Below are 72,089 nucleotides of genomic sequence, written 5' to 3' on the forward strand. Positions count from 1 at the left end.
TGCAATAAAGAGCGCTTTCAAAGTAATAAAGTTGTGTGATGTGTGTAAATCTTTTAACAGATTCCCTTGTATAAATTAATACAATATATAAATGGTTTTCCTTCATGTTGAATGAAATGAAGACAGTGTCTCTTCTAACAATATATGTAGTAATTTTGGCCTCCATAAAATTTAATATGTTCATATCTTGCCTAAACAACCACCACAATTACTTATGGGATACTTCCTATACTTACTCAGTGTTTTTTCCTAAATATTGACTTTAAAATGCATTCAGTAGAATAGATATTGTGGCGGATGCAGGGAGGGAGGAAACTGAATGGGAGGGGAGGTAGAGAAGGGAGTGGGTAGGAGGAATTAGGTATAGTGGGTTTGGAGGAATTAGGGATAGTGTGTTTGGAGGAATCAGGTATAGGGAAAGCAGGAAAAAGGGAATGGAAATCACAAGTGTGGGGTGCACATTTCTAGGAAGTGCCAGAGAACTGGGAAAGGAGAGTCCCCAGGATGTTTATTGGGTGACTATAGAAGTGGGGATACAGATCCTTAATTTGCCACTTCTGTGGCCAGGCATGACTCCCAATGATGTGACAAGGAAACAAAACCCACCCACAAAACCTTAAATCGAAAATGAACACAGCCTACAAGACCTTCAGAGACAAAGATAGATAGAGCAGACATGGAAGGAACATCCAACCAATGGTTAGCACAGATTAAGACCTACCCATTGGGCAACCAGTCTCGGGCACTAGTGAAGATACTCTATCATGCTTGGAGACAGATTCCTAGCATAACTCTCCTCTAAGTGACTCCACCCAACAGCTGAGAGAAACAAGTGTAAAGATTCACCACCAAACATTAACTGGAGCTTGGAGAGTCCTTTGGAAAACAAAAACAAAAACAAAAAAAAAAAAACAAAAATAAAAAAAAAAAAACGGGTGAAGAATTGAGGCCCAGATGATAGGAGAGACTCCACAGGAAGACCATTGGAGTCAACTCAAGGGGACTCTTGGGATCTTCCAAAGACTGAACCACCAAACAGAGAGTGAACATTGAGTGATCCTGACCCCCCAGGACATAGGTAGAAAATGTGCAGCTTTGTCTTTTTACAGGTGACCTCGACAATGGGTGTTGGCGTACCTTTAAGATGGACCACCAATATTGGGATGTAAAGTGAGTAAATAAATAAATGAATTTTAAAGACACAGATGCCCCATCTATAGACAACATGTTTTGGAAAAGCCCATTTCTAGTTGTTCGCTACACTCATGAAGACAAAGCCTGTGGAGTGCTATGCCATTAGAGGCCATAATACTTTTCACTCTGTTCTTCCATCAGAGTCCCCAAGCTCCAACATGGTTTGGCTAGTGGATGTCTGCTTCTGTCTGAGTCAGCAGCTTAGTGGAGTTTCCCAGAGGGAAGCCATGCTAGACTACTTTCTGCAAGCATAACAGAGTGTCATTAATATTGTCAGGGATCGATGCTTATCCATAGGGTGGGTCTCAATCTGAACTTACCATTGGTTGATCATTCCTCACTCTCTGCTCTATGCATGGCCCATTCATTTCCTGTGGTCAGAATAAATTTTGGGTCAAGAGTTGGTGAATCTCTATCATTCCTTTTGGTTTGCTGTCCAGCTACAGGAGATGGCTTCTTCAGGTCCATATCACTGAGGCTGTGAATCTCAGCTAAGGAAACACCCACTGATTCATGGGCATCTCTTACCCCAGCTCTCTGCCTCTTTCTACATACGACCTCTACCTACCCACCCCTATCCATCTAGGGTGCTGTGTTTGGCCTCAGTATAGCGGATGTGATCACAGAGACTAGATATGCAAGGTGAGGAGATACCTGTGGAGTCCCCTCCTCCTCAGAAGAGAAATGGCTAAGGAAGGATTGTGAGAGGGGTGAACTGGAGGGGGCAGTATGCAGAATGTAGAGTGAATAAATAAACAAATAACTATGAATATAACTAATTCTACTTGAAGGTAAGAAGCAGGTGTGTGTGTGTGTGTGTGTTTGTGTGTGTGTGTGTAAGAAAGTGAATAAACTTGAAGGTAAGAGCAGTTTTGCGTGTGTCTGTGTGTGTGAGTATGTGTGTGTCTGTGTGTGTGTCTGTGAGAAAAAAAATATATATATATATATATATATATATATATATATTTGAAGGTAAGAAGCAGGTGGGTGTGTGTTTAATATTAAATTTTCACATTTGAGAAAACAGTGGTCTATGCAGAAGACAGGACAGCATAGGCACTATATTTACAAAAAAATGGCATTTGCTGAAGATGAAGAAATGATTCGATGATTAATAACACAATCTGTTTTTCCAGAGAACCCGGGGCCTATACCCAGCTCCCCAGTGACAGCTCCCAAGTGGCTATAATTTCAGCATCATGGAATCTCACACCCTCTTCAACCTGCTGGACACTAGGGGTGCATGTGTTGCACACGTGAACAAGCAGGTAAAATTCTTACATTTGTACAACAAAAAGTATAAAAACAGAAGAGCAATTCCTGGTTGACATAATTTGATTTTCATGAGAATTCATAGTGATGATCACAGTCAAATAAACACTTTATTTATTTATAATCCAATGAAAGCCTCTAAAGGTTAATGATCACATGACTCACTTAAAATCTATTTATTTAAAAATGTTGCAATAAATATTTGCATGAAATATTTTCATGAAATTAAAATTGTATTAATATACAAATTAATAAAATTTAATATTCTCATATAGAGCTGAAAATAATATTTTCCACATATTTGTTTGGCTTTTATTTCTCAATTTACATACTTTTTTTATTAACATGAGTATTTTTCATTTACATTTCAAATGTTATTCCCTTCCCCAGTTTCCTGGCAAACATCCCCCTAATCCCTTCCTCTCCCCTTCTTTATGGGTGTTCCCCTCCCCACCCTCCCCCCATTGCCGCCTTCCCCCCAATAATCACGTTCACTGGGGGTTCAGTCTTACCAGGAACAAGGGCTTCCCCTTCCACTGGTGATCTTACTAGAATATTCATGGCCACCTATGAGGTTAGAGTCCAGTGTCAGTCCATGTATAGTCTTTAGGTAGTGCCTTAGTCCCTGGAAGCTCTGGTTGCTTGGCATTTTTGTTCATAAGGGGTCTCCAGCCCCTTCAAGCTCTTCCAGCTCTTTCTCTGATTCCTTCAACGGGGGTCCTATTCTCAGTTCAGTGGTTTGCTGCTGTCATTGGCCTCTGTATTTGCTGTATTCTGGCTGTGTCTCTCAGGAGAAATCTACATCTGGCTCCTGTTGGCCTGCACTTCTTTGCTTCATCCATCTTGTCTAATTGGGTGGCTGTATATGTATGGACCACATGTGGGGCAGGCTCTGAATGAGTTTTCCTTCTGTCTCTGTTTAAATCTTTGCCTCTCTATTCCGTGCCAAGTGTATTCTTATTCCCCCCCCCTTTTTTTTTTGGTTCTTTTTTTCGGAGCTGGGGACCGAACCCAGGGTCTTGTTCCCCCTTTTAAAGAAGGAGTGAAGCATTCACATTTGATCTTCTGTCTTGAGTTTCATGTGTTCTAGGCACCTAGGGTAATTCAAGCATTTGGGCTAATAGCCACTTATCAATGAGTGCATACCATGTGTGTGTTTTTATGGGGATCAGAATTAAACAAAGAATTCAGAGCTGAGGAATGCCAAATGGTGGAGAAACACCTAAAGAAATGTTCAACATCTTTAGTCATATGATAAATGCAAATGAAAACAAACCTGAGATTTCACCTCACACCAGTGAGAATGACTAAGATCCAAAACTCAGGTGACAACAAATGCTGGTGAGGATGTGGAGAAAAAGGAACACACCTCCATTGTTGTTGGGATTGCAGACTGGTACAACCATTCCGGAATTCACTCTGAGGTTCCTCTGAAAATTGGACATTGAACTACCTGAGGACCCAGCTATACCTCTCCTGCGCATATACCCACAAGATGCCCCAACATAAAACAAAGACACGTGATCCACTCTGTTCATAGCAGCCTTATTTATAATAAACAGAAGCTGGAAAGGACCCAGATGCCCCTCACCAGAGGAATGGATACAGAAAATGTGGTGCATCTAAACAATGGAATATTACTTAGCTATCAGAAACACTACCTTTATGAAATTCGTAGGCAAATGGTTGGAACTGGAAAATATCATCCTGAGTGAGGTAATATTGCAATTTGTGGTTTGTTTGCTGTTGGTTTTTGTAGGAGTTCATTTCCAGGTATTAGCTTATAAAATCTACAAACTTATGCAGAATACACTACAGGAACTTAGGCCCTATTGTGTTGAATCCAGGAAGGTTGCTATGTATTTCCCTTCTTGTCTGATCAATTTTCTCTAAGTACAATACAGGGATATTTTTGTTCTTGGATTCTTCCACTTTTGTCAAGCTGATCCCTGATAGCTGATAACTGGAGAATATTTAATTTTTGAATGTCATTTTTGAAGCTATTTCCTGATGTTTACACTATCAATGTTGTAGATTTTCAAATGCGTGCACAAATGAACAGCTATTCAGGGACTGAACATGCCTTATAACTACTGTTGTTTTGTCTTTTTGAAAGAAGAAGTCAGAAAGGGATGGTGTTTGGGGTAAGGAACTCTGTGGGGGAAAACAGTAAGGAGGATAGCCTTTGAGACATAAATAAATAAAATAAATAAATACAAAAAAGAAAGCAGAATTCAAAGTATACAGGAAAATCAGATTTATTTGATAGGAAACAGCATGGTTTTATGTCGTAACATAATTCCTGAATTTTATATACTTTAATCAATCTAATGTCTAATTCTCAAAAATCAGAAAATTGAAAAAAATGTTACAAGTAACACGGTAGGCTCACCAAATAATAATAACTGTGTTTCTAGTACTGTACATTTTCTATGCTCGTATCCAATCCAGAAATCCAGGTGATATTTACGTATTGCATATCTTAAGTCATTCTATTATGTGATAATTCATTACTGTTTTTATATTCTGTGATCACACCTTTGAAGTTTAATAATTACTTTGCTAGGATGTCTCTGAATTTGGATTTGCCCAGTCGTTTTTCTCTTTTAGGCTGAGATTATACGTACTTGACACAGATACAAAAAAGTGTTTCTTGCTTTGCTTGTCACAGTTAAACATTAAGAAGATGCCTGTCATCTTAACAACACACAATTATGGAGGAATGAAATTATTTTAAATTATTTTCCTTTTGTATATAAAATATTTTAATGTATTGTTCTTTTGTATTTCCTATTAAAGTAATAGAAGTTATAGGAGAATCACCTAAAGCCTATGGAAAAACTTTGTGTCTCTTCAAAACTTTACACTTGTTTTTCAGCATATCGTTCATTTTTTTACTAACATTTTGACCTGAATGGTCCTTACTGCATGTAAGTAGATTCATAACCATGAGTCCGAGGAGAATGTAATTATTGTCTTTCTGTTTGTGTGCCTCCTGCCTAAATCAATACTGTAGTTTTAGTGTCGTGGTAATTTTTCTTAATGTCTTCCATATTTTCAGCACACTGAAATTGAATTTTATTTTTGTTTAATAATAATCATAAAGACTCAAGATTCTAATTTTATGTTATTTTATTTTCTTGTTGAATACCAACCTGAATCTTATTATCTGACACTAGCTGACATTTATATTTGCATTCTTTCACTTGTAAACCTACTTCAATTCCTATATAATGTGTTCATGCATGCTTGATGTGCCTGTGTGTGTGCATGCGTGTGTGTGTGTGTGTATGTGTGTGTGTGTGTGTGTGTGTGTGTGTGTGTGTGTGTTTATCTGAAACTATGATATTGATGTTGGGAATTGCCTGGCTGAAATTTTTTTCCACCGCCCTATTAGAAATCAAAAAGTGGAGGAAAGACTACTCCTGTTCCAAAATCATAGGCCCTGGATCCACAGAACTGAAGTATGGACTGACCAAATGGTACAGAAAGCAGAGGCTAAAAATTCACTGTCCTGAGTACTACTTAGCAATTCCAGTCCAATGCAATGAATTTACATGTACTGAGGAATATGGAATTGTAGCATAACGAGCTGGGATCATTTTCAAACAATTTCTGCAAGATTTCCAAATAGCTAAGAATGGATACAGAGAATTTTCAATGCCCCTGAGACATTAGCATGTGGTTAAAACTCTGCCCAGGTAAAAACATTTAAGTACTGGACTAATCTACTAAAGTAATTTAGTAGCAAGTATACTTTACAATTGTTTGCAATTAAGCATGGTGGTGAATAAAGAGAACACTCTAAAAAAAGGGATGTTTCTTAAACTTTGTTTCAAGACAGCAAGAAAGAGCACAGTGATTTTTTTTCTTTCTTTCACAGACTTTGCACCTTTTTGAAGGAGTACTTTGGGATCCTTAATTACCTATTTATTATCAGAACTTTTTTCAGACCCAGAGTTCTTCTAAGGGCTGTCTTGACTTCTTGGTTCCTAAAGATATAGATGATGGGGTTCAGCATGGATGTCACTATGGTATGGAAGATGACCAAAAAATTATCAACTCCTTGTGCGTGGTTAGATTTGGGCCTCAAGTAGTTCTGTCCCAATCCTACAAGGCAACCTATTCCCCAAGAAACAATTGCGAAAGGTCACATAACTCACAACTCATTTGCATAGAGAAGCAGGGCCATACAGAGGCTAAAGGCCATGGCTGTCAATAGGCAGCACTCAGTTATACCAAAAAGTGTGAAGAAAAACATCTGTGTGGCACATCCCTCCTGAGAGATTCCTCAGACCTCATTTACAGGGCTCTCCATACCTTGGGAATCAACAATACAACTGACGAAGATAATGGAAAAAAAAGTTCCTGGCCCAAAACATACAGGAAATCCAGGACACAATGAAAAGATCAAACCAAAGGTTAATAGGTATAGAAGAAAAAGATGACACCCAACTTAAAAGGCCAGTAAATCTCTTCAACAAAATTACAAAAGAAAACTTCCCTAACCTAAAGAAAGAGATGCACAAAAAAAAAAAAAAAAAAAAAAAAAAAAAAAAAAAAAAAAAAAAAAAAAAGAATCACACAGAACTCCAAATAGATTGGAGCAGAAGAGAAATTCCTTCCATTACAAAATAGTCAAAACACCAACTGCACAAAACAAAGAGAGAATATTAAATGCAGTAAGGGAAAAAGGTGCAGTGACATATATAGTCAGACCCATTGGAATTACACCAGACTTCTCACTAGAGACTAAGAAACTGAGAATAACATGGACAGATGTCAAATAGACCGAAAGAGGGCACAATTGCCAGTCCAGCTTACTGTATCCCGTAAATCTTTCAATTACTATAGACAGAGAAATCAAGATATTCCATGAAAAAAACAAAATTATGAAATATCTTTCCGCCAATCCAGGCCTCCAAAGATAATAGATGGAAAACTCCAACACAGGAGAGAAAATATATCATACTGAAAGCCAGAATATAATTTCCTTGCAAGGAATCCAAAACAGAGACAAACAAACATAATTCTCCCTTTAACAAGAAAAATAAAAAGAAGTGACCATCATTATTCCTTACTATCTCTCATCATCAATGGGCTCAATCCCCCAAAGAAAAGACACAGACTCACACAATGGATACATAAACAGTATCAAGCATTTTGCTATAGGCAAGAAACACACCACAGAAACAAAGACGGATACTACCTCATAGTACATAGCTGGAAAACACATTTCCAAGGAAATTGCCTGAAGAAGCAAGCTGAAGTTGGATTCTAATATCAAATAAAAATGACTTTCAATCAAAAGTGTTTTAAAAAGATAAGGAAGGACATGGCTTTCTAAGGAGTATAAAGAGAATCATGAGTTCACATTCATCAAAGAAAAATCCACCAAGATGAACTCTCAATCGTGTGTATCTATGCTACAAATGAAAGGGCACCTGCATTCATAAAAGAAACCTTACTAAAGCTCAAAGAATGCATTGCACCTCAGATGATAATAGTAGGAGATTTCAACACCCCACTGTCATCACTGGAGAGATCATGGAAACAGAAATTCAACACAGATTTAGAGAAACTAACAGAAGTTATGAACCAAATGAATTTAACAGATATTTATAGAACATTCCATGCTACAAATAGAGGATATCCATTATTCTCAGAACCTCATGCAATCTTCGCAAAATTAACCATATAATTGGTCACTTAACAGGACTCAATATATACAGGAAGATATAAATAATCCCATGCATTCTGTAATAATGACAGAAAGCTCACGTATACATGGAAGTTTAATAATGCTCTACTCTATGACAACATGGTCAAGGAAGAAATAAAGAAAGAAACTAAAGAGAACTTAATGAAAATGAAGATACAACATTCACAAATATATGTGACACAATGAAAGCAGTGCAAAGAGGAAAACTTATATCTCTGAGTGCTTGGGAGAAGAAACAGAAGAGAGCATATATTAGCAGCTTGACAGCACAACTTAAACTCTAGAACAAATCGAAATAAGTAATCCCAAGAGGGGTTGAAGGCAGGAAAAAGTCAAACTCAGGGCTGAAATCAACCAAGTAGAAACAAAATGGACTTACAAAGAATTAATAACACCAGAAGCTGTTGCTTTGAGAAAAACAACAAGATATATAAGCCCTTTGCCAGACTAACGAGAGCTCACAGAGACAGTATCCAAATTAACAAAATCAGAAATGAAAAGGGAGACATAACAACAGAACTTGAAGAAATTGCAAAATTCAAGATATTCCACTATAAAAGCCTATATTCAAGAAAATTGGAAAATATGGAGGCAATGTACAATTTTCTAGACAGATACCAGGTACCAACGTTAAATCAGGAACAAATAAACCATCTAAACAACCCCATAAATCCTAAAGAAATAAAAGCAGTTATTAAAGGTTTCCCAACCAAAAAGATCCCAGTTCCAGATGGGTTCAGTGCAGCATTTTATTAAACCTTCATAGAAGACCTCATAAAAATACTGTCCATACTAGTCCACAAAATTGAAACAGAACACTATCAAATTGCTTCTAAGAAGACACAATTACTCTTATACCTAAACCACACAAAGACCAAACAAAGAAAGAGAATTTGAGACCAATTTCCCTTATGAATATTGATGCAAAAATACTCAATAAAAATCTTGCAAACCAAATCTAAATAATATCAAAATATTCATCCGTCATGATCAGGGATGCAGATATGTTTTAATATGCAGAAAACCATCAATGTGACCCAACATGTAAACAAACTCAAAGATAAGAACACATGATCATTTCATTAGATGCGGAGAAAGCATTTGACAAAATTCAACAACAATTCAGATTAAAAGTCGTGGAAAGATCAGGAATTGAAGGACCATATCTCAACATAGTGAAAGAAATATACAGCAAACCTCTAGCTAAGATCAAACTAATGGAGAGAAACTTGAAGCAAGCTCACTAAAATCATGGACTAGACAAGACTGCCCACTTTCTAACTTCCTATTCAATACAGTTCTCCATGTCATAGCCAGAGCAATCAGACGGCAAATGGAAGGCAAAGGGATGCAAATTGGAAGGGAAGATATCAAAATATCACTATGTGCAAATGATATGATAGTACACTTAAGAGATCCAAAAGTTCCACCAAAGAACTTCTGAACCTGATAAATAACTTCAGCAAAGTGTCAGGGTAAAAATTACCTCAAACATACCAGTAGTCTTCCTCTCCTCAATGGATAAACAGGCTGAGAAAGAAAATAATGAAATCACACCCTTCACAATGGTCCCAAATGATATAAAATATCTTGGTGTAAGTTTAACCAAGCAAGTGAGTGATATGTATGACAAGAAGTTCAAGTATCTGAAGAAAGAAATTGAGGAAGACCTCAGAAGTTAGAAAGAGCTCCATTCTCATGGATTGACAGGATTAATATAGTAAAGGTGACCATTTTCCAAAAGCAATGTACACATTCAATGCAATCTCCAATACAGTTCTTTAATTGAGATAGAAAGAGCCATTTACAAATTCATTTGGAATAAGAAAAAGCCAGGATATCTAAAATTATCCTCAACAATAAAAGAACTTGTGGCAATCATCACCCCTGAACTCAAGCAGAATTACAGAGCAATAGTGATAAATACTGCATGGTATTGGAACAGAGACAGATGGATAGAACAGTGGAATATAATTGAAAGCCCAGAAATGAACCCACACAATTATCATTTGATATTTGCCAAAGGAGATAAAACCATCGAAAGGAATAAACATAGCATTTTCCAAAATAATGCTGGTTCAACTGGAAGTCAGCATGTAGAAGAATGGAAATTATCCCATTTTTATGACCATGGACTAAGCTAAAGTCCAAGTGAATCAAGGACCTAAACATCAAACCAGATACACTCAAACGAAGAGAAAGAAAGGTGGGTAAGAGTCTTGAACACATGGGGACTGGTGAACATTTCCTGAAAAAAACACCCGTGACTTATGCTTTAAGATCAAGAATTGACAAATAGGACCTCATAAAACAGCAAAGCAAAAGACACCATCATTTGGACAAAACTGTAACCAACAGATTGGGAAAAGATTTTAACCAATGCTATATCTGATAGTGGGTAAAATCCAAAATATACAAAGACCTTAAGAAGTTAGACTCTAGAAAGCAAAAGTACCCTACTAAAAGTAGGGTACAGTGAGTTACAAAACATTCTCTGCTGAAGGATATCAAATGGACAAAAAAAAAAACAGCTAAATAAATGTTCAACATCCTTAGACAACAGGGAAATTCAAATCAAAATAATTCTGAGATTCCACTTCACATCAGTCAGAAAGGCTAAAATTTCAATCTAAGGTGAGAGCAGATGCTGGTGAGGATGTGGAGAAAGAGGAACACTCCTCCATTGTTGGTGGGTTTGCAGACTGGTACAACCCTTTTGAAAATCAGTCTGAAGGTTCCTCAGAAAATTGGACATTCCATGACCTTAGGACCCAGCTATACCCCTCTTGGGCATTTACCCAAAAGATGGTCCAACATACAACAGCTAAACATATTCAACTATGTTCATAGCAGCCTTATTTAAAATAGCCAGAAGCTGGAAAGAACACAGATACACTTTAACAGAGGAATGGATACAGAAATGTGGTACATCTACACTATAGAATATTACTCAGCTATCAAAACAATGACTTCATGAAATTCAAAGTCAAATGGAATGAACTAGAAAATATCATGCTGTGTGAGGTTACTCAATCACAGAAAAACACACTTGGTATACATTCATTGAAAAGTAGATATTATCCAAAAAGCTTGAATTACCCATCATGCAATACACAGATCACATGAAATCCAAGAAGGATGACCAAAATGCATATGCTTCACTCCTTTAAAAGGGGAACCAAAATACCCAAAGGAGTGGATAAGGGGGGCAAAGTTTATAGCAGAGACTGAAGTACCTGCTGTTCAGAGCCTGTCCCTCATGTATCCCATATATATACAGACACCAAAACTAGATAAGATGGATGAAGCTAAGAAGTGCAGGCTGACAATGACTGGATATTGATTCCTCCTGAGAGACATAGCCAGAGTATGTCAAAACAGAGGCAAATGCCATCAGCAAACTACTGAACCAAGAATCAGACCCCAGTTGGAGAAATTAAAGAAAGGATTGAAAGAGCTGAATGGATTTTCAACAACATAATAATAACAATGCCAGCCAACCAGAGCTTCCAAGGACCATACCTCAACAGAAAGATTATAAATGGACTGACCCATGGTTCCAACTGCATGTAAGAAAGGATGGCCTTGATGAGAAACAATGGAATGAGAAACAATTTTTTTCTGACATGGTTTGTCACCCAGTGTAGGGGAATGTGGGGAGTTGTGGGGTGGCCTTGTGGGCATTTGAACTCCCTTATAGAAGGGTAGGGGGAAGGATTAAGGGACTTATGGACTGGAACCTGGAAAAAGGAATAATATTTGAAATGTAAACAGGAAATACTCAACAATGAGACTGAGAGATTCAGAGAGAGAGAGAGAGAGAGAGAGAGAGAGAGAGAGAGAGAGAGAGAGAGAGAGAGAGAGAGAAAGAAGGAGGAGGAGGAGGAGGAAGAAGAAGAGAGGATTAAGAAGAGAAAGGGAAGAAGAGAAGAAAGAAAGAAAGAAAAAAGAAAGAAAAAAGAAAGAAAGAAGAAGAGGAAGAAGAAGAAGAAGAAGAAGAAGAAGAAGAAGAAGAAGAAGAAGAAGAAGAAGTAGTAGTAGTAGTAGTAGTAGTAGTAGTAGTAGTAGTAGTAGTAGTAGTAGTAGTAGTAGTAGAAGGAACTGAAACAGAAAGAAAACAAAACTTTCATTCTCCCCATTCCCTCTCTTCCTCAGCTGTTGTATAAAAACAAAACTTTCATTCTCCCCATTCCCACTCTTCCTCAGCTGTTGTACAGTCAGTCATGATAGTGAGACGTTATAAGTGTAATTTCTGGTGTTATTTTGAGACACCATCTCATAGTAAACTTTATTCTCTTACAATCTTCTTGCCCCCTCTTCTGTAATGATCCTCAGCCTTGAATCAAGTTACATTTTGTAGATAGAGCCATTGAGACTGGACTTGTAATTTCTATCCTGCATTTTGAATGGCTTGGATTTTTACTGTGATCTTTGCTGCAGAGACTGTAATTAATTCTGTATATAAGGACACATGGCTTTTGTTGTTAGGTATGATACTGGCTTAAGAAAGTAAGGGGCTGTACATTCTCCCCCATAACCACAGCTTCATTAGCCTTATATATGTGGTTAAATTACCGGTACCATCCATGTTCATTGAACGGGACTTAAGCAATATTAGAGAGCTTTTGGCTGTCACCAAGCTATTTATGCCACCTCACTGCCCTTATGGTTATCATGCCTGTTGATCATTGTGTTTTACAGGCATGATGTGACCAATCACTTGAAGCTGACAAGACTGATGATTGTAATTACAGGTTATACTGGAAATTCGACCTGTGCCTGGCACATCTTACTTTATAAGAATATTGACTTTCTGATAGGCAGGAGGATGTAAAAGTTAAAGTTAGTCTTAACTAAAAAAAGTAAATTAAACTTTTTCCTGCTACAGCATGTTTAACTTAAGCAAAAAAAAAACTATTTTCTTGATGTTGGGGAAATATCATTTAACAGTATAATCCATCTCCTTTTAAGTGATTAAAGGTCACAGATAGTTGGTAGCTGTCATACTGTGTAAAATTGGCATCAGGATTGTGACAATGAAATATTCTGTTTTATGGAAATGCATAGTAATAATGAACAAAATTATTTACCAAGCTTCATGTTTAGGTAACTAATTGCATGCATTCAATTGTATCTAACATAATTTCATATTAGCTAGATATCAAATGCATTATAATTATGATTAAATTTTTAATTAAATATTAAAATAAGCATACTAGAGTTACCAAGTAGACATTGAAAATAAAATATATTAGAATAATCAAAAAATATTTATTAAAAGCCAAATGATGAAAACATTGTATATATAAAAGCAGCCTATCGCTTTATGTCACCTTAAAGTGTCATAGTGTGTTCCAATGAGGTAGATTAGCCCATAAAATTTCATGCCATGAAAAACCAAGTATCTAAATTTGATACCTACACATATATGTTTGGAAGACTTCTATATTCACCACATGACCAGAACACATAAAAGCTTACACAGAATATTAATAATGAGACTAATGAGAACAATAATAATAAGAAAAAGTAAAAAACAAAACTCTAGGAATATTTTAAAGAAATAATGTATTAGCCTTAAAAAGTAAATTCAACACATTTTCTTAGTACATTAACTATTCAAAAAATACTTAAAGGTTTTTACTTCATTCTATATGAAATCAAAAACACATCAGATGGATTGTGTAAAGAAAGAGAGAACTGCAAACTGTAAAATTAGTATAGTCATTGCAGAGCAAAGAAATAGACACTAACCCAAGGTTCTAAATGTAAACATTTAGAGGATTTACTGAATAATATTAACATATTTAATCCAACACATCTTACACTGATAAAGAAAAGAAAGCTGGAAAAAATAAAGCCTGAATGTAGTCATAGCACCTAAAATGTGACAAGATGTCCCAAGTTCAAAGATACCCTGAAATACATGAGAAAATGATTAGTAGGTTGATTTTATTATGGAATAATTATTATAGTATTAGCTTAGTGGATAAGAGCACTTACTACTCTTTAGAGCAAACACGTTCAGTTTCCAAAATCCATGAAGCCACTTGCAACCAGCTGTAAAAGCAGCTCCAGGGGATCTGACAGTTCCTGGTCTCCCCACGTGCCTGTGTTCATGTGTACATATGTATACATAGACGTTCACAAATAACAGATCATTAAAATAAAAAGATTCATTAATGTGTTTTCAGCACCTATTATGAATACTAAGCATTCAACATATGCAAACACAATTGATGCAAAGTAATAAGAATGGAGTAAATCACAAATAGTATGAAGAGTAAATTAATGATTAATGCTTACACCGTTCAGTAAGCATAAAACGTTAAACTTCATGACTGAATTGCACTGTAGATGTTAAAAAGAATCTAGCATTTGAATTCATGAGTGAAACTATTTTAAAATTTATTTTTATTTATTTACATTCCTGCCATTGTGCCATGACCCCACCCACAGTTCCTCATCCCATTCCACCTCTTCTTTCCCTGACTCGAAGAGGATGCTCCCCAGACCATGCCAGGCACCATAATCCCTGGTGCCTCAAGTCTCTCAAGGATTAGGCCAGACCAGACAGTCCTCAGCTATACCTGTGTCAGGGCATCAGACCAGTTTGTGCATCCTGCTTGGTTGGTGGCTCAGTGTCTGGGAGATCTCAACGGTCTGGATTAGTTGAGACTGCTGGTCTTCCTATAGAGGCTGCCCTACACTGTAACTTGTCAGTCCTTCCCCTAATTCAACAACTGACAGAAGTCAGAGACTGATATCATTTGAAAATATATGTATCACTTAATTTTGAATGGTATATTATGGGTTCTTTCATATAAAATTGATGGCAATATGTATTTATTTTAGTCTTCTGTTTGGCAGTATTTATACAAGTATTGCATTGCTTAACAGCCTTGACATCAATGTTTTCTAATTCATGCAAAATATAATGTAAATAATCACCACAGAGTACAGTGCCTGAGTCAGTGTCCATGATTATCTGATTTTCTGTAGCGAACTTTAGTTAATGAAAATGAAAACAACCTGAATGTCACCATTAGGTTATTATTTAAACAAATGAGTATACTACCATTTATTAACTGTATGATGTTCCCTGAAGAAATTCCCCATGACCATGTATTCAAGATATATTGTTAAAAGAAAAACTTCATAAACAGAAGAGTCACACATATTCTAAAATTTTGTCAATGTAGAGTAAACCTGCTACAAGTGCATGGGAGGCAGGAGACAGAACACTGGGTGTTCTAGGTCAATTTGAGCTACACAATGAGACCCAATTTTAAAAACAAATAGAGCAGACTTGAAAGAATATCTGCCAAAGTGTTCTTAGTGGTTACATTTGGAAGATTTAAGAAAGCAAGTTATTCATTGACAAGTCCATACATCCACAACACATGTACGGAAGCCCTCTACACTCCCATTTCATATCTGCCCCAACCAACATACCTTCTTTATACCAAATCCCCATAGCATGTCCATGTCTTTTATCTTTCTACTTCATGACCCATGGATTTAACCTGAGCCTCTTCTGTGAACATGGACATGAAACTATACACTTAACTACTGGTAAGTCACCCATGGCTACATCATTTTCCTTTCTCCACTACTTCACTTAGTTCCTTTGAATAGGAAGGATCAATATTATATAGGGTCTGTTCAGATTGATGTAACTAATGCAACTTCCTGAGTGCCACAAATGTACCATGCTCAGAGGACAGCATCTCACAGAACTCCTTACCTATTAATTATCCCTTGAAAAAAGCCAAGCCCCACATATCATCTCTAAACTGGAAGTTATATCCAATGGGTAATCATTTGAAAATGAAAACTTAGTTTTCACTGGGTAAACAAACTAATTTTAAGGGTAGACTGTGGGGAGTCCCAATCTCGCACACCCTGCCACCAGCTCACTGCTCCCAGAACCCTGTGGGAGAGAGAGCTCACCTCCTGGACAGGTGGGCACTTCTGAGACCTCAGAGCAGAAGAGACCACCAACACTGTCCACCCCTGCCCACATGCCTGCCACAAGAGGAAATTGGATAATGTCTCTGGTTTCCAGAAGATAAGGGCACAGGAGAAGAAGGTCCCCTGCATCTGAGACACCGCTGACACCTGAAGGGACCAACTAGATAATCAGTTCTCTGCACCCAAATTCCGTCTGAAGGAGAGCTAAACTTTCAGGGTGGCAGACATGCCTTGGAAACCAGAAGAGAGTTCACTCTGTCCACATCTCTGACTCCAGAGGAAAACACCAAATGCCATCTGGGACTCTGTTGCATGGGGGCTCCAGGAAAGCACAGCACAGGTCCTTCTGGTTGCTACCTCCACAGAGAGCTCATAAGCAAGAGCAAATTTGATCCTCGGGACCACAGGTAAGGCCAATTTTTCTGCTCCAAGTGACCAGCCTGGTGAACTAAGGGCACAGGCCCACAGGAACACCTGAAGACCTGTAGATAAGAAAAACTACACGCCCAAAAGCAGAACACTCTGTTCCCATAATTGGCTGAAGGAAAAAAGGAAAAGAGGTCTAAGGCACTCCTGAGACACAGGCTTATAGGACAGTCTTGCCCCTGTCAGAAAGAGCAGAACAAAGTAACACTAGAGATAATCTGATAGCGAGAGGCAATCTCAGTAACCCAAGCAACAAAAACAAAGACTAAATTGCATCAACGGAGCACAATTTTCGCACCAAAGCAAACAAGGAATGTACAAACACAACAAAAAAGCAAGATCTAGATTCAAAATTATATTTGATCATGATGCTGGAGGACTTCAAGAAAGACATGAAGAACTCCCTTAGAGAAATGCAGAAAACATAAATAAACAAGTAAAGCCTACAAAGAGGAATCACAAAAATCCCTGAAAGAATTCCAGGACACTGCATGGTATTGGTACAGAGACAGACAGATAGACCAATGGAATAGAATTGAAGACCCAGAAATGAACCCACACACCTATAGTCACTTGATTTTTGACAAAGAAGCCAAAACGATTCCAATGGAAAAAAGATAGCATTTTCAGCAAATGGTGCTGGTTCAACTGGAGGTCAACATGTAGAAGAATGCAGATCGATCCATGCTTATCACCATGTACAAAGCTTAAGTCCAAGTGGATCAAGGACCTCCACATCAAACCAGACACACTCAAACTAGCAGAAGAAAAACTAGGGAAGCATCTGGAACACATGGGCACTGGAAAAAATTTCCTGAACAAAACACCAATGGCTTATGCTCTAAGATCAAGAATCGACAAATGGGATCTCATAAAACTGCAAAGCTTCTGTAAGGCAAAGGAAACTCTGGTTAGGACAAAACGGCAACCAACAGATTGGGAAAAGATCTTTACCAATCCTAAAACAGATAGAGGCCTTATATCCAAAATATACAAAGAACTCAAGAAGTTAGACCGCAGGGAAACAAATAACCCTATTAAAAAATGGGGCTCAGAGCTAAACAAAGAATTCACAGCTGAGGAATGCCGAATGGCTGAGAAACACCTAAAGAAATGTTCAACATCTTTAGTCATAAGGGAAATGCAAATCAAAACAACCCTGAGATTTCACCTCACACCAGTGAGAATGGCTAAGATCAAAAACTCAGGGGACAACAGATGCTGGCGTGGATGTGGAGAAAGAGGAACTCCTCCATTGTTGGTGGGATTGCAAACTGGTAAAACCATTCTGGAAATCAGTCTGGAGGATCCTCAGAAAATTGGACACTGAACTGCCTGAGGATCCAGTTATACCTCTCTTGGGCATATACCCAAAAGATGCCCCAACATATAAAAAAGACACGTGCTCCTCTATGTTCATTGCAGCCTTATTTATAATAGCCAGAAGCTGGAAAGAACCCAGATGCCCTTCAACAGAGGAATGGATACAGAAAATGTGGTACATCTACACAATGGAATATTACTCAGCTATCAAAAACAACGACTTTATGAAATCCGTAGGCAAATGGTTGGAACTGGAAAACATCATCCTGAGTGAGCTAACCCAATCACAGAAAGACATACATGGTATGCACTCATTGATAAGTGGCTATTAGCCCAAATGCTTGAATTACCCTAGATGCCTAGAACAAATGAAACTCAAGACGGATGATCAAAACGTGAATGCTTCATTCCTTCTTTAAAAGGGGAACAAGAAATACCCTTGGCAGGGAAGAGAGAGGCAAAGATTAAAACAGAGACTGAAGGAAACCCATTCAGAGCCTGCCCCACATGTGGCCCATACATATACAGGCACCCAATTAGACAAGATGGATGAAGCAAAGAAGTGCAGTCCGACAGGAGCAGGATGTAGATCGCTCCTGAGAGACACAGCCAGAATACAGCAAATACAGAGGCAAAACTGAACTGAGAATAGAACCCCCGTTGAAGGAATCAGAGAAAGAACTGGAAGAGCTTGAAGGAGCTCGAGACCCCATATGTACAACAATGCCACGCAACCAGAGCATCCAGGGACTAAGCCACTAACTAAAGAATGTACATGGACTGACCCTGGACTCTGATCTCATAGGTAGCAATGAATATCCTAGTAAGAGCACCAGTGGAAGGGGAAGCCCTGGGTCCTGCTAAGACTGAACCCCCAGTGAACTAGACTGTTGGGGGGAGGGCGGCAATGGGGGAGGGTTGGGAGGGGAACACCCATAAGGAAGGGGAGGGGGGAGGGGGATGTTTGCCCGGATACCGGGAAAGGGAATAACACTCGAAATGTATATAAGAAATACTCAAGTTAATAAAAAAATATTAAAAAAAAGAATTCCAGGAAACACAATCAAAGAGCTGAAGGAATTAAAAATGGAAATAGAAGCAATCAAGAAAGAACACATGGAAACAACCCTGAGTATAGAAAACCAAAGGAAGAGACAAGTAGCCGTAGATACAAGCATCACCAACAAAATACAAGAGATAGAAGAGAGAATCTCAGGAGCAGATGATTGCATAGAAATCATCGACTCAACTGTCAAAGGTAATGTAAAGCGGAAAAAGGTACTGGTCTAAAACATACAGGAAATCCAGGACTTAATGAGAAGATCAAACCTAAGGATAATAGGTATAGAAGAGAGGGACGACTCACAGCTCAAACAACCAGTAAATATCTTCAACAAAATCATACAAGAAAACTTCCCAACCTAAAGAAAGAGATACCCATAAGCATACAAGAAGCCTACAGATCTCCAAATAGATTGAACCCGAAAAGAAACACCTCCCGACACATAATAGTCAAAACACCATATACACAAAATAAAGAAAGATTATTAAAAGCAGTAAGGGAAAAATTTCAAGTAACATATAAAGGCAGACATATCAGAATCACACCAGACTTTTCGCCAGAGACTATGAAAGCCAGAAGATCCTGGACAGATGTCATACAGACACTAAGAGAACACAAATGCCAGCCCAGGTTACTGTATCCTGAAAAATTCTCAATTAACATAGATGGAGAAACCAAGATATTCCATGAAAAAAATCAAATTTACACAATATCTTTGTAGAAATGCAGCACTACAAACTTTAATAAATGGTAAAGTCCAACATAAGGAGACAAGCTACACCCTAGAAAAAGCAAGAAACTAATAGTGTTGGCAACAAATCAAAGAGAATAAAAGCACACAAACATAACCTCATATCCAAATATGAATATAACGGGAAGCAATAATCACTGTTTCTTAATATTTCTCATCATCAATGGTCTCAACTCCCCAGTAAAAAGACTTAGATTAACAAACTCGATATGCAATGAGGACCCTGCATTCTGCTGCCTACAGGAAACACATGTCAGAGACAAAGACAGACACTACCTCAGAGTGAAAGGCAGGAAAACAACATTCCAAGCAAATGGTCAAAAGAAGAAAGCTTGAGTAGCCATTCTCATATCAAATAAAATCAATTTTCAACTAAAAGTCATCAAAAAAGAAAAGGGAGGACACTTCATATCCATCAAAGGAATAATCCACCAAAATGATCTCTCAGTCCTAAATATCTATGCCCCAAATACAAGGGCACTTACATATGTAAAATGAAACCTCACCCAATAATACTAGGAGATTTCAACAACCCACTCTCATCAATGAAAAATCATGGAAACAGAAATTAAATAGAAACGTAGACAGACTAAGAGAAGTCATGAACCAAATGGTCTTAACAGATATTTATAGAACATTCTGTCCTAAAGCAAAAAGATATACATTCTTCCCAGCTCCTCATGGTACTTTCTCCAAAATTGACCATATAATTCGTCAAAAAACGGGACTCAACAGGTACAGAAATTTAGAAATAATCCCATGCATGCTATCAGTCCAGCATGGCATAAAGCAGCTCTTCAATAACAATAAAGGAAGAATGCCCACATATACGTGGAAGTTGAAGAATGCTGTACTCGCCGATACCCTGGTCAAGGAAGAAATAAAGAAATTAAGACTTCTTAGAATTTATTGAAAATGAAGGTACAACATACCCAAACTTATGCGACTCAATGAAAGCTGTACTAAGAGGAAAACTCATAGTTCTGAATGCCTGCAGAAAGAAACAGTAAAGAGCTTATGTCACCAGTTTGACAGCACACGTAAAAGATCTAGAACACACAAAAAAATGCCAATACACTCAGGGGGTTAGGAGGCAGGAAATAATCAAACTCAGAGCTGGAATCAGACATGTAGAAACAAAAAGGACCAAAGAAAGAATCAACTGAAACAAAAGTTGGTTCTTTGAGAAAATCCAGACTGATTACCCAGACTGATTAGAGGACACAGAGAGTGTGTCCAAATTAACAAAATCAAAATGAAAAGGGAGACATAACTACAGATTCAGAGGAAATTAAAAAAAATCATCAGATCTTACTATAAAAGCCTATATTCAACAAAACTTGAAAATCTGCAGGAAATGGACAATTTCCTAGACAGATACCAGGTAACGAAGTTAAATCAGGAACAGATAAACAAGTTAAACAACCCCATAAATCCTAAGGTCTCCCAACCAAAAAGACCCAAGTCCAGACGGGTTTAGTGCAGATTCCTACCAGACCTTCATAGAAGACCTAATACCAATATTATCCAAAGTATTCCACAAAATTGAAACAGATAGAGCACTACCAAGTTCCTTCTATGAAGCCACAATTACTCTTATACCTAAACCACACAAAGACACAACAAAGAAAGGGAACTTCAGACCAATTTCCCTTATGATTATCGACGAAAAAATACTCAAAAAAATTCTGGCAAACCGAATCCAAGATCAAACAATCAAAACCAATCAAAAAAATCATCCACAATGATCAAGTAGGCTTCACCCCAGGCATACAGTGATGGTTTAATATAGGGAAAACCATCAGTATGGTCTATTATATAAACAAACTGCAAGATCAAAACCAAATGATCATTTCATTAGACGCTGAGAAAGCATTTGAAAAAATTCAACAACCCTTCAAGATAAAAGTCCTGAAAAGAATAGGAATACAAGCCCCATACCTAAACATACCAAAAGCCATATACAGCAAACCAGTTGCTAACATTAAACTAAATGAAGAGAAAATTGAAGCAATCCCACTAAAATCAGGGACTAGGCAAGGCTGTCCACTCTCTCCCTACTTATTCAACATAGTTCTTGAAGTTCTAGCCAGAGCAATCAGATATCAAAAGGAAGTCAAGGGAATACAGATCAGAAAGAAAAGGTCAAAATATCACTATTTGCAGATATATGATAATATATTTAAGTGATCCCAAAAGTTCCACCAGAGAACTACTAAAGCTGATAAACAACTTCAGCAAAGTGATTGGGTATAAAATTAACTCAAATAAATCAGTAGCCTTCCTCTACACAAAAGAGAAACAAGCCGAGAAAGAACTTAGGGAAACGACACCTTTCATAATACAGCTAAATAATACAAAGTACCTCGGTCTGACTTTAACCAAGCAAGCAAAAGATCTGTACAATAAGAAATTCAGGACTCTGAAGAAAGAAATTGAAGAAAACCTCAGAAGATGGAAAGATCTCCCATACTCATGGGTTGGCAGGATTAATATAGTAAAAATGGCCATTTTACCAAAAGCAATCTACAGATTCAATGCAATCCCCATCAAAATACCAATCCAATTCTTCAAAGAGTTAGTCAGAACAATTTGCAAATTCATCTGGAATAACAAAAAAAAAACACAGATAGCTTATAATATCCTCAACAATAAAAGGACTTCAGGGGGAATCACTATCCCTGAACTCAAGCAGTATTACAAGCAATAGTGATAAAAACTGCATGGTATTGGTACAGAGATAGACAGATAGACCAATGGAACAGAACTGAAGACCCAGAAATGAACCCACACACCTATGGGCACTTGATTTTTGACAAAGGAGCCAAAGACATCAAATGCAAAAGGATAGCATTTTCAGCAAATGGTGCTGGTTCAACTGGAGGGCAACATGTAGAAGAATGCAGATCGATCCATGCTAATCACACTGATTTGGATGAAGGGCCTCCACATCAAACCAGATAGACTCAAACTAATAGAAGAAAGACTAGGGCAGCATCTTAAAGACATGATCACTGGAAAAAAATTCATGAACAAAACACCAATGGCTTATGAGCTAAGATCAAGAATCAACAAAGAATTCAAAGCTGAGGAATGCAGAATGGCTGAGAAACACCTAAAGAAATTTTCAACATCTTTATTCATAAGGCAAATGCAGATCAAAACAACCCTGAGATTTCACCTCACACCAGTCAGAATGGCTAACATCAAAAACTCAGGTGTCAGCAAGTGCTGGTGAGGATTTGTAGAAAGAGGAACAGTCCTCCATTGTTGGTGGGATTGCAGACTGGTACAACTATTCTGGAAATAGGTCTGGAGGTTTCTCAGAAAATTGGACGTTGAACTGCCTGAGGATCCAGCTATACCTCTCTTGGGCATATACCCATAAGATGCCCCAGCATATAACAAAGGCACGTGCTCCACTATGTACATAGCAGCCTTATTTATAATAGCCAGAAGCTGGAAAGAACCCAAATGACCTTAAACTGAGGAATGGATACAGAAAATGTGGTACATCTACACAGTAGAATATTACTCAGCTAAAAAAAAAACAATGACTTTATGAAATTCATAGTCAAATGGTCGGAACTGGAAAATATCGTCCTGAGTGAGGTAACCCAATCACAGAAAAACACACATGGCATGAACTCATTGATAAGTGGCTATTAGCCCAAATGCTTGAATTACCCTAGATGCCTAGAACAAATGAAATTCAAGACGGATGATCAAAATGTGAATGCTTCACTCCATCTTTAAAAGGGGAACAAGAATACCCTTGGCAGGGAATAGAGAGGCAAAGATTAAAACAGACACAGAAGGAACACCCATTCGAAGCCTGACCACATGTGGCCCATACATATACAGTCACCCAATTAGACAAGATGGATGAAGCAAAGAAGTGCAGGCTGACAAGAGCCGGATTTGGATCTCTCCTGAGAGACACAGCTAGAAAAAAAAACAGATACAGAGGCGATTGCCAGCAGCAAACCACTGAACTGAGAATAGGACCCCCAATGAAGTAATCATAGAAAGACCTAGAAGAGCTCGAAGGGTCTCAAAACCCCCTCTGAACATCAATGCCAAACAACCAGAGATCCAGGGACTAAGGCACTACCTAAAGACTATAAATGGACTGACCCTGGACTCTGACCTCATAGGTAGCAATGAATATCCTAGTAAGATCACCAGTGGAAGGGGAAGCCCTGGGTCCTGCTAAGACTGAACCCCCAATGAACTAGATTCTTGGGGGGAGTGCGGGAATGGGGGTAGGATGAGGAGGGGAACACCAATATAGAAGGGGAGGGGGAGGGATTAGGGAAAGGGAATAACACTCGAAATGTAAATAAGAAATAAGCAAGTTAAAAAAAAAAACAGAAGTGAGTGATAATGGCAAACCAGTGACCTTTAAATGCACCTCTTTTTGATAGATTTTGAGAAAGGTTTACAGGAGCTGTGTAAGAGAGGTGTCTGAGGGTACCTGGAAGAGAACTTGGGACAAGCATCACAAAGAAGGACGCCAAGACAAGTTTCTGAACCACACGTAAATTTTATTTTTCTCCATGGCTGAATTTATACCATAACAGGGGCAACAGAGGGAGGGGGGAGTACGAACCATTTATGCAGGCCAAGGACACAGTATTTGTGTGGTCAGGGAATCGGCAAATGTTTATATGATGTCAGAAAGTTCACAGATTTGTCATATTATTAGTCATCAGGACAACTTTATCATATTATTATTTTTCCTGACCCCCAGGTATGTAATAGGCTACTGTAACTGCTGGGGATATTCCATGAACCCAGTCCTACTTAAGTCTAACCATAATAATAACATCAACAATGTAGGGCTTCAATGGCATCACTCCTGTTATTTGCCCCTTCCTTAAAATCAAATGAATAGGTGTCAAATGGTCGTGCTTGTCCTGGAATGAACCCCTCGAGAACTATGTCTGTCTTAGGTTGGAGTGATATTTGTAACTTGGACAAGTGAATCTTTCAGCCAGAGTCCGTAATGGGATAAGGCAGCAAGTAATGGTGCCCCACCCCCACCCCATGTCTTTGACCTTTTATTCGTGAATATATCACTCTCTTTCCCGTCATTGACTGTCCAGCTTAGCACACAGGAGTGACAATTTCTTGATTTTTCAGCAACGGCATCAGGACAGTAGGCAGAAAAGAGTGTTGGCCTCAGTTGACTGAATGAAAAAAATATCCTTACCTGGACTGGAGGACATGTGTAGGTGAGCTTGTCCCTCATCAAAGCCACTTCCATAGCTAGCCTATGTTAATATACCTGAATAGAAGACTGCCAGCTAATAATATCTATTGATGCAGAAATGTAAAGGGTCATTTTCAGTGAATGATAATCAGAGTAGTACAAGAGAATATATATGCACGACAAAAGAAGATAAGATTGATGATGCTAAGTAGTAGTGAAGGCTGTCAGAAACCAGAGCTGATGGTGTGTCAACCCCATAAGAACAAAAATGTCAATTAACCAAGCGTTCTTGTACTAAAACAATAATGGTTACTGTCCGTGGACAGACCTATGGCTCCAAATGCCTGTGTAGCAGAGGATGGACTTGTTGGGCACCAATGGAAGGAGAAGCCCTTGGTCCTGCCTAGGTTTGACTGATAGTTCAAGGGAATGTCAAGGGACAGTAAGGGGGATTAGAGAAGAGGGGGATGGAACTAGTTAGGGACCTTATGGACAGAAGAGTGGGAAAGGAAAAAACATTTGAAATATAAATATAGAAATATCCAATTAAAAAACAAAAATTTTGTCAAGAATAAAAAGAAAATGAAAGAAATAAAAGAAAAGAGAAGTTCCAGCTAATCCCATGTATGGACTCAGAAATCTAAAGAATCACTGTCAGGGAATGGTAGTCAGAGTAATACTATTCGAAAAATTGAGATGATGAAGTTTCAACTAGAAACACTTCTCTCTCCCAGATATCAGTGTCAGCCACAAACTGCACTATAGGGATCCAAAGCATGGAGGAGTTTACACTGAGTTGAGGACACTATGCTTGTCTTTCTCTTCTTCCTTAGGTTTTTCTTCTGGACTAAAAAAATAAAGTCATGAGTTGTCAGGAAAGCAAATGTGCCAAGATGAAAACCTGTCTTTTGGAATAAAAAAAAGTAATGATATAAACTCTCTGATATCCTGGAACCATAACAAGCAGAGAAGTCCAGATGCTTCTGAGAGGCTCCAATCTCCTTATTCCCATTAGTGGAAGGCTCAGGTCTAGGCTATCTCTTCAGTGATTCCACTCAAACCCTACCCAGGACTCACTGAGCTTTCCCAAGGACCACATATTTCTTCCTTTTTAATATAAGACAGAAGATCAGGTTCTTTCTCCCCATCTCTGATATCTCCATCCTTTTTGTCCTCCCTCCCAAATGGCTGTTTACCCTGAATTAGAGGCCAATATGCAAATCCTAGAGGTAAGGAAAGAATATCTGAGAGGCAGTTTATGTCAGGACAACAATTGTGACATCATAGAAAAAGATAGAGCTATTCAGGATACAAGAGATTTTTCAGGGAGGGCCTAATGCTAATGTCACTGAAAACTGCCATGGTCTACCTGCAGAACAGCGTTCCTTACAAGAACCGGATTCAAGGGTGCCCTTTCCACGAGTGACTTATGGTACACAGTGGAAACCTTCATTTACTACATCTCTGTAACCTAGAGACTTCTCTTTGCTTCATTAGTGGTTACATGCTCTGAATGGAGAAAGTTAGTCAGGGTCTTGGCATGGGTAGAACTGATTTAGGAACAGGGAGTGGAGGAGATACTTCTACATAATATTTTTATTCCACGTATCATTACTGTGACATACAGTACAAATTTCTAGGTTTTCTCTGTTTCCCAAAGGGGAGTATTTTCCTTACAGACCTTTAATTGAATGAATATTGTATTTCACTTTCTTATTGTACATTCCTTGTTAGGGGACTACAGTGATTTTGGCAACAAAGAGAGCCCAGCTCTAGAGTGAGTATAATATTGTAAATATTGTGTACATACTTAAAAAGATAAACTCCCAAATCATGTTTTATCCAAATATTACCAAACATCAATACTGCAAAGGACCATATGGACTATAGAATTCAGTTCTCTAGTCTCATTTGATATCAGTACTACAATATCAACCTTAATGTATTCCTGTGTCCAGACTTGAGGGTTGCATGTTTACCATGATTCTTTCTTAAGGCCGAACATAAGATAATGGAGGATTAGCGGGGAGAAGAATGGCTAGAGGACCAGTGAAATCTCATCTTCAATAGGTTCAAAAGAACAGGAGGGAGTCTATTTGACATTGTCATTTGCGGATTCTACATTCTTGACCTATTTGCGCAGAATCCAAATTAAAATTCCACATAACGTCATAGGTGTAGGAGCCGAAATATATATATATATACATATATATATATATATATATGTATATATATATATATATCAGCTACCAAAGTTAGTTAAGATTGAGCAAGCTACATAGAAGTGTATTCTGCCCCAAACCGAATATAGATAATTCCTGAGAGACACAGCTCGAGCATGTCAAATACAAAAGTTAATGCTAGTGTGAAAGCAGTGAACTGAAAATGGACTCTTGTTGGTAGATATTGAGGAAGGATTACAAGAGTTGAAGGGACATTTAACCCCATAAGAACAACAATGCCAAAGAATCAGAGCTTTCTGCTACTAAACCAATATTTGAAGACTATACAAGGGCAGTCCTAGGCCTCAATTGCGTCTGTATCAGAGGACGACCTGTTTGGGAACCAATGGAAGGAGAAGCGCTTGGTCCTCTCTAGGTTTGACTCCCAGTTAAAGGAAATGTGGAGGCACAGTAAGGGAGGCTATAGAAGAAGGAGAGGTGACAGGTTATGGATCTTATGGGCAAGAAATAGGAAAAAGAAATAATATTTAAAATGTAAATATAGAAATATCCAATTAAAAAGCAATATAATTTGCTACAAAAAAAAAAAAGAAAAGGAAGAAAAGAAAATAAATCTGCCAGTTAATCACAACTACTGACTCAGAAATCTAAGGAGTCACTGTCAGGGAATTGTAGTCAGGGTAATACTAGTGGAAAGAATGAGATAATGAAGTTTCAAGTAGAAGCAGTTCTCTCTCCCAAATATCAGTGTCAGACACAAACTGCACTATAAGAATCCAAAGCATGGAGGAGTTTACTCTGAGCTCAGGACACAATACTTGTCTTTCTCTTCTTCATAAGGAACTTTTCCTCTGGCCTAAAAGAATAAACCCCATAAGCTCTCAGAAAAACACCTGTGCCCTTTCCAACACTTGCCTTATGAGATATGAAAATTAATGACATAAGCTCTCTCACTTCCAAGAAAAATAACAAGCAGAGAAGTCCAGATGCTTCTGAGAGGCTCCGTGCTCCTGCTTCTCATTTGTGGAAGGCTCAGTTCAAGGATATCTCTTCAGTGATCCTACTCAATGCCTACCCATGTCTCTATGAGCTTTCCCATACACTACCTCTTTCTTGCTTTCTTTATACAAGACAGAAGACCAGCTTCCTTCACCCATCTCCGATCTCTTCATGCTCTTTGTTCTCCCTCTCAAATGGATGTTTACTCTGAATTAGACCCCAATTAGTAAATCCTAGAGGTACTGAAGGAATATCTGAAATGTAGTTGCTGTCACAGCCTCACTTGTGACATCACAGAAGAAGCTAGGGCTCTCCAGCATACAAGAGATTTTTCAGGGAGGGCCTAATGATGGTGTCACTGAGAGATGACATAGCCTACCTGCTGAAGAGATTTTCTTACTTTGAATAGATTCAAGGTGGCGATTTGCAGGTGTGTCTCCTGTGACACAGTGGAAACATTTTCGTACCACATTTCTCTAAGCCTAGATACTTCTCATTCCTGCATTATTGTTTACTTGCTCTGTATGGAGAAAGTCATTCAGGGGCTTTGCATGGGTAGAAAACATCTAAGAACATAGAATGCAGGAGATTCTTTTGGATCATAATTCTATTACCAGGTTCATTCCTGTGACATACAGTTCAATTTCCTAGGTTTTCTCTGTTTCCCAAAGAACTGTATTTTCCCTACAGACATTTAATTGAGTGAATATTGTATTTCATTTTCTAATTGAACATTCCTTGATTGGGCACTTTATGTATATATATATATATATATTTCTGAATGTGATATAAAAAAATCTGTTTTCCAATTCCATTTTTTTCAGTGATTTTGGCAACAAAGTGGGTCCACCAATAGAGTGAATATAACACTGTAAATGTTGTGTAACTACTTCAAATGATAATCTCCGAAATGCTTATTTTATCCAAAAATTACAAGATATCAATAAAACAAAGGACAACATGGACTACAGAATGTGGTTCTGTTTCCAATTAAGTATCAGTTCTCTCATATCAACCTACCTGTGTTCCCAGTGTCAGTCTTGTGGGTTTTGGATGTTTTACCATGATTCTTTCTTCAGGCCATACATAATACTTAGGAGGAGGGGAATTAAGAGGAATGGCTTGAGGTCCAGTTTAACCTCAACTTCTATAGGTTCATAAGAACAGGAGTGAGATTATTTGGCATGGTCATTTGTGGATTATACATTCTTGAGCTAGTTGCACAGAATCCATGCTAAAATTCTACCTAAACTCATTGCTGTAGGAGACACCAAATGCATATATATGCCACCAAAACTAGATATGATTGATGAAACAATGAAGTACATGCTGTCAGGTCCGGATATAGATCTTTCGTGAGAGACACTGCTAGAGCATATCAAATGCAGAAGTGAATGCAAGTGGCAAACTAGTTTACTGACACTGATCTTTTGTTGGTAGATTTTGAGAAAGAATTACATGCTTCCCATGCTGTGTAAGTGAGGTTTCTGAGGGTACCTGGAAGAGAATGTGGGACAAAGGACATGAGGAAGGATGCCAAGACAAGAGACTGAACAAGGCTTCAATCTTATTTTTACTCCAAGGCTGAATTAATACCATAACAGGGGGAACAGAGGGAGGGGGGATTAAGAAACATTTACGCAGGGCAAGAACACAGGATTCATTTTTTCACAGAACTGATGTTGAAAGGATGTCAGAGAGTTCACAGTTTTGTCAGATTACTAATCAGCAGGATAACATTATCATATTATTATTTTTCTTGACCACCAGATTTGTATTAGTCTTCTGCAGCTGTCTGGGGATTTTCCATGAGCCTAGTCATAATTAATTCTAACCATAATAATAACATCTACAATGGAGGGCTTCAAAGGTGTTGCAACCAACATCTACCCCTTGCTTATATTCAAATGTAAAAGTGACCAATGGCCATGCATATCCTGGAATGAACCACTTGGAGACTGTGTCTGTCTTAGGTTGGGGTGTTATTTTTCACATGGCCAAGAGAATATTGTAGCCAGGGCCCATCATGGGATAAGACAGCAGATAATGTCGGCCCTCCTGTCTTAGGCCCTTTATTCATGAATATATCACTCACTTATCCGTCATCCACCCAGCTCAGCACGCAAGGGTGGCAATTTTTTGGTTTTTCAGCAAAGGCATCAGGACAGGAGGCAGAAAAGAATGTTGGACTCATTTGACTAAGGGACAAAAATGTCCTTGCCTGGACTGGGATGGAGATGTGTAGGTAAGCTTGACCCTCATCAAAGCATCGTCGATAGTTAGCCTATGATAATATAAGTGAATAGGTTTTCTTGTTATTTTATCTCCCTGTTATATAACAAGGCTGGTTAAATGATTAAAGGTCCAATGGCCAAAATATATAAGCAAAAGACAAAGAGATAAATAGGTATCCCATGCATGTCAAATAAGAAATAAGTAAACCACATGTCATTAAAGTACAGCATCAATAACTGAAAAATAAATAGTGTTGATACATAGAAGGAAAAATAACATGCTGATTGACTTTTTTTTAAATGCACAATATAAATCAAATAGACAATACAATTTGGGTTCCTGCAACAATCATAATTGCATTATCCAAAAAGTCAAATCCTACGAAAGGTATTGCATTTTTGAAGAATACATATTTTAGCTGTCCTGGTGTGGGTGGTAGGCTTCTAATTCTTCTGGAAGCGGTGCATTTCTTTGAGGAAGCATCTCCTCTCATTGGAGTGCAGGATGTAGATGAAGTCGTGTGTACCTTGTGCAATGTTCAGTGCCTCCCTGTGCTCCTTCTTTAGATCACTGCCCAAAAGTGGGGCAGTAGGAATGCACTGTCTCTTTTAACAATTTTATAGTAAATATAATCTCTGAATCAGCACCTGATTGAAACATTCTAAAACCCCAAGTATATCAATCCTGGTTCAGATCGTAGAGGTGAATTTAATATTTAGGGGGTTGCACCATCCCCTTGTTTTAGAATTAGGACCTTCAGAATGTGAATCTGGGAAATGCATATTAGCAGGATGAGATATATTTTAAGTCAAAGAACACAGTGTCTTAGGTGATAAAATTCTTAAGAACAGTGGTAAGAGGACAGGCAAGAATTCTATGGGGTGATCTGGGGAGAGAGGGTGGAACAATAAGATCAGGTGACAAATAGCATTCATTTACAGCTAAATGAGCCAGCTTTCTTGGGGTGGAAAGGTCAGCCCATAATTGAGTGGAATCCTTTTACCTGTGAAACAAAAAGGAGAGCAGAGGGGCAGCTGGTCTGTTACCGGCTGTCTCTCTGGACTCAGCTATGCTCAGCTCCTAAGAGTCAGCTCAGTGGTTCTGCCTATCAAGAGATCCAGCCTCTGAAGGACACTAGGCTTCCAGTAAGAATTAATAGCAAGCAGATGGAGAGATGGTTAGGACCTGAGTCCCAGATGCCAAGTGGTTGATAAAATAATTGTATGGTTTGTCTGCTTTAGGGGGGAAGTTTCTTCCAGGCTGTCAGACTTGCCTGATGACCTTTTGCCAAAAAAAAAAAAAACAGGAGAAAATAGCATTTGAGTATTGAAGGGGGACTTGCCCAGGGGTGTATTATCCGACTGAAGCCTCAATTATCAGAGAGTAAGCTATAGTTAGAGGCAATTGGTTTTAAGGACTCTTTCTGCTGCCATACCTGAGGCAGGGGTCAAAATTGCATTGGGTTTCCTGCCTCTTACAACCAATAAATAGATTACTAACACTGGAGTACTGATCTTTAAGAGAAGTGTAGCCCTCTCAGGACTGCAGTAGTAACCCTTTCCCAAGTCGTCTCACTGAGTTAGGGGGCCTTGGAAAATAAAAAAAGTGATCCTGACCTTGGGCTCAGCCTCCAGTTGGAGTAAGCTGAAGAGTCGGTGGCAAGACGTTCTCCTCTTGTCTTCCTAGAGAAAAGCCTGTTTTGCCTGGCACAACAAAGTTCCTCCCAGTCTGCTGCAGACTTTTTCTGATCCTTTTTTAGGGACTACCCTGACCCCCAACCTGAGGCATTTTGACTATAGGGGCAAGAACTGAACAGAGCCACTCTCTATGTCAATGAGGACTAACAAGGAAGGTGACTTAATGCTGAAGACCAACTCCTCACTTGCAATAGGGCCAGCAGATAAGGCCAGCTCCTGGGCAGAAAACAATTTCTCTCAAGCAAATAATTTCCAAGTTAAGCACCAAGAGGACCACGTAAAACTTCTTGAGAAACAAAGCAAACAGTTCCATGATTTCAAACACTATCATCACTCCAAGTCCAAAAATGAAACAAAAGTCAAAAAAGACACTGGACAATACCAAAGAAAACAAACTAGACAAACAAGACCAAGAAAAAACTTCCTTAAAGTGAGTTCCACAGATGCCTGTTACCTTCAGTACCTGGCCCAAAATGCAGCTTATCCTTAGCTGCTTCTGGGAAGAGGCAGACCATCGGATCCTACCTCCCTATGGGATTCTAGAGTGTCCTCTAGTTTCCTTCCTCCTACTAGAGTATCCTCTAGGGCCTATGGCCTGTGACATCAGGCAAGTCGACCTGTCACAGCCATAAGCCCATTCCAGGACGAATAGCGACCACTGAGTGGACTCTAATCCCTCTCCAGTGGACACTCAAACCCTTCAGACAGTAGAGGCAGACAATACAAGTCAACATGAAACAAAGACGAAACATGACACAGAGACAAAACAGAAAGTAACACAGAACACAAAACACAGACTTGCTTGAGCTTACCTCCAATCTCTTCACCAATTGTTGACTGGAGGGAGCACAGTTCCCTGTGATGCACCAAAATGTTGTAAGACCCCATAGTGGACCACTTCTGGAGTGCAAACACAGAGTATAGATTGACAAAATGAACACTGCAGTAACATGAGGGTATAAGGTTTTTAATCCATGTTTGTGTGTTGCTTATCCACAAAAGGATAAGCAACCTTGTACCCAAAAAGCACACAACTTTTATTCATTACAGAGGGTAGACATCAGTTAAAGGGTTAGTAATCCATTAAACAATCACCAACTCTGTACTATCTTTTGTGTAGGGAGTGGCGCTGCAATGTAAAGATGGCACTGACAGCCAGCCCCGTCCGAATGTGAATTACTTACCGCACAAGTCCAGGCTTGTCCCCTGACAAGGCAACTGTATGATAATGAGGTGAATCTGGCGCCCTCCTGTGGTGAACAACAGTACTGTGCATGCCTGTTGTTTTGCACCTGATATCAGTCTGGCTGGGGCGATACTATGCTAATGGAGGTTCATGCCGTGACAATCTCTGGAGGACAAGTAGCTGGGATGACAGTTGGGTGACTGGTGCCCCACCAATCCCTGAAAGAATATTAGCATACTGTTGTGTATATTAGGCAAGCGACTTTGCCGCTTGGCGCAGTAACATTTGAAGCTGTAACATTTGGAGCTGTAACTTTTGGAGCTATAACACTTAGGGCTGGCTGCTGCCGCCGCTGCCTCCTTGTATCAAGAATGAAGGTGTCCTACAGTAAAGGCTGTTGAGAAGAATCCAACCATGTTAAGTCTTTCTTGCCGGCGGAGGTGGGTGTGACAAGTGGTGGCCCATATGGGGAACCGAACACATCTGCGTGGATCTCTGAACTCCTCAGTTTCAGGACGAGCGACGTTGGAAAGTTCACAGATTAGGGAGGTAAGATAAGTAAAGTTCTCTGGAGGTAAGCAGAGACGATAAAAGCCTTGGTATAGAGTCGGAAAGGTTTGGGAACTACGCCAATGTTGTTTTCAATTGATCCTTTGTGGGTAGAGCTTGTAATTTTGTTTCTTTTCTTCTTTTTATGGGATAGAGAGGCCACAGAGGGCAAACTTAAGCCCGGACCGAAACCTCTTTGGCGAATGGTCCCTGCCTGCTTAGAGGATAAACGATGTGGGGATGATGAGGCTGATCTTGATGAAGAGGTTGCTCAGTGTCAGAGGGAGAGGCTAGGCAAGAAAGCAGTTACACCAATGGCACCTCCGTATAACCTTCAATATAAAAGCATGGTGAAGCCAGCAGGGGATGCTTTCTTTTGCCCAGTGGTGTGGAAAGAGTTGGGATTAAGTTTTCCAATGTTTCTGGATGCTAACGGGGATAGATATCATGAACCCGTTGACTATAAGACTATGAAGCAATTGGCAGAATCAGTCAGAACCTATGGGGTCAGTGCAGCTTTTGTTATGGCTCAAGTTGAGGCTGTAGTTAGGTATTGCCTCACCCCTGGGGATTGGGGAAGTCTGGCTAAAGCTGCCTCTCCTCAGGTCAATACTTATATTGGAAATCTTATCTTTTTGAATACGCTAATACTCAGGCCGCCAGTAATCTGGCCTCAGGAGTAGACGCTCAGAGATATTGTGACGCTGACATGCTATTGGGTCTAGGGAGATTCGCTCTGGACCAGACTGGTTATCCACAGCAAGTTTATAGTCAAGTAAATGAAATAGCCATCAAGGCATGGAAAGCACTGCCTAATAAGGGTGAAGTCTCCGGGAACCTTACCAAGGTTCTGCAAGGGCCCACAGAGCCATTTGCAGACTTTGTGGCCCGCATGGTAGAGGCTGCTACCAAGATCTTCGGAGACCCTGATACAGCGATGCCTCTCATTAAGCAGCTGGTATATGAGCAATGTACAAAAGAATGTAGGAATGCCATAACACCATACAAACATAAAAGTTTAGAAGTTTGGATGAAGGTCTGCAGGGAACTGGGAGGACCATTGACTAATGCTGGCCTAACAGCAGCTACAGTACAGTTAGGGAAAAATACCACCATGGATACCTGTTTCAAATGTGGCAGTAAAAGGCATTATCGAAGACAGTGTCCTGAAAGGGATAAGGGAAGATTTAGTGATAGACCAAAGCAGCCTGGACTATGTCCACGATGTAAAGAGGGAACCCACTGGGCAAGTGAGTGTTAATCTATGAAGGACTTGTATGGCCGACCCCTAGGACAGGATATGGTGGTACACAGCCAAAAAACGGACAACGGGGCCCACATCCCCAGGGCCCTCAAATATATGGGGCTCTGCAGGCCGACAGACAGGATCAGGAGAATCAGAGCCCTTGGCCTATCCTTCGAGACCCGTAGGACCGAGGAGAGCCATTAAAGGCTCCGCAGGACTGGACCTTACTCCACCACCAGACTCGTACTAACCCCCCAAATGGGAGTGCAGCCTGTAGATACAGATTTTAGAGGACCCCTCCCTAAAGATACTGTTGGGCTATTGCTGGGATGCTCCTCCTCTGCCCTGGAAGGTTTACAGATTGTGCCCGGTTTAATTGATCCTGGTTATTTAGGTACAGTAAAAGTGCTGGTAGCCTCCCCCCAGAGAGTCACTGCCATTTCGCCTGGAGACAGAAGGAAGATCAGGAAAGATTACTTCCTATGTTATAGACATTCCAGTGACACTGTGGGGCATAGATATTTTGATAAATCTAGACATGAGACTGACTAATGATTACTCCCCGCAAGTCAAGGATAAAATGGCAGGAATGGGTTACATGCCTAGAAAGGTTCTAGGAAAAAACTTACAAGGACGAGTTGACCAAATACTGTCGAAACAAAAACAAGACAGGACGGGTCTGGGTTTTTCCTAGGGGCCATTGAGGGGGGAATACCCATTACGTGGAAAACAGGGGATCCTTTATGGGTTCCTCAATGGCCTCTATCCTCTGAAAAATTAATTTTTGCTGCCGAATTAGTATTCAAACAATTACAATTACGACATATTCAACCATCCAGATCACCTTGGAATACGCCCAAAAAATCTGAAAAATGCCGATTATTACATGATTTAAGAGCTATAAATTCTCAAATGCAAATAATGGGTCCCATACAGAGAGGTTTGCCATTACTCTCCAGCATTCCTGCTGATTGGCCTATTATTATTTTTGATATTAAAGGTTGCTTTTTTTTCATCCCTCTTGCCCCGCAAGATAGCGTGTGATTTCCATTTACTTTGCACTCTATGAATAATGAAGAGCCTGATAAGCGCTATCAGTGGGTGGTCTTGCCTCAAGGTATGGCAAATAGCCCTACTATGTGTCAACTTTATGTAGGACAGGCCCTACAGCCCGTACGTGACCAATTCCCAAAATTAAGAATGATTCATTTTATGGATGATATCTTGCTTTCTGCTAAAGATCGTGACACCCTATAAGCGGCTTAAGCAGCGGTCCTGGTACCCCCCAAATTACAGAATGTAAAATTGTATTGGAAGTTTTCCATAGATTTCATGATTTTTTTAATTTAATTTCTGACTCTGCTTATGTAGTTAATGCTGTGTGCTCACTTGAAATTGCAGGGCCAATTCGGTTGACTAGTACTCTATGTCAAATTCTTTAGGAATTACAAAATTTGATTTGGGCCAGAAAAATAAATTTTCATATAACATATTGGAGCTCATACTAATTTGCCTGGTACCATGACCAGTAATAACACCCTGGTGGATGCTAATACTCATAGAGAGTTTATTTTTCATGCTGATCTGGTTGATCTCGCTAGAGAATTTCATCAAAAGTTTCATGTACCTGCCCTTTACTCTTCAATAAAAATTTAAAATCTCTAGAGCTGTAGCTCGTGATGTGGTGTTACGTTCCCAGAATTGTGTTCATTTTCACCACCTTCCCATGTGGGTAGTAACCCTCGTGGTCTGTTCCAGCTAAAACTTTGGCAGATGGATGTCAAACACATATCTCAATTTGGAAATTTAAAATATTCTCATGTTTCTGTTGATACCTGTTCCGGTATTATACACGCTACGCTGATGACTGGTGAAAAGGCTTGTAATGCCATTAGCCATTGCTTAGAGGCATGGGCAGCCTAGGGAAAGCCTGATAGTCTCAAGACAGACAACGGGCCTGCCTACACTGCTAAGTCTTTTCAGGCCTTTTGCCAGACAATGCAGGTCAAACATACAACAGGATTGCCATACAATCCCCAAGGTTAAGGAATTGTGGAAAGGGTACATCGTACCTTAAAAGAGCTTATAAAAAAAAAAAAAAAAAGAGGGAATTGCCAGCGGCCGAACACCAAAAGAACAACTTTCTTTAGCTCTTTTTACTCCAAATTTCTTAATTTTGGATGCGCATGGCCACTCTGCTGCGGATCGCCATGCTGCTACTACACCTATAACTAATGCAGAGGTAAAGTGGAAGGATGTCTTAACTGATGAATGGCGTGGCCCAGATCTCGTGATTTCGAGATCTAGGGGAGCGGTTTGTGTTTTTCCACAGAATCAAGAAAATCCAATTTGGGTACCTGAGCGTTTGACTCGAAAATTACCTTCTGCTCTTCCTGAAGATGAGACTACAAACCCTACTATTACTACTGGGAATGGTAATGCTGATGCAGATTGCTGTTCTCAACAGCACTAGGCTGGACACCATCACAATTGAAGACTTTACGTCATGGGTTACCAATGCTTTCTCCTTTTTTAAGGAGTGGGCGGGCATGTTTGCCTGGGGAGCTATTGTCCTCCTGGGATGCGGAGTATGTCTCTGGCTTATTGGCCTTTTAAAAAGAGAACATGCCAGACACAAAGCGTTTGTTTACCAGGCTATGACCGCCATTGACAATGGTGCTTCTCCCATTATAAGGCTGGCCTCTTTGAAAGATTAATAGTTCATCCTAGATCATTTTGTCACAGTCATGTGGAGACATTGTATCCAGGGATGGACAACTTTCCTCGAAATCCAACCAGCCTAAGACACGGGGCCCGGTGGCAATAGGGTGACCCAGCGACGGGTAAGGCCAAGTCATCGTAAGGAACAATCTAAGACAGGAACAATGACAAGGTTGATGTGACACCCAGATCTAGACCAGTCATACTATTAAACAAAAAAGGGGGAGATATAGGAAGCAGCGCGGCGAAGTAAAGATGACGCCGACAGCCAGCCCCGTCCGTATGTGAATAACTTACCGCACATTCGCAGGCTTTTCCCCTGTCAGGGCAGCTGTTTGAAAATGAGGTGAATCTGGCGCCCTCCTGTGGTGAACAACAGTACTGCGCATGCCTGTGGTTTTGCACCTGACGTCAGTCTGGCTGGGGCAGTACTATGCTAATGGAGGTACATGCCGTGACAATCTCTGAAGGACAAGTAGCTGGGATGACAGTGGGATGACTCATGCCCCATCAATCCCTGAAAGTATATTAGCATACTGGTGTGTATATAAGGCAAGCGGCTTTGAAACTTGGCGCGGTAACATTTGAAGCTGTAACACTTGGAGCTGTAACTTTTGGAGCTGTAACACTTGGGGCCGGCTGCTGCCACCGCCACCTCCCTGTATCAAGAATGAAGGTGTCCTGCAGTAAAGGCTGTTGAGAAGAATCCAACCATGTTGCGTGTTCCTTGACTGCCGAGGTGGGCGCGACACTTTTGAATCAATTGTTCCCTCCTGGGGGAACTAAGGAAAAATATTTTTACAAAATCTAAGATTTTTTAAAAAATTTTAACCACATTCTTTGTGTCCTGAGTGACTCCCTGAGTCATGTCACAAAAGATGACAGTAGAATCCTTGTCCCATCACTCAGCAAAAGCTCTGGGAGGGGCTGGAGGTGGGAGCAAAAGCTCCAAGGGGGAGCAAAGGCTTCCACAAACAAAGAAGGCACACCAGCCTATTCACAGGAATTACTTTCTCCTCCAGGACACCTTCAAAGAGCTGCACCTTGGGTGCCATTTGTAAGTGAGAGGTCTGAGGGTGCCTGGAATAGAATTGTGGACAAGGGTCCCAAAGAAGGTGATTAAGATAAGAGTTTGATCAAGGCAACAATTTTATTTTCTTCCAAGGCTGAATTTATACCATAACAGGGGTAACAGAGGGAGGGGAGAAGTAAGAAACATTTCCTCAGGCCACAAATACAATATTGGTGTGGGTAGGGAATCAGCTGATGTTGATATAATATCAGAAATATCACAGGTTTGTCAAATTATTAGTCAGCAGGACAACTTTAAAATGTTATCATTTTTCTTGACCACCAGATGTGTATTAGTATTTTGCAGCAGGCTTGGGATTTTCCATGAAAATAGTCATACTTTATTCTAAGTATAATAATAACATCAACAACGTATGACATCTAGGGTGTCGCTCCAAACAGAACTGAAGGAGCTTTCAACTCCATAAGAAAAACAATGCCAAAGAACCAGAGATTTCTGGTACTAAGCCAATATTCTGTGCATGGACAGAACTATGCTCCAACTGCGTATGTAACAGAGGATGGCCCTGTTGGAGACCAATGGAAGGAGAAGCCCTTGGTCCTTCCCAGGTGTGACTCCCAGTTCAAGGGAATGTCATGGTGCAATAAGGGAGGTTATAGAAGGGTAGGGGGATCACTTAGGGCTCTTACTGAAAGGAAACTGGGAAAGAAAATAACATTTGAAATGTAAATATAGAAATATCCATTTAAATAAGCAATACAATTTGCTAAAAAATAAAAAATTGTAGAAATAAAAGAAAAGAAACTGCTAGCTAATCTCACCTATTGAAATCGAAAGGGTTACTGTCAGGGAATGGTATTTAGAGTAATACTAGTGAAAAACTGAGATGATGAAATCTCAACTAGAAGCACTTCTCTCTCCCAGATATCAGTGTCAGACACAAACTGCACTACAGAGTTCCAAAGCCTAGAGAAGTTTGCTCTGAGCTGAGGATACAATACTTGTCCACCCTTCTTCCTTAGGACCTTTTTCTTCTTGACAAAAAGAATAAAGGCCATGAGTTCTCAGGAAAACAACTGTGCCCTTCCCAATACTTGACTTTTGGAATGAAGAAATGAATGATACAAACTCTCTGACCTCCAGGAACCATAAGAACAGGGAAGTCCAGATGCTTCTGAGAGGCTCCCATCTCCTGACTCCCATATGTGGAAGTCTCAGATAAAGGCTTTCTCTTAAGGAAACCCACTGAACACCTACCCAAGTCCAACAGAGCTATCCAATAGACCACATATTTCTTCCTTTTTTATAACAAGACAAAAGGACATCTTCCTTTTCTCCATCTCTGATATCTCCATCCAATTTGTTCTCCCTCCCAAATGGCTGTTTACTATGAATTAAAGGCCAATTATTAAGCCTTAGAATATTGAAGGAATATCTGAGAGGCAGGTGCTGTCACAACACTTATTACCTCACAGAAGGAGCTGGGTCTCTCCAGGTTACAAGAGATTTTTCAGTGCGGTCCTTTTGATGATATCACTGAGAACTGCCATGGCCTACCTGCCGAACAGGTTTCCTTACATTGACGAGTTTCAAGAGGGCCTTTTCCAGGAGAGTCTCTTGTGACACAGTGGAAACCTTTATGTACTCCATCTCTCTAAATCTAGAGACTTCTCTTGTCTTCATTAGTGGTTACATGCTCTGAATGGAGAAAGGTAGTCAGGGGATTGGCATGGGTAGAAATGATTTAGGAACATAAAGTATAGGAGATTCTTCTATATAATATTTTTATTCCGAGGTTCATTCCTGTGACATACAGTTCAATTTTCTAGGTTTTCTCTGTTTCCCAATGGGTAGTATTTTCCCTATAGACCATTAATTTATTGAATATTGTATTTCACAAATGTGATCATGTTCTAGTTTTCTTCTCTTGGTTAGTGCTGAAAAAAGTGATACCCAATACTGTATTAGAACAAATATTACATAGTACACATAAAGAAAACAAATTACTCCCAAGGCCAACGTAACTTCATAAGTAAGAAATTTGAATTTACAGAGAAATGGTTATGTATTGTATTATTTATCTTTAAAAGTACTTTTATAAGAATCTTTAAAAAAAGAGAAATCTAAACATCTGTATAAAAATGTCATGTCTGCTTTAAATGATTAGAAAGTACATCTGTGATTGGCAATCCTTATTAAATCCTATCAGGAAGCTGAGGGTAAAACTGGGTCAGAAATCAGTCATCAAAATTCCACCCTCTGTGATAGTCACACCATTAGACTGTGCCACCATTGTTCTTGATCCCTGACCTTAAAAGGTCCCAGCTTTTCTGAACTTCAAATTGTTTCATAAATTGTTGTTTTTACATCAGTCAGTAGTGAAAATATCTTAGCCAGCTTCACGAACATTTTTTTTTCCAAATGCTTTTTAAGGGTTGTGGTCGTAGCTGACCATTTTACATTTCCTCCGTCAATGATGGAAGCACTGATCTGCCCCAGATGCAATCCCTAAAAGACCTTGACCACTGTTATTGCAAATGACAATTGTGCTGCCCTCGGTGTGGTGGGACGCTCCATGAGAATTTTCATGCACTTCTCAAATTAAGAGAGATATGAGTGTAATAACTGAGCGACACTCTGCATGAAGTCCTCATTGGGTTCATGATTCAGCAAGGTCCAACGAGACTGTGCTGAAGAGTGGGTCATACCCCATGAGTTCTAAAGCTCTGTGCCTTCCTCCTTAACAGGCCATGTCCATACTCCATGTCTGAACCAAATTTGAACCATGCTTTTACCCTGGATAGAATTTCAAATACTATACTGCATAAGGAGAGTGGGCAGCCTTACATCTACAGAACCAAAGAGGCTCAACATGAAGAAAGACCCAAGAAAAATGCTTGAATTTTACTCAGAAGAATGAATAAAATATTGAGAGGAGGCAGATTGAAGGAAAGGATTGGGTGGCTGAGGGAATGGGAAGGGAAATGGGGTTTGAGAATCATTTCTTGGGAGAGACGGGCAAGAAGGACAGAGGGCCAAGATAATAAACAGAAATCAGTGACTGTCCAGGGTGGGTGCTATATCTATTATTTGCCAGCAATCTGGGATGGGTGAGGCTACCCTGGGGTCCATGAGGGTGACTTTAGTTGAGACTCGTATCTGTGTGGATACAGATACTGAAATGGTCACTTTCCATATCCACGGAGGACCCAAGGTGGAAGGATAAAGACCCAAACCCACTCACAAAATTTTGACCCAGTAATTGCCCTCTCTATAAGAGACACAGGGACAGAGATGGAAGAGGAAATGAGGGAAAGGGGAAAGGATAAGTGGTCGGATGTGAGACTTATCCTATGGGCAGACGGCAAACCCTGACATTATTAATGGTCCTTTCTTATGTTGGCAGATGGGAGGGTAGCATTATTTTCGTCTGCAAGACTCAACGGAGCAGACTGACACAGATGCACAGAAGCGTGGCCAAATATTGGAGGGAGCTCAGTTAGTCTCATTGAAGAGCTGAGAGAGGCAGAAGAGCAAAATGGTCTTCACGTGGGGTCACTAAACCCGTCCCCTGTCTGTGGAGAATGTTCTCCTACCCGGGCTGCCTTTTTAGGACCTGGTGGGAGACGATGAATCTAGTTCTGTAGAGACTTGATGTGCCATGGGAGAGGGTGCACACAGAGAGGTCCTCCACTCTCTCGTAGAGGAAGTGGAGAGGATAGTAGGTGGACTGTAAATGGTGGGGGCCTGGAGGAGTGTGGTTCCAGGGCAGCAATCATAATGTTACCTGGTGAATAGTTATAACCATTCTGTCAAAAATGGGTGCCGTAGACATGACATCACGGGGACGGGGGTGTGACAACATTGAGGTGGGGCAAGACATCATGGGGTGGGGCGTGACATCATGGGGGCAGGGATATTACATCATTGGGGTGGGGTATGACATCATTGGGTGGAGCATGACATCATGAAGCTTAAGGAAAATAGATGAAACTAGTGAAAAAAATCAGCCCGAGAGGGAACTGAGAACTAGAGACACAAACATGGCGGGCGTTTACCTATTCATGGTATCATCTGTGAGACAAATCATATTCTATCTAAAATCCACAAATGCAGAGCGGACACAGGAAAGGAGAAGGCCTGTGAGGGGGAAAGCATCGACCTCTCTGAAAGGAAAACTGGAACAGATTCTGTGGGTGAGTGAGGGCAACTGAGGACAGGAGCAGAGGGTCTGTGGGGAAGACGGAGGGATAGTGCAGTGCAGAGAGTAACGGCCAGAATTACGGGACATACGGGTTAATGCAGAAACTCGATGCACTGGTAAATTCATGGCATCTAGAGGGCGACCTTCCTGAGGATTTAATCTGAAGGAGAATGCAGATTCGGATCCTGCAATCCTTTGAAATGGACCAAGCAAGACCTCAGGGGTGGGGATGGGGCACATTCAGTGGAGTCGGTTTCTGAGGAGGTCAAATGGAGATCCCTGAACCACAGACCGAGGCTGGGACAGAGATTAAAGAAGCTCAACCAAATGAAACCTCCATCAATCTAAATGCACCCGAAAACTTCTTCATGCTCTCCAAGGTTTGTGTAGCCCTTGTTACCCCTGAGTAAAATATATGCACACAGCGCATCCCTGAATACCTTCTAAAAGAGCTGAGACACTGAATTCCTTGGAGGAACCCCTAACTCACTTGCAGGCAGAACAAGATTCTGCTGACAGACTGGCTCCTGGGGCCACTTCATCCTTTCATACCTGGTGTGCACCTGGACACTCTAAGAAGCAGACATCATCGATGTGTGTGTGTGTGTGTGTGTGTGTGTGTGTGTGTGTGTGTCTGTGTGTGTTTGTGCATGTGAGTGTGTGCATGTGTGTGCGTGTGGTGTGTATGTGTGTGTGTGTTTGTGCATGTGTGTGTGTGCATGTGTGTGCGTGTGGTGTGTATGTGTGTGTGTGTTTGTGCATGTGTGTGTGTGCATGTGTGTGCATGTGGTGTGTGTGTGTGTGTGTTAGTCATGCATAAGCTAACCATTCTCACACAGACTGTCCGGAATGGTTTTCTTTTTGGAAGGTTGATGAATCTTTCTCTTGTCCTAAGAAAAGACGAATCCGGTTCTCAACTCTCTCTGTGAATCCGTGAAAGGGTGAGTGATTTTTGTGTGTGAGGTAAATTGCTTTCATGGATACAATATCCCTTGAAAAACAGGGCTCAATATTTCCTTTCCTTAGTCCGTGATCCTTCGAGGGCATTATTCCACTATTATTATTATTATTATTATTATTATTATTATTATTATTATTACTATTACTATTACTATTATTATTATTACTTTTTTATTCCAGGATTATTCCTTCATATTATTGTCTGCGTTGTTACCAGTGTGCGAAAGTTCACTGATGGCAGAAAGATTTTGATTCACGGGGGTCCTATTGGATGGCCATGTTTTGTTCTTGGAACTGAAAGTTTGAATTACATGCTCCCAAGAGCAAATACATGCAAGTACGGAAAGTTCCTTGGTCTTCTACATGAGAGTGACACCCTCTTATAGTCCTCTGATCTACTAGAGAAATAGAGAATTTAGATGGGCAATGAAAAGGATGGTGATCAAAGACCCACGTTAGAGAAAAATACGACAGTTTTTCACAATGTTTCAGGCTTTCAGAATTGGTAGACAATACATAACCGTCTTTTCATTCATAGCAGGAATAGTCAGAATTATTAAATAACAGAAGGCAGATAATTTTAAAAACATATTTACACCGACTAACTTAAATTCCCGTATTTTGTCTCTGGATCATTATATATTATCTTGCAGATTCTTCTTGAAATTGTGAAGAAGTGAAAACCGGTATGTGTTTATCTGTTCACATTCATTTTTTTTTATCTTTATTAACTTGAGTATTTCTTATTTACATTTTGACTGTTATTACCTTCCAGGTTTCCAGGCCAACATCCCCCTAACACCTCCCCTTCCCCTTCTATCTGGGTGTTCCCTTTCCCATCCTCCCCGCATTACCACCTTCCCCACAACTATCACGTACACTGGTGGTTCAGCCTTGGCGGGACCATGAGCTTCCCCTTCCACTGGGGCTCTTACTAGTCTATACATTGCTACCTATGTGGTTGGAGCCCAGGGTCAGTCCATGTGTAGTCTTTGGGTAGTGGCTTAGTCCTGGAAGCTCTGGTTTGTTGGCATTGTTGTTCATATGGGGTTCCAAGACACTTCCAGTCCTTTCTCTGATTCCTTCAGTGGCTGGCTGCTGGCATTCACTTATGGATTTACTGTATTCTGGCTGTTTCTCCCAGGAGAGATCTACATCTGCTTCCTGTCAGCATGCACCTCTTTGCTTCATCCATCTTATCTAGTTTGGTGGCTGAATATGTATGGGTCACATGTGGGGCAGGCTCTAAATGGGTGTTCCTTCTGCCTCTGTTCTAATCTTTGCCTCACTATTCCCTCCCTATTCTTGTTCCCCTTTTAAAGAAGGAGGGAAGCATTCACATTTTTGTCATCCTTCTTGAGTTTCATGTGTTCTGTGCATCTAGGGCTAATAGCCACTTACCAATGAGTGCATACCTTATGTGTTTTTCTGTGATTGGTTTACCTCATTCGGGATAATATTTTCCAGTCCATCCATTTGCTTATGAACTTCGTAAAGTCATTGTATTTGATAGCTGAGTAATATTCCTTTGTGTAGATTTACCACATATCATAAGGCAATATTTTATATGCTAGAAAGTATACTTTTGGGAGAACATTATTTTGGAAATTTAATTCATGCATTTTCATTAGTTTTATCTAAATGAATATATTTTTTAATATGTTTTAAATTATTAGGTAACTGTGTGTGTGTGTGTGTGTGTGTGTGTGTGTGTGTGTGTGTGTGTGTTTGATATTTCAACTCTAATATGACCAGAGAAATTGCTTGAGTGATAATAATAATTTATGGACACTGAGAATTTTTGTATATGCTTTATATATAAACTTGAGAATATGTTCTGTATATTTTCTCAAAGCACTGCTTAAATATGTATACTAGAATAAGCCCTCTAATTGCAGTTTTAGCTTTTTCCAACACTAATTTTATCTTATTAGGTGTCTAGAAAGAATACATGGAAGCATGAATAATCTCTTAAATTCAAATGTAGGTACACTCAATGATATATCTTATTTTTAAACATGATTGCTCATCTCTGGTCTGTAAAATATATATATTTAATTTTCTCAATTTATATTAGAAATATGTGCTGCATTTTATATATGCATTCGTTGATAACTTCCTTTTGTGAACAATTTTTAAAAATAAATGATTTATGTACATTATTATAAAATCTAAGATCATTGAGTTTCTTCCGCAATCAAATACCATAATGCATAAATATAAAAAGCATTTCCTGACTGTGGCTATTAACAAAAAGTATTTGATGTACAATTCCTATAAACTTATTTTGATATTATCGATTAAAGTTTCTTCAAGGGGTTGTCCAACTTTTAATAAAGGGAAGTCACCAATTATGTCAATAATTTTTTCATCCTATATTCCTTTAAATTGTAAAATACATTTTTATTTAAATAAGTCATAACAAAAAGGGAAATAGTATATAGACAGCAAGAGAGACTAAAGGAAATTAATACCTAACTCTAATATATGTGTCAATATCAGAAAAGGCAAATGATAATTACTATATTAATGAGACAAGATGTCATTTTTATTTAATAATTTTTCCTGAATATTTTATGTATTTACATTTCAAATGTTATCTCCTTTCCTCCCACTCCCATAACATCCCTGCCCATCTTCTGTGAGGATGTTCCAATTCCCACCAATCAACTTCAACCTCAATGTTCTGGCATTACCCTACATCAGGGATACAAGCTTTCACAGGATTAAGGGCTTTTCCTTCCAATGATGTTAGACAGTGCAATCCTCTGCCACATATGTGGCTGGGGTCATGGGTCCCTCCATCTGTACTCACTCGTGGGTGGTTTAATCTTTCGAATTTCTGGCGGGGTCAGGTTGGTTGATATTGTTGTTCTTCCTGGGGTTTTGTAAACCCCTTCAGCTCATTAAGTATTTTCTCTAACAACTCCATTGAACCCACATTGTTTAATCCAATGTTTAGCTGCAATCATCCTCACCAGTGTCAGTAGGATCTGTCAGAGTCTCTCCGGAGACATCGCTATCTGACTCCTGTCCACAAGGACTTGTAGGCATCAGCAATAGTGACTGGTTTGTGAGACTGCATATGGGATAGATCCCCACATGAGGTAGTCTCTGGTTGACCCTTTCTTCAGTCCCTGCTTAACTCTTTATCCTTGTATTTCCTCCCATGAATATTTTGTTTTGCCTTCTAAGAAGGAAGGTAACAACTGCATTTTGGTCTTCTTTCTGCTTGGGCTTCATAAGACCTGTGAATTCTTTCTTATGTATTCCACACTTTTGGGCTGATACACACTTCCAATAAATGTATACCATTTGCATTCTCTTGTGACTGGGTACCTCACACAGGATGATAATTTCTTGTCCATTCTAAGCATTTTATGAAAACATTGTTTTTGATAGGTTAGAACACAGGTGTGTAAATGTAGCATATTTCATTTATCCATTACTATGTTGAGGGACATCTGGTTCCTTTTCAGCTTCTGGCTATTATAAAAAAGAAAGGTTGCTCTCAACCTGTAGCATGATGTGTTCTTCTTATATGTTGGAGTATCTTTTGGGTATATATCCAAGAAGTGGGAGTGTTGTATCCTCAGGTAGTACTATATCCAACTTTGTGAGAAAATTCCAGACTGATTTCCTCAGTGGTTGTACCAGCTTGCAATCTGACCAACAATGGAGGAGAATTCCTCTTTCTCCACATCCTTGCCAGAATCTGTTGTGATTTTCTTATCTTAGCCATTTTGAGTGGTGTGCTGTGTAACCTCAGAATTTGTTGATTTGCATTATCTGATGGCTACGGATGTTGATATTTCTCAGTAGAGAATTCTTTGTTTAGCGCTATACACCATTTTTGAAACGACAATTTGATTCTCTGGAGTCGAACTCCTTGAGGCTTTGTAAAGATCGATTTTAGCCCTCTATCAGATGGACGACTGGTAAAGATCTGTTCTTGATCTGTTGATTGTACCTTTTCCAATTGACAGAGCCCTATGCCTTACAAAAGCTTTTTGAAGTCCCATTTGTCAATTCTCGATCTTGGAGCAAAAGCCATTAGTGTTCTGTTCAGTAAATTTCCCCACTTTTTCTTCTATTAGTTTAAGATAATATCTTTTTTTGTGAAGATACATGATCCACTTTGACTTGAACTTTGTACAGTGTGATAAGAATTCACTGATCATAATATTCAGCTAATGCAGTTTATCCAAGATTCTTAAATACACAACTGCCAACAGATCCCAGAACACACAATTTACTTATTACTAAGCAAAATTATCACTTTAAAATGTATTTCAAGGCTGTGCCATTTTGGTAACTAGAACTCCTAGATACTAAGCTGAAGTATTTATTTAATTTACTGTTTAAAAGTATTCTTCTTTTATGTGTGTGAGTGTTTGCTGGCATGTATATATGTGTAACTTGTGTGTACCTGGTCCCTTCAGACACTAGGAGAAGAAAATGAGTCCTGGAATTGGAATTGCAGATGGCTGTGAACTGTCATGGGGTACTGGGAACTGAGCAATTTCCTCTCCAAGATCAGCAGGTTTCCTTAGGTACTGAGCCATTCCTGCAATCCCATTTTAACTTTAACCAAGTGTATTCATCAACACTAGAAGGTTAACAAGAACCTACAATCAGTCCCCTTGTACTGCTCTCTTTTTCCACTCCCTAGAGAAAAACATTTGAAATTATCCATCCCACTTGCCTCCATAATTTTAAATGTTTTGATTAGTCAGTTTTAAACATTATCAATGAGCTGACAATTAGCTTTTAAATTTAAAAAAAAATATGCCAGCAAAATCAGCAAAATGTTACCATAGGGCATCTCCTCAGTCTTCATGCTGAATTATTCATATTCATTCCTGCCCCCTTGCCCTAACCCCTTTTCTTGCCACACAGTGGCTCCTCTTCTATCTTCATGTCACATGTGGTGATCACTCCCATCCCCTCCTGCCTTAAAGGCTCTTTTTAACCCTTTCATGGCCCCCTTCCCAGTTTCATTACACACAGCCATCCTAGGTTCCCCACTGAGAGGAGGCAGGCAGAATTTGTATGAGGACTGTAACAGGATATCAGAATGAAGGTAAACTGGACTGCACAATGGCTTCTTCACTTTTTACTTATAAATTTACAATTATATTTCAAGGAAGTATAACTTTATTTTCTAGAGCATTAAAATAGATAATAATGAGAGGTTTGGGATTTAGCTCAGCAGTAGAGCGCTTGCCTGAGTTCGGTCACCAGCTCCAAAAAATAAGAAAAGAGAAAAAAAACAAAATATGTAATAATAAATAAACTGAGTGACAAAGTCTATTCACCAATCTCACTGTATGGAAGTCTATAAATGACAAGTCTATGATGGAAAACAAACTAATATTGATACAGAGACACTGAACTTACACAGTGAGCACAGGAAACAAATGTGTCCAAGTGTTTACCAAACATCAGAACAGTAATAAAAAGCACACATGTGGTGAACATGAAGCAGCTTTACCTCACCCTGCTTTCTTTCTTTCTTTCTTTCTTTCTTTCTTTCTTTCTTTCTTTCTTTCTTTCTTTCTTTCTTTCTTTGAAACGGTACTAGGGAATGAAATCTGCATCCTGCCCCTGCTTGTGCCTGTATGCTGTCACCTTACCCTGCTCCTTGTTTCCCTTTAGTTGAGAATTATAAAAAGTGTGCTCAATGCTCAGTGATGTTTCCTTAATTCTCATGTGAGGATCACTGCCTCCCTGCAAGGGCTCACCCAAGGCCCCTATGCACACAGGATTCTGCTCTTTAGAGCTTCCTTCACACACTGGATCATCAATGCTTATGCTTCAGGAGCACAGAGGACTCCAGAGAATGTGTTGAGAACACAACAGAGGCTGTGATGAGGCACTTACTTGCCCTTTATGTTTATGGAGCCGAGCTTCCCTCAAGCTACAGATATCCATGACATTCCCTCCCTGCCTCCCACAACTGAGGCAACATCCATACAAAGGCTAATCTGTCTTTATGCAGGAAACTTTTGGCTTTATTCTGAGAACACAATAAAGCACATTAAATCAGAATAAAAATAATTGATAAACATAGTTATACAATTTAAACTTTTTGGTTTAGTGCTGTTTGCTCTCTTATATCGTCCTCTGGTAACTTCCTGAGTCCCCATGATGTTCTCCAGTTTCAAAATATGGCTAGATAACCAATAAGCTGGTTCTGAAATACCAGGAAAAATAATGGTGCACATGACCTAACCTCAAAAAGTTTTAAATTTTGGTCAGTTTCTCATACTGTCTCATGCATTCTCCACAATTTGTCCTTTTAAACAAGTATTTACTGATCATTTTAAAGGTATTAATGAGTTGAGTATGGAATGATCGAAAGGTAACTGATAATTTACTGAATGACAGACATTTGCTAGATAAGTGAAGCTGAGTTCAAATGAAGTACAAGGAGCTGCAAAAACATCAAGGAGAATGGGAGTTTCCCAGTGAAGGAAATGCATGCCTGCAGAATTTGTGATATTTCTAGAAAAAGAAATAAACAGTATTGTAAATGCTAGGAGGATAAAGTGAGGTCATTCAAGGTTCAAGACATTTTTGAAAAGGCTTTAAGTAAGAGAATGTGTTATGTTTAAAAGATTGTTATTTATATCTAGGGTTTATAAGACATAAGACAACACAAAATATAGTTTGTGACCACTTGAAATAACATTGGACAAGACATAGGCCTGATTTCTGACTGCCTTTTTGGGCCTCATTCATTATTTTAGGATCATTATTTTAGTCAAATAAATGCTCAGGAATTTACTGACACCAAAATTGCACAGTCAGAAAGAAGTGATACCTTGCAGGTATAGAAAAACTGGAGTCAGTATGTCTTATCTCATAAGATACATAACTGTTTGCTGACACAATCATTATTAAATGATAAGGCAAATGAACTTACAGATAGGTATATGATAAAATAATAGACAGTCAGAATTTATCACATCTTCCTGGTGTTAAGCTCTGTTTATCTCTACCCTTCAGAGGTTGCATACATTCCATCTGCATGACAGAAACACTGTGCATTCCTGGTCTACTGCACATCTACTTTCAACTCCTCATGCAATAGTCAGTCACATAAAATTGGGTCTAATGGAAAAATTTATGTCATATAAATCAAGAAACACTACAGCTCAGTGTTCCCAATCTATACTGCCACCCCAGAGCTGGTTTATTAAATAAATATACACCAGCATATCACTTACTTAGCTTCTTTTAGACAGTCAGTAGGAGGTAAAGGCAAGTGATCCTAATTGGATCTATCAAAAAAAGAAGAAAATAGAGGAAAAGGAGGAAGAAGAAAAAAGGAGGAAGAGGAGGAGGAAAAGAAAGAACAAAAAAGAACGGAAAGGCTCTGTTTGGATAGGAAACAATCTCCAGGTTTAAATTATAATCACTGTGGTTATTTGAATAGGTTTGGCCCAACAGACTGAAACCTGGGTCCAAAGAGAGTGGCACTATTAAGAGATGTGGACTTGGAAGAGACAGGCTTTTAGGTCTAATATGTTCATGCCAGGTACAGTGTAATATACAGTTTCCTTATGTTCCCTGTGGATCAAGATGTAGAGATCTCAGCTCCTTCTCAGCATCAAACTGCCTGTACTCTGTCATGCTTCACACCATGAAAATGGATTAAACTTCAGAAACTGTATGCCAACCCCAATAAATGTGTGCCTTTATAAGAATTGCTGTGATGATATTGTCTCTTCACAGCAATAAAGTACTGAGTAAATCATAAGAATTTTCTTCAGAAACATACTTGTCTAAATATTTATATTAGAACACTGAATTTGCATTCTAAGTGTCTAACACATATTTTGTTATCTAGGAATTTTTGCATTTGTTCAGAGGTCAGCTAAGTAATAGGAATTATCAGCTTAACAGGTCATTAAAACACGCTCAGAATTTATCTACCAAGGTTTGCAAAAATAAAGCAAACTCAGGAATGGAATGAAATCCAGTCTTCAATATTTAAAAAATAACATGAACATAGAGATTAAAAGACAAGATATTTGATGATAGATTAGCAACTTTTAAAATGAAATGTTTATGCTAAGCCATGCAATCTACAAATTTTATTAATATTTATAATAATAATAATAGTAATAATAATAATAATAATAAATTAACTAGCTTACTAGTAAGTGAGGACTTGCACAGAATTACAGGCATATATTCAGTAAGTCACACACTGATGTTTGTCAAGTGAGCATAAGTAGTATCAAGTTTTATTACTTAAAGCGGATGTTCTTTATTAGTTTCTGAAGAAATAAATATAAATTATTGTCAAAGGAAAATGAATTAATACTGAAACAAAACACAGTATATTAATCTTCCTGCATTTCTAGATTTTTGCCTTGTCTTTATAATACAATTGTTAAGATGGAGTGAGCTTCCTCTTTCTAAGCCCATTTATTCTATGAAACTTGTAGGAGAAATACACGTAGATGTACTGACTTTTAAATGTCTTCACAAACTATTCCAGAGTAGGTAATATTTTAACTCAGATTTCAATGATGCACCCATGATAATTTTGGTCTCATTTTTTTATCTTCCCTATTTCCCTAATAAACAATGTTCCTCATTTAAGTCCTCCTCCTTCTTTGGTTTTCAGAGGACATACTGGAAGGATGCTACCACCACTTTAGTTAAGCAATTACAGCTTATTTTCTCTTGGCTTAACCTGCTAGTCCACTTTAGTAAAGGTAAGAATCACAGAAAATCAAGTCCTTGTTATTTTACCAGAGGAGTCTCTCTCTTACTCATCTGCCACATTTGAAGCAGAATATATGGAACAAATTTATAGAACTGACATCTATTGAATTTAAAATAAAAATAAATTTCATAAGGGTTGCAGAGCTGCAGCCATGATAGGAATGAAAGTAAAATATGAAGGGAAAGGAGTGAAAGGCATGAAACCACAGCAACAAACAGCAATCCATCTTTTTTTTAAGGGTGCTTAATTGGGCAGCATTCTCTCAAAAGTCAACTACTCTGATAATTATCACTTTTCAACCCAAAATTAGATAAAAAGTTAAATGGGGCAGACATTGTTTTCAAAGTCCAAACTATGGAGTAAGTTGAATTATGAGTGAGGTTTGTACCTAAAAAATTTTGCATTTATTCCTATAGTCCCCCAGATCAAACTACTGATTTTTTAGATTCATGCTGTTCTCTGAGAAATGAATAGACAGAAAATCTGCAACATATAATAATGTAAAATCTGTATATCCTCATAACAAATTATAGCCTGTTTTCTGACTAACTATTTGCTGCATGACATTCTCACAATGACAGTCAGCAGCAGTGGGCACAGCTCCAGCAGTCATGAGTTCATGTCTTCCAGCAGCTGGAACACCCCAGTGCAAAAGCTATGATGTGTGGTCGCCTAAGTGCATGAAATCCACTTGGACTGACTGTATTCTCAGTGCTCATGAGTTACAGGACACAACTTTCTCATATGTCAGAAGTATGGATGCTGTGTCACTGGTAATCAGTGAGCTTTAGTGCACATATGATTCCACAAGGTACTCCTTGTTGATGACCATCTTCATCTTGGATTGTGAAAAGCAGCCATTCTCATTTTCATTCACAGTTAAAGATACTACAATCCTAGAGACAGGAGGTACAAAAATGACTGGTTTTGATCTGAGTTGGAATCCAGACTCTGTCACTTCCCAACCTTATGGTTATAGGAGACTTGTACTGTTACATAATTGGAAATAGAATGGGGCTAATTAGTCCTCGGAATAAAAGAGGAAAACAGAAATAGCAATTATATTCAGACACTTTTGTTCCTCAGAGCATGCTTCCCTGATCCCCTCTCACATTCAAAGTAAAAGGAAGTCCTAGGAATATGGAGTACCATTAAAAATATTTCGACGATAATCCAGGGAAATTATTTTAAACCATACACAGAGGCTAAGCGAGCAACTCTGTGGTAGAGCAACTCTCAGCCTGTGTTAGACCTGGACTTGACTTTCACATCAATAAAAACCCAGCTGGATGGGATGTGAGCAATGGGAACATTCCTCCATTGATGGTGGAGTGCCATTTGGAGGTTTCTCAGAAAACTGGGAATAGTTCTAACTCAAGACATAGCTATACCACACCTAATATATACATACCCAAAAGATGCTCAACCATCCCACAAACACTTGCTCAATTTTATTCATGATATTCAGAATTGAAAAAAACCTATATGACCCTCAGCTAGATATAGAAGATGTGGTACATCTACAGAATGGAATACTATTCCACTACTAAAAAAAAAATCATGAGTTTTGCAGGCAAATTGTGGAGAATATCATCCTGAGTGATGTAACCCAATCCCAAAAGGACATGAATGGTATGTTTTCACAAATAAATGATATTAGCCCTAAAACACAGGATACTCATGTGACATTCCACAGACCCAAAGAAGCTAAACAAGAAGGAAGGCACAATTGAGAATGCTTGAAACTCACATAGAAGGGGACTAAAAATGTCATTAGAATCAGACGGAGGAAGGGAATTGGTTGAAGGAGGGGATGAGAAGGGGAATGTGGGGAATTCAGGACCAGGTGTGGGGAGGAAAAGAAGGGAGAATTTGGCCATGAGAATGAGTGGAAATCTGCAACTGACAGGGGTAGGAGTGGGCAACTCCAAGATTAGACAGACCTCGGATAAGGGAGGTGCTCAAGATCAATGGAAGCATCCTTAGCTGTGACTCACAGCACTGGGGATATGGTACCCAAAGAGGCCACCTCCTGTAGCCAAGGCAGGAACCTCGGTGGAACAACAGAGACACCATCCCATCCATGAAACTTGACCCAAAATACTGTCTTCAAGAAATGCAGTGACAAAGGGATGGGTCAAAGACTTAGAGAATGGCCAACCAATAACTGGCCCAATTAGAGATGCATCCCATAGGCAAACACTAATCTGTACCACCATTAATGATGCTCTGTTATGTTTGCAGACTGGAGTCAAGCATGGCTGTCCCCTGAGAGGCTCGACCGAGCAGATGACTCAGACAGATGTAAGTACCCACAGCCAAACAGCAGGCAGAACTTAGGGACTGTTATGTAAGAATTAGAAGGGAGGATTTGGGGACAAGGAGGGGACAGAAACACCATAAAAAGACCAACAGAAGCAACTAAGTTGGATCTTTGAGGCTCTCTCAGACTGAACCACCAATGAAAGAACATACACAGGTTAGACCTTGGCCTCCATGCACTAATGCAGTCTGGACTTCATGTGGGTCCTGAACAACTTGAAAGCTGTTGCCTGCATGTGGGATATTTTCTAATTGGGCTGCCATGTCTGGTTTCAGGGTCAGTGGATATGCCTAGACTTTTAAAGACTTGATGTGTAAGGGTAGGGGGATATCCAGGATGAACCATACCTAGTCAGAGCAGAAGGGATTGGGGAATTCGGAGAAGGAATGTGGGAGGGGGGGCCAAGATGGGGCAGTGGGCAGGATGTAAAGTGAATTAAGTTAAAAAAACAATAATACAGGGAAAAAAAAAAAACACCTGTGAGGTGGTGTCACAAGTCTTTAATCCCAGCATTTAGGAGGCAGATGCAGACAGTATATAAGTGATAAGTGGATTCAATATAATTCTAATGTTAGGAAAAGAATCCAAAGAAATTAAAAGAGGCAAAACAACCTGGAAATGAAGAATAAGGCAGAGGGAATCTGCTTACCAAATTGAGATTTAATATGCAGTTCCAGTATTGGCAAACAGGAAACACAAAGTAAGAGTCTGGGAATGGGCCCCACAGCCCCCAAAATCCCTAATTGATCTTGAAATCAGACATTTAATAGACCAGAGACAGCTCTTTGCAATAACACTAGTGTTACTCAAACCCGACAGTCAGAGATCTAACAGAAACTTTGACTATTTCAAAACTTACATAGAAATTCAATCAAAATAGATCTTGGACTTACCTGTAAAACAAGAAAATAGGACACCAATAAAAACATTAAGATCGAGATTAAAAAAAAAAGAAAAGAAAAGAAAGGAAAAGAAAAGAAATCTTCAGACCAAGGACTTGGTAAAGAGTCATTCATACAAAGAAATATTGATAAACTAAACTTTGCCTGTTAAAGGCCATGTTAGGAGGAAACGCTGCAGCAGAAGCTTCTTTGTGTAGCCCTGGCCAACCTGTAACTCTCTGTAGACCAGACTGATCTGAAACTCAGGTATACACCTGCATCTGCTTGCCTAGTGCTGGGATTAAAGACATGGGCCACCACGGCATGTCTGGGGTAATATTTATTTATAAAACCTTTCAGATTTAAAAAAAACTAACAGATGAATTCTACTAATATGTAAAGAACCCAACAAATTAAAAAAAATAAGAGGAAATGATTCCAAGGGTGGATTAAAAATATACATTGATAAATCATCAAGAAACACGAAATTCCAACGTAAATGACTAAATTCCAAGTTAATCATCTAGCAGAGTGGCACCTGTGCTTGCAAATTGCTCTGCAGAGTGACAGATGTGAACTGAAGCAACCTTTCATCTACTGAAGTTCTCTAGTAGTGTGCTAAAGACAAGACAAAGCTCCTTTCTGGGACTGGGACAGGCTATGAGATGGCTGGCTATTCTTCCAGAGGACCCAGGTTTAATTCTCAGCATCCATATGGTGGTTCACAACTACCTAGAACTCCAGTTCCAGAAGGTTCCATACCCTCTTCTGACATCTAAGGACATCAGGCTCACACATGGTGCAGACATACATGCAAGCTCAACGTTCAAATTCATAAAAATATTAAAAGGAAGAGAGAGATATTCTCTAGTATTTCACTTGTGCTTTCTACATGCTTCTGTCACACCACGGAGCTCAACCAACCAAACTCAGACACAGGAGTATTACACAGAAGGTAAACCTTACAGGTAGCAAAGGAATAGTATTTCACATTTATGAACCTATAATTTTTTTTCTTGCTTGCATAATCTTATATGTATTTTTTTTATTAACTTGAGTATTTCTTATATACATTTCGAGTGTTATTCCCTTTCCCGGTATCCGGGCAAACATCCCCTCCCCCCTCCCCTTCCTTATGGGTGTTCCCCTCCCCACCCTCCCTCCATTGTCCCCCTCCCCCCAACAGTCTAGTTCACTGGGGGTTCAGTCTTAGCAGGACCCAGGGCTTCCCCTTCCACTGGTGCTCTTACTAGGATATTCATTGCTACCTATGAGGTCAGAGTCCAGGGTCAGTCCATGTATAGTCTTTAGTTAGTGGCTTAGTCCCTGCAAGCTCTTGTTGCTTGGCATTTTTGTACATATGGGGTCTCGAGCCCCTTCAAGCTCTTCCAGTTCTTTCTCTGATTCCTTCAACGGCGGTTCTATTCTCAGTTCAGTGGTATGCTGCTGGTATTCGCCTCTGCAAAGCTATCCTCAACAATAAAAGGACTTCAGGGGGAATCACTATCCCTGAACTCAAGCAGTATTACAGAGCAATAGTGATAAAAACTGCATGGTATTGGAACCTATAATTTTGATGAGTGCCTCTTTCAGGGAAGTGCAGTTCATAAGGGAGCAATATAAGCCAGTCCCACTCTGTCTATATTCTCAAGGTCATGTTCCAGCTCTTGACACACGAGGGCTTTTCACTTTAAAACTCTTTCTGTCAGATGACTTGGTTAAATTGAAAGAGGGTGGTAATGAAACCTTATTGTAGGCAATGCAAAATTAGGTGGGAGATTAGAAACAAACAATTAGAATCTTTTAAGTAGTGTTTGTTTGAGGAGGAAGACTTGGGTGGGACTTTTGAGACAGGGTCTTTATGTGTAGCTTTGGCTGTACTCAAACCAAAAATCCTCCTGACTCAGGCTCTCAAGTGCTGGGATTACTGGGCTATGCCCCCAAACCCAGCTGTGAAATTCTTGATATAGGAAACAGAATAGTGTGTGTGTAAGTGTCAGGGACATGAAGGACTACCCAGCAGTTTCTACACTTAGTACCAGTTTTCTTTGCTTTAGTCTTTCTGTACCAGAGATGAAATATGTTGAGTAGGTAATAATATTTCTCTTTACTGTAATTGTTGATTCCCCTTGTGAAAGTAGGTAAACATTTTGCCTTTAAAGAAGATATGCTCTAGGATCTCCTATAAACCATTAAAAAATATGTACCAAGCACTGAGAAGCCTGCCTGACTGAAATGCAAATGCTATGTGTCCATGAAATATTAGTTGATGACGATATTTTTCTTTTCTTTTCCACTAAATAGAACAGAACAACTGTTTTACTGTATGAAACAAATTTTCTTTCAATGTTTCAATGAAAACCATATACTACATACTATTCAGAGTATCACTGAAGAGGCCAAGGTGAAGCTTAGTCTAAGGATATGATTAGCATGCTCAAGGCTTTGTTGTTAATCCCCAACATGTGTAAGTGCAATGTGTGAAGATTTTTCTACACTACATTCTAAGATGAATACAGATGACATGTCTTATTTATTAGCATAATAGCCAACTTTCTAATTTTTTCCAATACTTCCTTTAAAATATATTTTATTGGGGCTGGACAGATGGCTCGATGTTAAGGGCACTGGCTGTTCCTCCTGAGGATCCAGGTTTAATTCCTAGGACTCACATGGCAGCTCACAACTGTCTACAACTCCAGTTACAGAAGAATCTGAAAAAACAAATATATATATATATATATATATATATATAGATAGATAGATAGATAGATAGATAGATATAGATATAGATATAGATAGAGATAGAGATAGAGATAGAGATAGATAGAGATAGAGATAGAGATAGAGGTAGATATAGATACACACACATATGTATGTATCTCCATCACCACATAAAAGGGAGGTGAACACAGACAGCACAAAGTTGTCTTCTCATATCACATGCACATAACGGCATGCACAGAGCCCCATTACATATACATTAATAATGGAAAAAATGTACAAAGAAAATAATGCTAGGCAAATTAAACATACTAGCTAAATCTTTTCCCACTTGAACTAGCATTAATGTCTTTGTTTTCCTCTAATTCAGAGATAACTTATTCCCTGTCAGAGGGAGGACTTACTTTCCTATTGGAGCTGACTCCACAGTGCCAGAACCAATGCTGTGGCCATTAGTGGGACGGGCAATTTCCTGGCTTGGTTCTCAGTGGATGTGGTGATTAGGACAAGGAAGCAGGAAATGGGTGTATCTTCTGATAAACAATCCTTGCATTATTCTTGATCACTCTACTTCTGTGCTTTCTCAAACTCAGCTCTGTAACATGGAATGACAGCACAACACCCTATCTGATTGGTTCAGTTTTGTTTACGTAGATTTTAACCCTGTGACATTGGATAGTACTCAGGGCATTTGGCAAGCTTAGAAAGAAGACTAGTACAACAGAAATGATCACAAGGTCTTGAAGTGAATTCTAGCACTGTTATCCATTTGCTAGTGTGGATTTTGAAGTTCAATCTTTTATGCATATTCATACCCCTGGATCTTTTACTTCTTAACAGGGGGCTTGAGCAAATATCTTAACCACTGCTTTAATTTTCTTCCCTATAAAATGAAAGTCAAGTGTTTGTCTCTCTCAAAGACTCTCTCCTTGATTTCCTTAGCTAAGTTTCTTTAACCTCTCCAGTCCTCAGTCCTAGCTCTTGTGCTTTGTACATGGGGTCTATATCACCTAGCCCTAACAACCATCTTGCTAAGTATGTCTAGACTGTGTAAACCCAACATACATCAGAACATCTACATCAGTCTTCAGTAAGAATCTGTCAGGTTGGCTTAGTCAGGGTCTCTAATCCAATGTTTTCTTTTAGGAATTCCCTTTTCTTAACATCTTGGCTATAAACCCTCATTTCTTTGTTACTGATGTAAATGGAGTTGCAAACACAGAAGAATAATAATCATTTTTCTGCAATTGCAATGTTTCTCAATAAAATGCCACCTTTAGACCTGCCAAGCTCTGCTTTTCGTATCCAGGACTGCTATAAGCAAAGTTAATTAGTATATGTTAAATACTTCCAATCGTGTCTAGCCATGGACATAGTCCATCTTCTGGTGGCATAGTGGCCAGAGGACAATGTTTGAGATCTTAGCTCAGGGACATCCATCTTCATTTACCCCATGAGATAGGGCCTCTCTTACCCTTAAACTTCCCAAATAGTTCTGGTTGGCCTACTCCTTCCAGCTGATGGCATTATCCTTTTTCAGGCTACCATGCGATGTTTCATGTCCTGCAGCTTCTAAATCTGCTGTAAACTTGTTACATGCTTTCATTTTCTATTGTAGAATGACATAAGCATGTCTTTACTTTCCCCAAGTTCTCATCATGTTCTAGTTATGGAAAGGGATTTACTAGATCGAAAGATATAAATTTTGTTTTTTTGAGACAGGGTTTTTCTGTGTCAAACTCACTTTGTAGACCTTGCTGGCCTCCATCTCAGAGATGTGTCTGCCTCTGCTTCTTAATTGCTGCATTTAAAGGCCTGATCTACCACACCTGCATAGAAGATATATTTTTCAAAATAACAACTGCTGAGAATAAATGCTCACCGCCCTATAACTTTACTGACAGTGATACCATCACCCAGCAGATATTACCTTAACTTGAAATATTCTGCTACTAGTGAACTGAAATACTGCTAATGTGTTTATTCTGAAAAATTATGGTTTAGACCTTTGCCAATTAAGGAGTCAATTTGGATTGTTTTCCATGTAGAGGTCAGGCTGCAGCTGAAATATCGTTCCTTTCAGCTCCCCATTCCCAAGGCAAGAGTGTTCTATGCCTCAGTGATGCTGGGTTTGGTGATCGCTTTTCTGTTATGCAGGACCTGCTGTTGGATTTCTTAGACCACAAGAAAGAGGCTTTGAAAGCATTTGTGCACTTGGACTTGCTTTCCACAGTACCACAGGAGGCAAGGCTTGCTTCATGAGGTGGGGCTCTAGAATTAACACCGATGGCAGCCCAACTCCCAATTGACATGTAAGAGCTAAGCACAGATAAAACAGGGCAGAAGCAGTTCTACTGGATGAGTTCAACCTACCACAGTAGGTTTCCAGCTCACCCAAAGTGTTTCCAGCAAGAACAAGTTACAATTATTTAAGCTACAAAATTCTGTGTGCCTTTATATGTGGCAACAACAGCTGGTGAGTATTCTTACTATGGTGAACTATAAAACCCATTGAATAGATTCATAAATAGTCTTGTCTGCTCTCAAAGTACGACATATAGTAGGAATGAGGCCTTATTGTATATTTACCTGCTCATTTCTTCTGCCTTTTCTTTTCCAGCTAAAATATGTCAATATAATAAATTCATTGGTTTTCACTGAGAGCGTCAATATGAAGTCATATGCATAGATTACAATGAAAATTTAAGATTCTACCAACTCTCAAATTTCTCTCCAATCTGACATTGTTGTATAAGTTAAATTCAAACAACAATCACTTTGCTTCCTTCAAGCCTCAAAAATCTTACAACTACTGAACAATAAAATATTATAGATACTTTTCAATCTTTAAACTATTTTGTATAAGTATTACAAAAGCTATATAACTTATATTATAATGCTGGTTTTTTGTTGTTTTTTATTGTTTGTTTGTTTTTGTTTTTGTTTTTTTTGAGACAGGGTATCTCTGTATAGCCTTGATTATCCTGACCAGGTCTTGAACTCACAGAGATCAGCATGCCTCTGCATCCCAATGTGGGGATTAAAGGTATGTGCCACCACTATCCAGTTGAAATGCTCTTTTTATTATAAGAACAATTAAGAAAATAAATGTGACAAGAGAAAAGAATCAAAACAGAATTTAGGTGTCAACATAGGTGTTACTTTTTGCGCGTCTTCGGTGAAGAAGAAGGTAAAGGTTTAATTTTTCTCAAAGCTATAATTAATACTACAAAGAGAAATAATTTATCTATACATGATTTATATATAAAAACAATTATACCTGTTTAAAAATCAGCATAATATCAGCAGAAAATGGCAATTAATAATTAGGAAAAAACCTAGTATATTTATATTTTGGTGTCCTGGTATCAACAGGTCTTTAGCCAATTTTTTTGAGACAGATTTTAAATCAGTTTCCTCCCATGTGAGGGCATTGCAACAGAATGTAATAGCTTCCAAAAGAGTTAATGTTTAGAGCTACTTTCAATAGTAAGGCAAAAATGAGAACATTTATCCAAATGAGGTTTTTTTTTTTTGACTAATAGCACATGTATCTTTTAATGTTAATGGAAAAAAATTTTCCCTAGAGCATTAAAAACCACTATTACCATTTTTATTATAGTACAAGCAGATTAAAATGTGGACCAGAAGCCTATTATTCAGGGCAGCAAAAGAGGAGCAACTGGCTGAACCCCAGAGAACTAGCACTTCAGGACTACGTGTGCTCACTCAGAATAATGAATAATTTGCAGAGGTCCAGACTGGAGTGGAGAAAACCTCGCTGAGAGTATCAGCCTTCAGAGTGTACAAAGAGACCCAGACAAGAACTGGGCACAAATAACATGGATGTGAGTGAGCTCTACAGATGGTCTCCTTCAAAAATGTAATAGCTAATCCTACCTCAACCTAAGAAGTCTCAGGAAACATGACATGTAAGTCCCCCACCCTCTCCTGCCACCAATACCTACTATTCATGTGAACAGTGAGGTTCTAATTCCACTAGGATTTTATGTGTATTACATAACGACAGAAGATGGGGTTGGGTATTTAGCTCAGTATTAGAGCGCTTGTCTAGCAAGCACAAGAACCTGAGTTCAGTCCTCAGCTCCGAAAAAAAAGTCAGAAGCTACAAATGCCATACAATCTAATGAAATTCTCTCTCCTTACAATTTGCTAGAAGCAATAATGTCGCATCTTTCTGCTCCTATACTTCCCATATACCTTTCTTTGCACAGCACAGAAATATTAAGGAAACCAGAACCCATTTAAAATAATTCCCACCTTTTCCAATCCAAATTTCCAAGAAAAAACTTGTAGGAGTTGTTTCAACTATGATCATGAATGAAATATGATTCTTTGAACACAGAGATTGGGTGCTAGCTGAATTCTTTTGTCTCCAAAATCAATGACAGCAAATAACTTATTTCAAATATGTTTCTTTTTTAATATAACAAAAGAGGCCAAATAGATATCATCATGATTAGTCTTCTTAAAAAGGCTGCCTAAATGCTCATCTACAATGATTCTAAGTGCAGAGTTAATGCATACACCTCCAATTTAACCAATCATGCAGAATAAAATAAAAACAGCCACTTCACTGTAACAATTTTGAAAGTGCCCTTAATACAGTGCTGTTACTATGGTAACCCAGGCAGACTCGTCCTTTGAAACAATCACATCAGAGTCTAAACAAGGTCATGTCATGGTCTTTTACTCTTCTTTCCTCACAATGGAAACCTTTCTTTTGCAACAGCCTCATTAGAACAATATCTACATAATTAGTCATTTTGACTAGATTCTTTTGTCTCAGTAATTATTTCTAAAGACTTTGTTTTTTAGGACACTGTCCAATAAAATAACCTAAATAGGGCTGGGGCGATGACTCAATGGGTAGGTCATCTGCCTAGGAAAGTGAAGCCCTGAGTTTGATGTTCATCACGACATAAACCTGATTGTTGTTGTTGCACATTCCGGTAATCAAAGTACTGAAGAGGGAAACAGAAAGAAGGAATCAGAAGTTCAAAGTCAAGCTTGCTCCATAATGGATTTGCAGCTTGTCAGACCTATGTGTGGCCATGCCCTGTCTCTTTTCAATTTTTATATGAGACTTGTACTTTTTGATTTGATTTGTTCTGTTCTGATCTGGTTTTTTTTTTTTTTTGTTTGTTTGTTTTTTGTTTTTTTTTTTTGTTTTTGTTTTGTTTTTGTTTTCTCCTTCAAGACAGGGCTTTTCTGGATAACTCTGGCTACCCAAAATTCACTCTATAGACAAGGGTGGCCTTAAACACAAAGATCTACCTGCCTCTGGTGGGATTAAAGGGATGCACTGATACCACCTGACATGAGACTCAATCTTAAATAAAGAAAACAGAGAAGGAAGGAAGAAAGGAAGGAAGGAAGGAAGGAAGGAAGGAAGGAAGGAAGGATGGAAGAAAGGAAGGAAATAAGGAAGGAAATGAAATCTGGTCACAATTCAACGTCATAATTTTGCCATGCCAAGTTCTAGACTTTTTGGTACAAAAATTCTTTATGTATCCAATATGCAGCAATACTAAAATATTTTATAAACTTTAGTGATATGATCAACAAAATTAATAAATGGCCACTGCATTTTTCTCTCCAGGGCATTCATGCAGCAAGCACAACTATAAAGTCTATACCATGATTTCAGGACAATTCTTACAATGATTCTTTGAAGTAAATAGATATAGGTATTATTATCTCCACTTTAAAGATATAGCTATGTGTAAGACAAAAACAACTGTGACAAATGGGGTCCAGGGAAACAGAAGAAGGAAGCAGAATTACTTCTCCCTTACACTGTAAGGTGAGGCTGATGATCTCTGTGGCAAACTGACCACATGGCACACCACACTCAGGGTCCTGAGCATGAGCCTGGTATTACAAAATAAAAATAAGGAGCCAGGCAGGGTTCTCACTTCTGTAATCCCAGAACTTGAGTGGATATGGCAGGAGGATCAGACCTACACGGTCATTCACAGCTGCATGTCGTTTGAATGTCATCTATTATCTGTGGCCTAGCAGACTATGTGAGAGATTTGTGCTAAGGGTTTTACTGATCACTGCTTACACAAAATAGTATAATAGAAGCCTTACAAAATATGTGGTTTTAAACCTCCATAAATTTACCCTTTAACCATTCCTTAGTATATACAGTTAGACAAACCTCTATAATTTTAAATCAGATATAAGGAAACTTCTCTTAGTACCTTGTAATGAAAGAATAATGTAATCTGATTTTTTTTTGTTTTTGAGAAAATAATATAATTTACTATCGGTTTACATATATATGTAGTAGATAAGTCATCAATGCATCAAATATATCAAGGTAAAACTGTACCACTTTTAACTATAGTTAAATAGGAAATATATATATATATATATATATATATATATATATATATATATATATATATTTACTAGTACAGCACTGCTTCATTTATTGATAAATTATGCTGACTCAAACTTCTGTTCACATTTTCCTCCCCCCTGTGATACTGGGGAAAAGCAGTCATTTCCTCATAAGCCAATTGTTCAAACACAAAGGTAAGAAAACAACCTGAGGCAGACAGTTCTTTTTATCTACCATGGGTGCACAGGAACTGAATTCAGGCTGTCAAGTTTTGCTTCAGGTGCCTTTCCTTGTGAAGCCATTTTGCTGGCCCATCCCAACCTTCTTTGTACTTCTTTTTACATCGTGCTAAGGACTGACAACAGAGCTCCATGCATGTCAGGTAAGCTATATATTACTTATTTTTAGACAGGTTCTTATTATGTTGCCAGGTTGGCCTGAACTCACTCTGTAAATAAGACAGGCCTTGGAGTTGTGATCCTTTTGTGTTGTTAAAAGTCTTTATGCAAACATAAGTTCCACAAGGCTGAGTCTCAATGCTGAGCTTCGTGATTGTAGATGGTGTGAAGACCGTAACCAGACTACCTTAGACTGTCCCTTTGAAAGTCACTCACTGTTCATGCCTGTGTCTGAACGTGTCTGTGACTATCCAAACCTGTCAAATGTGTTCTCTGTGTGTGGAGAGATTGGGATCAGTGTCTTCCCAGGCATTCTCCATCTTATTTTTTTGAGACAAGGTCTCTGAATGAACCTGCAGCTCAATGACACCATAATGTGTCGGGGAAGCAAGTCACAGTGTCTATCTTCCCAGAGCTGGAGTTATAGGTGTTTGCTGCCTTCCAGAGCCTTTACATGGGTGTTGGGGACCAAATTCACTACAGCCCTAAAATATATGCTTAGCAGGGTACTAGCCCTTACCCATCTGAAAGCTAAACATGTTATCTGACATCCCATATCTATACAGAGTTCCCCTTGTTTTGCTGTCGCCTGCTTACTTGCAGTGACCACCAATGTGATAAATGCACTGATTTATGTTTTTCTTTGTTCTGTATCATATAAAATATTATGTGATAACCTCCAGTGGTTATAACCTGAGTCTGTGCTCCCAGGCTACTACCACTTAGGTTTCCCCCAAGAATTAACTATCTCTTATTTCCTGAGGTGAGTGCTGTATTTTGTGTCAATAGCATGTACCGGAAATTTTAACTTCTTAATGAATATATTAGTAGTATAATCTATCCCAGCACTCATTTATATCTAAGACAGGAGGCAGATGTTTCTGATAATTTAGTTAAAGAATCCATATAGCATCTTTTACCAAATCAACTGTCAATTCTATAAATCATGGTGTATACTGGTACTGACTACTGGCATTACTTAGCAAGAAATGAAATTATGGAAGTCCTGGGGTTGTGTTTCCTTCTCTGAGGTACTCAATTAAATTCTAACACTTAACAAGAATTGCTACATTTATCAATACTCTTCTAGCACAGACTCTATGTCATACTGTGAATGTTCCGGGACACCAATATCATGGTATTAACAGTGCCTTCATCTGACATGGCATCAGATACATGTTAGAGCAACAGTAGTTTTGTACTTCTGAATATATCTCCCAATAGAGCCGCACAGAAAAGGTTACTGAGAACAATTTACGTGAGTATTTAAAAAGCACTTTACTAATCTGCATTTGTCACAGCTCTGCACGGTGTATGGTGTGGGCTGATGCTCTCTACTCAGCAGACAAAGAAGGAATATATTTTAGTGCAAGGATGGGAAATCACTGATTGACAGTTCTTGGGAAAAGGTTAAAAATTCAAAAGGAGTGTCTGCATTTGGTTCTGAACTTAAAAGCTTTTTTTTTCTATTCCCAAGAGAAGAGCAGTAGCAAGTCATAGCAGGATCATGGAGATGAGAAACTGGAGGGATCAGAGAACTCAATTTGCAGTTATATGGGCTGTAAACAATCCTTACAAGTTCGTCAAAGAAAAGGATTAAAAATAAACTTGATGGTCGCAAGGCCCTGGGTTCAGTCCCCAGCTCCGAAAAAAAAAACTATATATATATATATATATATATATATATATATATATATATATATATATATATACACTTAATTGCGAGAGGGATTCTTGTGCACCTAGCCATTTCTTTTTTTTTTAACTTGAGTATTTCTTATTTACATTTCGAGTGTTTTTCCCTTTCCAGGTTTACAGGCAAACATCCCCCTAACCCCTCCCCCTCTCCATCTTTATGGGTGTTCCCCTCACCACCTTTCCCCATTGCTGCCCTCCTCTCAACATTCACGTTCACTGGGGGTTCAGTCTTAGCAGGACCAAGGGCTTCCCCTTCCACTGGTGATCTTACTAGTATATTCATTGCTACCAATGAGGTCAGAATCCAGGGTCAATCCTTGTAAAGTCTTTAGGTAGTGGCTTAGTCCATGTAAGCTCTGGTTACTTGGCATTGTTGTTCATAAGGGGTCTCCAGCTCCTTCAACCTCTTCCAGTTCTTTCTCTGATTCCTTCAACGGGGGTCCCGTTATCAGTTCAGTGGTTTGCTTCTGGCATTTTCCTCAGTATTTGGTGTATTCTGGCTGTGTCTCTCAGGAGAGATCTACATCCGGTTCCTGTCAGTCTGCCCTTCTTTGCATCCTCCATTTTGTCTAAATGGGTCGCTGTATATGTATGGGCCACATGTGGGACAGGCTCTGACTGGGTGTTCCATCAATGTCTGTTTTAATCTTTGCCTCTCTATTCCCTGCCTAGTGTATTCTTGTTCCCCTTTTAAAGAAGGAGTGAAGCATTCACATTTTGATCATCCGTCTTGAGTTTCATGTGTTCTAGGCATCTAGGGTAATTCAAGCATTTGAGCTAATAGCCACTTATCAATGAGTGCATACCATGTGTGTTTTTCTGTGATTGGATTACCTCACTCAGGTATTTTCCAGTTCCGTCCATTTGCCTACGAATTTCATAAAGTCATTGTTTTTGATAGCTGAGTAATATTCCATTGTGTAGTTGTACTACATTTTCTGTATTCATTCTTCTGTTGAAGGGCATCTGGGTTCTTTCCAGCTTCTGGCTATAATAAATAATGCTGCTATGAATATAGTGGAGCATGTGTCTTTTTTATATTTTGGGGCATCTTTTGGGTATATGCCCGAGAGGTATCGCTGGATACTCAGGCAGTTCAATGTCCAATTTTCTGAGGAACCTCCAGACTGATTTCCAGAATGGTTGTACCAGTCTGCAATCCCACCAACAAAGGCGGAGTGTTCCTCTTTCTCCCCATGCTCACCAGCATTTGCTGTCACCTGAATTTTTGATCTTTGCCAATCTGGCTGGTGTGAGGTGAAATCTCAGGGTTGTTTTGATTTGCATTTCCCTTATAAATATAAATGTTCAATATTTCTTTAGATATTTCACTGCCATTTGATATTCTTCAGCTGTGAATTCTGTTTTGCTCTGAACCCCATTTTTTAATAGGGTTATTTGTCCCCCTGAGGTCTAACTTCATGTGTTCTTTGTATATCTTGGATAAAAGTCCTCTATCTGTTGTAGGATTGGTAAAGATCTTTTTCCAATCTGTTGATTGCCATTTTGTCCTAACAACCCTGTCCTCACCCTTACAGAACTTTGCAGTTTTATAAGATCCCATTTGTCGTTTCTTGATCTTAGAACATGAGCCTCTGGTGTTTTGATCAGGAAATTTTCCCAGTGCCTATGTGTTCGAGATGTTGCCCCACTTTATCCTCTATTGATTTGAGTGTATCTGGTTTGAAGTGGAGGTTCTTGATCCAGTTGGACTTAAGCTGTCTACAGGGTAGTAAGAATGGATCAATCTGCATTCTTCTACATACTGACTCCCAGCTGAACCACCACCACTTGCTGATAATGCAATCTTATTTTTTCCATTGGATGGTTTTGACGCCTTTCTCAAAATTTAAGTGACCATAGGTGTATGGGTTCATTTCTGGGTCTTCAATTCTATTCCACTGGATTTTTGCCTGCTTATGTCTCAATGCCATTCAGTTTTTTATCACTGTTGCTCGGTAATACTGCTTGAGTTCAGAGATAGTGATTCCCAAGGAAGTTCTTTTATTGTTGAGGACAGTTTTAGCTATTCAGTGTTTTTGTTATTCCAGATGAATTAATGAATTCTTCTGTCTAAATCTATGAATAATTGGATTGGAATTTTGATGTGGATTGGAAAGAATCTGTAGATCGCTTTTGGTTTAATGCCCATTTTTACTGTATTAATCCTGCCAGCCCATGAGCATGGGAGTTCTTTCCATCTTCTGGAATCTTATTCAGTTTCTTCAGCGATTTGAGGTTCTTCCCATACAGATATCTTACTTGCTTGGATAAAGTCACCCTGAGATATTTTATATCATTTGGGGCTATTGTGAAGGGTGTCATATCCCTTATTTATTTCTCTGCTTGTTTAGCTTTCGTGCAAAGTTATTTTATACCCCGCCCCTTTGCTGAAATTGTTTATCAGGCTTAGTAATTCTCTTGTTCTTTTGAGGTCACTAAGTATACTATCATATCATCTACAAATAGTGCTATTTGACTTCTTCCTTTCCAATCTATAACCCTTTGACCTCTTTCAGTGTCTACTTGCTTTGGCAAAGACGTCTAAAAATATATTGAATAAGTTGTGAGAGATTGGGCAGCCTTGTCTAGTCCAGAGACTTCTTAGCCTGATAAAAAACTTCAACAAAATGTCAGGGTATAAAATTAACTCAAACATACCAGGAGGCTTCCTCTCCTCAATGGATAAACAGGCTGAGAAAGAAAATAATGAAATCACGCACTTCACAACAGTCCCAAGTAATATAAAATAACTTGGTGTAAGTTTAACCAAACAAGTGAATGATCTGTATGACAAGAATATCAAGTATCTGTAGAAAGAAATTGAGAAAGAACTCAGAAGATAGAAAGAGCTTCCATGCCCATGGATTGACAGGATTAATATAGTAAAAATGACCATTTTGCCAAAAGCAATGTCCACGTTCATTGCAATATCCATCAAAATTCCTACTTACTTCTTCAATAGGGATAGAAAGAGCAATTTGCAAATTCATTCGGAATAAGAAAAAGCCAGGATAGCTAAAACTATCCTCACCAATAAAAGAATTTCTGGGGGAATCATCACCCCTTAACTCAAGCTGTATTACAGAACAATAGTGATAAAAACTGCACGGTATTGGTACAGAGACAGACGGATAGACCAGTGGAATACAATTGAAGACCAAGAAATGAAACCACAAACCTATCATTTGATATTTGGCAAAGGAGATAAAAACCATCCAAATAAAGAAACATAGCATTTTCGAAAAATAGTGCTGATTCAACTGGAAGTCAGCATGTAGAAGAATGCAAATTATACCATTTTTATGACCATGGACTAAGCTAAAGTCCAAGTGAATCAAAGACCTACACATCAAACCAGATACACTCAAACTAATAGAAGAAAAGGTCGGAAAGAGTCTTGAACACATGGCACTGGAGAACATTCCCTGAACAAAACACCAATGACTTCTGCTTTAAGATCAAGAATTGACAAATAGGACCTCATAAAACAGCAAAGGTTTTGTACAGCAAAAGACACCGTCATTAGAATAAAATGGTAACCAACAGATTGGGATAAGATTTTTACCAATCCTATATCTTATAGTAGGTTATATCCAAAATATAAAAAGAACTTAAGAAGTTAGACTGTAGAAAGTAAAAAATTCCCTATTGAGTACAGCAAGTTACAAAACATTCTCAGCTGAAGGTTACCAAATGGCCAAAAAAACACCTAAATAAATGTTCAACATCCTTAGTCATCAGGGAAATTGAAATCAAAGCAAATCTGAGATTCCACCTCACACCAGTCTGAATGGGTAAGATATAAATCTCAGGTGACATCAGATGCTGGTGAGGATGTGGAGAAAGAGGAACACCCCTCCATTGTTGGTAGGATGGCAGACTTGTAAAACCTTTCTGAAAATCAGACTGAAGGTTCCTCAGCACATTGGACATTCCATGACCTGAGGACCCAGCTATACCTCTCTTGGGCATATAGCCAAACTATGGTCCAACATACAACAGAGAAATATATTTGACTGTGTTCATTACAGCCTTATTTACAATAGCCAGAAGCTGGAAAGAAGCCAGATGCCTTTCAACAGAGGAATGGATACAGAAATGTGGTACATCTAAACAATAGAATATTACTTAGCTGTAAAAACAATAACTTCATAAAATTCTAGGCAAATAGAATGAACTAGAAAATATCATCCTGAGTGAGGTTACTCAATCACAGAAAAAGACACTTGATATGCATTCATTAATAATCAGATATTAGCCAAAAAGCTTGAATTACCCATCCTGCAATACACAGACCACATGGAACTCAAGAACCAAAATGCAGGTGCTTCACTCTTTCTTTAAAAGGGGAACCAAAATACCCATAGGAGGGGAAAGGGAGGCAAAATTTATAACAGAGACTGGAGGACCTGCCATCAGAGTCTGGCTCACATCTACCCCACACATATACAGACAGCAAAACTAGATAAGATGGATGAAGCTAATAAATGAAGGCTGACAATAACTGGATATTGATCCCTCCTGAGGGACACAGCCAGAATATGTCAAATGAAGAGGCAAATGCATTCAGCACACTACTGAACCAAGAACCAGAACCCTGTTGGAGGAATAAGAGAAAGGATTGAAGGAGCTGAAGCGATTTGTAACCTCATAATAATAACAATGCAAACCAACCAGAGCTTCCAGGGATGAAACCACAAGAAAAAGATTATACATGGACTGACCCATGGTTCCAACTGCATATGTATCAGAGTATGGCCTTGCTGGGAAAAAATGTAATGAATAACTCTTGTTTCTGTCAAGGTTGGACACCCAGTGTATGGGAATGTGGGAAGGTGTGGGGAGGCCATGGGTGAGAATGTGAACTCCCTTACAGAAGAGTAGCGGGAAGTGTTAATGGGCTTATGGACTGAATACCTGGACAGGGAATAACATTTGAAATGTGAACAGGAAATAATGAGAGAGAGAAAAAATGAGAGAGGGGGGGGGAGGG

This window comes from Rattus norvegicus, chromosome Y, assembly GCF_021556685.1.
Source record: "Rattus norvegicus strain SHRSP/BbbUtx chromosome Y, alternate assembly SHRSP_T2T, whole genome shotgun sequence".
NCBI classification, from domain to species: domain Eukaryota; kingdom Metazoa; phylum Chordata; class Mammalia; order Rodentia; family Muridae; genus Rattus; species Rattus norvegicus.